Source organism: Pezoporus wallicus, unplaced genomic scaffold (genome assembly GCF_028554395.1).
Source record: "Pezoporus wallicus isolate ANWC-B61680 ecotype Strahan unplaced genomic scaffold, APGP_CSIRO_Pwel_v1 contig_6428, whole genome shotgun sequence".
In the NCBI taxonomy this organism is placed as follows: Eukaryota; Metazoa; Chordata; class Aves; order Psittaciformes; family Psittacidae; genus Pezoporus; species Pezoporus wallicus.
Window position 1 is genome coordinate 4,293,197 of NW_026639269.1, and position 72,089 is coordinate 4,365,285.

Here is a 72,089-nt window from a genome sequence, read left to right on the forward strand (position 1 = left end):
ACACTGTTGTATGTCTATCCTCAAAGCAAGCATACAGATACAAAATGAACCTCTTTATTCCTCTCTGACTTGGCCAACTAATTGCACTGGTTAACTGTTAAAATAGGTATTAAGTAACTTCTCTCAAATTTTCTAATGCCAGAGTAAGTTGCATTAGAAATAGAGTAATTTTAGTTGGTTGCCCGCTGGCTGTATTAATTGGTGGTTTGATCATGTGAATGCATTGATTTGTTGATTCAATTTTAATTGTAACTTGGATTTTCACAGTTATGATCATCACCCTATGCCACTTTTGATTAGCTCTCTAAAACTGTAGTCTATCAGATTGATACTGTGTTTGCTTGATTTTATTAGAAGGATGAGCAAGCAAATATAAAACCATAAAAAACACATAGGCTTGTATTTTCTCCACCAAACTGTTACATGGGTCATGTACTCAAGGACAAAGACAGCATTAATGTACATTAAGACTGCTTGGCTTACCTTTTATATTAATATTGAGTTACTCATGCTTGACTTCATCAATAGAGAGTAGAATATGTTCCTTAATCTAAATGCTTGATCACATAGATGAAACATAGGTATGTAGATATTTCATGATTTTTTTCTTTGGACTATTTTAAAGAAGACTGGTTTGGGATCAAAATGAATTTTTTAATAAAATTTCAATTTTAATCGGAACATTTTTCTTTATTCTGATCATGTGGAAACTAAAATGGAGTTATCTTTGGGGAAAAAAAAATCAGAAATCTCCCTGGCTCAAACATAGCTATGATCCTCATGAAAGAGTACAAGTTCACTCCAATTATTACCAGAAAAAAAGGAATTTTTTTAATTAGGAAACTTCACACCTGTGAGTAATCTTCTGGTTTTAGGTGATGAATGTCTGTCTGGGGAGCACCTACTCTGTTTCCTTCCCTATAGCTTTTCCAGGTGCCTTCTGGGTTTGCCTCCAGGTTTCATATAATAGCATACTAGCACTCAAATTACAAGATTATCAAGCATCTATCAATGCAAAAGAAAAATACTTTTTTTTTTTTTAACATACCTAAATATTTTTTAAAAAACTACCTAGCTTCAACAGGTAAAATAGAAGGTGTTATTTCAAAACATCCTACGTCAAGCTTGACCACTCTTATGGAGGTGAAACTCCTGCATTTTAAAATTTAACCAAGGTGAGAAGTTCTGAATCTAGGTCTCCAGCCAACAAAATGAGACTTTTGTTGGAAAGCACAACTGGTTTATTACCATCATGTACCTCACTGGCAACCTGACTTCAGTATCTTCATAGCAGAAATATTAGAGCAAGCAACACAAACAAGAGAGCAAATAGGACTGGGAGAAGAATAGTTACTGTGTTTCTCATGAAGCTTAAATTTGAAATTGGTGCCAGGTAACTTAACCACCAAAACTCATGTGCTTTTGCAAACAGCAAACAGGTACCAACATCTAACAAATTTCACTGGTTGAAATTTCCCTATACAGAAATTATTCTGGATAGGTGAGGGGCTCATGTGTGGAGCTGGGCATCTAAATTGACAGGTAGTTTCTGACGTAGCCCAAGGAGCAGCCAGAACTTTTCTGTGAGACAGATATAGCACCAATAAACCAGTGACTTCTTGTTTGAAACTTCACGGGGGGCTGACCATCCAGGAAGCTAGGCACTTTGTCTTCTCCCTGTTCTGTCCCCATAGTAGCTGAGATGTGAAGGGACTGCAAAAGTGCTGAGAGTCCCTAACATGTTACCAAGGAGCAGTTTGTGGTGGCGACCTCCCTTTTTACTCCCACCCCTGCAAGGAGTTGTGAGGAAACACCTGGGGATGTGTTCTTTCCTGTTGTTCACATCACTGTAAAATTTCTCTGCTGTAAATGATGATGGCCAGGGTCAAGTTCTAGCAGGCACTTCAAGATTTATCACTTGTCAAAGTACAACAGCACTGTTATTTATTCAAAGAACCCTGAAATTTTGCCTGGTTGTTAAATAAGAAACACTGCATCATTACAGCATCATTACGTTTTAGTTTTGCTTTACAACTTTTGGCTGGATTTCAGGCTGAAGATGAAAGGAAAATATTGTTTCTGAAGACATTTTCAAGGCTATTGAGCTATTTCCATTCATTTATATTATTCATTATGCAGTGTTAAAGTACTAATTAACCACAGAAAACTTCCAGGTTCTCATGATTATTAATCTCTGCTTTTCAAAGAGCTAACGGAGATACTGTTGTGTAAACCCAGAGCATTATTCATGAGCCTGTGGCTGAAATGACTTTTTGCAATCTTCAACAAGATCAACCATATCCTTAATGAACAAGAGCAAATGGGAAATAAATCCAACAGAGGATTTTGGTATTGAATTTGAAAAGATTCTATCATTCTTGGCAAGAGAATTACATAAAAAAAACAGAAAAATAATATTTGAATTATGCATGCTAGAAAGAAAGAATGAAATGTATCCTGGTTGCATGAAAACACTAGGAATACTGTGATTATCAGCTTTGTTGTGTAAACCTCATAAATATAATTAGGTACACCATTTCTAGTTCACTGCATATGGCATCAGATAAGTATAACTGTTTAAAAAAACAAACAAACAAAAATCCCATAATCAAACACTTTGTTTCCAGGAACTGTTTTTCTGTATCCTTAAATAAAACATCACTGATTTCATTATTTTCCCTAGGGCCATTTAGCATATTTAGAACAGTATGCAACAAATCTGAGACTGAAAATTAAAATAAAAATTATTTCTCTTGTTTCAAGAGACAAATATAGGAGTATTTTTTGTATTATATTCTTTCTATTAAGCCAGTTTTTGCTGTAAGATGGATCAGTTAATGGTTTAACCCAAAAATCTGCTTTTTTCTTAAATTCCTTTCCATACTAAAAGTGAGTTTGCCTCCATGGTGATCATTTCTGCAACATATGCACCATACTATAACACTATACTAACGCACTGCCATTAGCACCCACAGTATGAAGACAGCAAGTTTTTGTATCAAGTAGTAGACAGGATGCGAGAGTCAGTGCCGTTCAGTGTTACTTTTCCACTCAATATATACATGGAAGTAGACCCTTGCCCCTTCTGTAAAACTTCCACACAAAAGCTGCAGAGGGGAGAGGGCACCCCTGAAGTGCTGCAGGAGAAGCTTCTGTCCCCCCATCACTTGGGCAGACAGGTTTTCTTTCTGGACACCTCCCACTTCATATAGTCACTGCACTGGCTATACGGTATTTTTCTATACTTCCATGAGTACTTTACCATTAAGCACCTAAACTTAAAACAGAAATTAGCACTCACATAAAGAAAACTTTATCATATCTTTCAGTTCGTTAAGTACCTTTAATTACCACACTCACATTAGTCAACAGGAACTGGCAATCCTACACTCCACTCAAAAGCTACTTTTATTCACGTGGATTAACACCCCATTCACATCTTTCTGTTAATCGTGTTTTGTCTATACTGCAACATCAAGGGCCCCTTTCCCTTAGGCACTGTCTGTATTTCTCAATGTCTATTTACTTGAAAGATTTTGACACCTAAGTACAAAATCAGAAATGGATACAAAGAAGATGGTAGAGTCCTAAGGTAACAATGAGGTTATAATAATAAAGGAATAAAAAACACTCATGTCAAACCACCCATAAACATAACCAGGTAATTTGAAGACTGCGGTCATCTAAGCTCAGCATGTGAAATGGGACCATGCCAGCAAGAATCTTCTTGCTGTTTTGTCTAGGAGGGTGTTGCTAAAACTATGTTTCCATCCCTTTGCAGAGGGGTAAAGTTGTGCCAGTTTTCATCATTTTGAAGGAGATGAAAAAGGCTGATGAAACATTTGGAAAGCATATTGGTGTTGCTGAATCTTCACCTTTCATGAGAAAATAAATTTTGACTCAAATATTCCCTCCATTTCTATTGGTGAAAAGTTATTCTGACCATGGACATGAAGACATAGGATATGCTTGTATATCACCCAGATTTGTCAGCTACAACACAGTCATAGCTGCTTTGGAATACCACCAAGGAAGACTTATACTCAGGCATATGCAGTGGTAATTTCACCAAAGACTTTATATAAAGCAAATAATTACATAGATGTGAAGTAAAACCAGGACACAGCATACGTGCAGAGTTGTCACCTGCTAGATTCACTCCATGTTGTGTCCAGCTTTCTAAGCAGTGCTTGTTTTTAAATAGACTTTGTTTCTGTGCTTAGGTAGAACATTTAACTAAGACTTTATTGAGAAGAGAGAGAAAATAAACCACTCTTGTGTAGGGTTTGTTGTCTGGGGGGTGGGGGTGGGGGGGTGGGGGATGGTGTCAGCTAATTTGTGTAATTTTGCTACATCGTTTGTACCCAATTCAGTGACAAGCTTGTAAAAGGTCTTTATTATACTCTGTGCCTGCAACCAGCTAAAGGGAAAAGGGCCTTTGTTCATCTAAGCATCTGAGTGTTATCATAATGGTCCTTCTGAGCCCCATTTAGAAGTCTAAATACTTCTGGCAGTTGAAGTGTAGTGCTTGTAAATAATTAAAATTATAAATATCTCTAAACAAATGAAATCACTAGTGGCCCTGTACCTTGCCAATAAACTCTTGCTCAACGAACTCACCGAGCTGAGAACAACAAAGATGATGTAATCGGACAGCATATGGCAAAGTTATGTTTAAAGTTTCCAAGTAGTGTTCTTTTTCTGACTCACATTTAAATTGATGTGCTGGGGAAATAGAGGGTATATAACTCAACTGGAGGTAGAAGCAGATGTTCCAGGCAAGATGAAATTAAAGGAGTATACTTCAAGTATCTGACTTTATGTTTTTCGTTGTATTTTTATGCCCCAAAAGTAATACCACAGATGTCAAATGTAGGACTATAAGTAGTTTACTGCTAGAAGCCATTTTAGATTCAATATAACACACCTCTTGTTTAAAATAATTCAAGGAACTTCATGAATTAAACATTTTGCAACTGCAGTTTCTCACTTCATTTTTGTTTATTTGTACTATAAGTAGTAATAATATGTTTATATGCAGTAATATATCCTTTACAAATGCATCCATTTATTTATGCATCAGAAATAGCCAGACCTGAGTAAAAATCAGCCAGGCAAAGAAGTCAAGCCACTGTGCACAAATATTGATGAGATTGTCATTTGTCTGGAGTGATGGTTTACAGGTCCAAAATAATTTTCAGTGCCCATCCTGGAAATATCTGTAGATTTGGGTATTCAAAGATATGAAAATCCAGTTCCACTTAAAGCGCTTTACTTTTCCGGTGTTGAGAAGCACCTTAAATAGTTAATTTCTTTTTGCATTTGAATGGAATTTCTTCAAAAAAAGGCAGCTGTCTGTGAAATGTAAATAATTACACTAATAACCTTAGAGAATAAAGGAAACCTGGCCACATTGACATATCGCTTCTATTTTGTGCAACTGTGATTAGAAATAGTGTTTGTAGAAATAAGATTTACAGCATGACATCAAATTCTGGTCACCTACAAATGGCTATACTGGATGAGAAAAATAGCCTATCATTATCTTATCCTCAGCAGTGGCCATGAACACAAGTCTAAGGAAAAACTAAAACAGAGCAAGCATTTATGATATCTCCCATGAGTACACTCAGCCTTTGCCTGTTTTATGCTCCGGGGGGTCCTGAGACTGATGTGGATTGTTATTTAGTTCGCACCTGGTCTCTTTTCCAAGTACTTCTCTGATAACCTTTGAATCAATGTAAAATTTTTGCTTCCGCAAAATCCTTTGGAAATTATTACCATGGGAATAACACCCACTGCAGTGCCGTTGTTCTCCTACTGACAGAGGTAATGAACAGTTTCGCACTGTGCTTTTCTTGTCTCACATCATTCTGCAGATCTCTGTCACATTCCGCCTGCATCAGCTCTGTCTGAACTGCAGCAGACTCATTGAGTCAGTCTGGCCTCACACAGAAAATGTGTCCTGATTCAGATCATTCCCATTGCCTTTCCCTGAATCTTTTTTAGTACTAATGTGCCGTTTATTGGTATGAGGGTATCAAAACTGCACACCATTGGCTGGGTGTAGAAGAACAGAAAACTTTGTTCCAGTGGCATAACAATATTTTCTGGTTCATATTCTGTTCTTTCCCCTAAAATTCTTAACTCTGGATTTGGTTAAAAGGCTACTAAACACTGAGCTGGTCCTTTCAGGGAGCTGCAAGACAGAACCTCAGATCTTCCTCATGAGTGATAACAGCCATCTAAAATACCTTTTGATCAAATACATTATTTTAGATAAAGCTGGAAGTGTTCAAGGCCAGGTTGGATGCGGCTTTGATCAACTTGATCTAGTGGAAGGTGTCCCTGCCCATGGACCCAGTCCAGTAAATTTTTTTTTTGTTAAATGAAGGCTATCTGTCATGATTTAAACTCAGTCTCTCACTTCCCTCCTTCCCCCCCCCCCCAGCTCCTGAAGGGATGGGGAGGAGAATTGAAAGAATGTAACTCTCACAGGCTGAGATAAGAACAGCCCAGTAACTAAGGTATAACACAAACCACTGCTGCTACCACCAATAATAATAACGATAAGGGAAATAACAAGGGAAGGGAATACAAACGCTCACCACCCGCCAACCGATACCCAGCCCGGCCGAGCAGTGATCTAGCCCTTCCAGGTAACTGCCCCCAGTTTATATACGGGGCATGACGTGCTGTGATATGGAATACCTCTTTGGTCAGTTTGGATTAGGTGCCCTGTCTCTGCTTCCTCCTAGCTTCCCATCCTCCCTGGCAGAGCATGAGACTCTGAAAGTCCTTGATCAGAGTAAATATTACTGAGCAACTAAAAACATTGGTGTTATCAGTGCTGTTCCCAGGCCGAAAGTCAAAACCACAGCACTACACCAGCTACTACAAAGGGGAAAAATGACTGCTACTGCTGAACCCAGGACACTACCATAGCTATTTACATCTCTATGTATTATAGAATTAGGTATAAAACTTTCACCAAACTCCAATTAACACAGAAACATTGGAAAAAATCTGAGACAGAGAGGTCTACAGATGTAGAATTTCAGATGACCTTTTAGGACTTCTGGCATTGTTTCTGCAAAATTATTACTGTTGCAGTGTTAAGATACCATTTTAGCTATTGAATTTTTTTATCTCTTTAAATATATAATGTATAAATTGAGAGGAGTTTGTAAGAAAAGAGCCCAATATTAAAAAAAAAAAAAAAAAAAAATCTTGGGAAATAGTACCCCCCTGACATTTTGTCATGGGAGGAGGACACTTATTTTACCTGTCATGAAACAATAACTCCAGAGGTCACAACAGATAGTGAGATGTGACTGAAAATAGAAGAATTCAGTGTGACTTATCTATCTTATTCCTTCAGAAGCTCAATAAATCCATAGGTCAAGGTTTTCAAAGAAGGGTTGCAGAGGTCCAGTTCTGAAATACGTATATGCTGAAGTAAAGGTCTAGACCTCTGTCCTGGGTCCTAAATCACACAGAGTTTCCAACCTCAGAGTTTTCAAGCAAGTCATAGGCAGAACAGGAGCCTCACCGATCTGCTTTTTAAAAGATTGAACATTCAGCTGTTCCCGCTGAATCCAACAGGACCTGCTGAAAACCTGGCGTTTCTGACAGTACCGTTTTCTATGAGAACAGCTACAAGTCAGGAGTTAAGCTAAAGATTTGGTGATACATTCCCAATATGCAAGAAGAGGATGTGGGAATCAGTGATTGCATTTAAAACATCGTTACAGATGTTTCATGTCCGTACTGCGTACAATTTTCATTTAGAGTGTTAACTCTTAAAACTAGATTTCTCTTTTCATTTCTGCCAAACACTATTTTCATTCTTCTAATCTAAATTGAACTGTGTGATGCAGCAAAGTACATTTCCTCAATGATAATCCCAGATTTATGTAATTTTCTCACATCCCGAAGTCTAATGTGAAGGATACAGCGTGAAGTAATGCTACTTTTATAGATTGGAAAGTAAAATTAAGATAAAAATGCCATTACTGAACTTCATGGGAAAATGTAAGTGCAAGCTTTGAAACTAATTTGAATATTATTTGAGAAACTGGATGACGGTATGCAGAGCTCTGAAGGACATGGCAAATACACTTGTTACTCTCACCTTTGACAGATGCAAAGGAAAAACATATAATCCTGAAAGTGAAAGAGACCAGGGTTTTTTTTACATTTTTACGTCATTCTCACATGAGAATGGTAAGACTTATTTTCCTTTTTCCCTCACAAAAGACGTACTTTAAATTAAGCTTCATATGAAAAGGAAGATTTAATAAAGATGTGCAAGACATGAATTAACAAGAAATAAAGTAGTTAATGGATAGAGAGATTCCAGAGCTATGGTTCAACTAGTGGCCTACTTGCTTATATGATAAATCCTTATTAGGCTGTCATTACTATAGTCTTGGAAAAAAGTCAAATCTGTAATATATTTACCCTCTGTAGATCCCAGTGAAAAATAGAAGTAGTTTCTCAATATTAAGCAACTACAGAACTGAGTTATGGAGAGGTTAAAATGATGTTCCTAAGGTCACGCAGGACATCTGAATAGGGACTTTCTTATTGTTCTTCTGTTTGGTTTGTTGGGTTTAGTGGCTGGGGTTTTTTTTCTAAATCATACGAATGGCCTAATATAATGTGATCTTATGCAAGTCTGCACTAAGTACATGTCTGCTCAGTGTTAACATGGTAAATCCTAATCAATGTAATTCATCAAAAAATGAGAGATAAAGAGCTGTAGAAGAAAATTAGAAGTCTTAATTTAATTTTAAATGTTTCACCTTTTAATTACTCCAGAGCAAAATCAATTTAGACAATCCATGTTTCATTTACTTTGGAACATGTAATTTTAATTGTTTGGGTTTGTATATTGTCTCACTTTTTGTACTACTTTTACTGGAAAAAATATAGAATGAAAGTTAGCAAGAATATGACAATTACTTAAACTTATTGTTTGAAACTAGCAGCAGTTGTTAATACTGATGATAATGAATGCTAGCTTATGTTAATTTTCTGGCCTGGGGCTATGGTTTCACAATAAAATTATTCACAGAAAAAATTAGCTTCAAGTATTTCAGTCTCCTTTTGTCTCCTGACACTTCTTCCCACCTCTCAGTCATTCTCACCTACTCACTTTACTGTGTCAGAAAATTTTTTGCAAGGTCACACTGCACACCAACCAGATCCTGGGCCAAAGGGGCAACAAGAGGGTAGTATAATGCAAATGTGAGACCAAGGAAAATCCTTTGTGCTATGAAACAAGACGTTAGCTATTGCAAGTATGTATTAGTCTGTTTTGCCCGCTCAAAAAACATTTGCTTCAACACAAGGCATCAGAAGTGTGGGTTACGCTTTTAGCCTCTCAATAAGCACTGGTAAGAACAGTCACTTCTTGAGGGCAGCAGGTCTCATTCTAGATCCATTGCCTTAGCATAGATAAATAACTCTTTCAAGACCCATATTTCTTTTTTTAAAAATGAATTTACAATTAAATGTTTAAAGAAGGTCAGTTTATTTATGTCTATGACATCGTTCTTAAATTTGAGGTTTTCATGAATACATATAACCATACATGTGTAAAGTATATGTGTAATTTCAAAAGTGTAGACAAATGAATAGGAAAAAGAAAGGAGACACAGTCCCTGGATTAGGAATATCCTGCTAAACAGACAATATATAGATTAGAAAAAAAAAGAGGAAATAAAACTAAGTCACTAGTTGGGTCAAATACAAATTTTATTGTTGTGATCCAGTTTTTTCTGAATTGAAAATAGTTTCACATGTTTACATGTCGAGTATACATTTGAAATTCAGGCTATTACTCCAGTTAAGCACTCTGTTCCTGTACTGCAGATCCTGACTTGCAGGTGGTATGAACAAAGCTCACTTGTGCCCAGCTTCTACACTGAACAACAGAACTGCAGCAATGTTCATGGTTATCTGCACAGGATACTAGGTTTACAGAATGAAAATTTTATGATTATTTGGAGCACATGAGGTAAGATCATGATAATATTAGGCGTGGTACATATACCTAAAAATACAGATCAGAATCCCAGAGCACGATATAAGGTTACAAGATGAAACAATGGGAGGTTACATAAAGGTGTGTTATGCACAACACCAAAACTATTTTGGTCAATGTAATTGGCTTGATGCATTAACATTGATTCAAAATCTTGTAGGCAATAAAGCAACCACCCTTTACTCCTCAAACTGATCTTTTCTATCAACATAAGCTGAAAAAGTAAGAGGAGGTGCTCAGCACTGCACTGTCATACCTGCATGGTGCCTGAGACATTTCTCCAGAAGCACTGAAGCAGTGAGGCAGGAAGAGCAATGGCAGGACTTGCCTCTCCTTGCCTCTCTCTTCCTGCTGTCCATGTGCAGTCCAAGAACTCTTTATAAAACTGTGATTCTTCCATGTGCACAAACAGAACAGTTGCTTTATGCTTCCTGGGGACAATCTGCACAGTGAACATCTGGCGCATGGAGATAAATGTGCGTGTACACCATCCAACTTGTTCTTTTGTTCAAAGTGGATAATGGCAGTATGAGCTCAGGGTTTCTCAAAAAACTTGCTCAAAGTTCTGATTCAAGAGAAAATATCCTGAGTTCTGATAAATATTCATAAATTTCAAGAAGTCAAAGCTTGCTCTCAGGAAAGCAGAGCATACCTTTAAGGGTATTTTTATGAGTATATTGATTCCATACCAACACTGTCATAAAGAGACTCGTTATGCCATTCTGCACAAGGAATGAATTTTATTCTTTATAACAAAATCTATTTAAATTTACTGAATACTAACATATATTTTGGTCACAATAAAAATGACATTCTAACATTCTCCTTCTACTTAGCCTAAAAAAATAAAATGAATACTTGTCTTCCAAGATATATTTGTATACAAAAAATAATTCCTTTATCTGTAAATGCAAATAAATTATTCTGTCAACCTGATATATAGAAAAGAGAGCCAGAAAATAAAATAATAAAAGCAAGATGTGTTCCTAAATTTTAAACATCTTTGAATTCCAGAATATTTTGTTGAACATAATGAAAAAGCACACACCATCTGCAAAATTCATATTTCCTATGGATTGATTGACAGGAATAGTGGATAGTTGGTTCCAGACCATGTGTGAATGGTGGCAGATTTTGCTCTCTACAGTATATTTAACAATACCCACAGTGACATTTTATAGAATTACCATGCCAGCACATGGCGTTATGAATAGAGGATTAAACAAAACATTTTAAACATTTAACTGACTTAATTCCAGCAACTGACCTTTGCTGACATTACTAAAATGCTGTTTTGTGAAGAAAAAAAAAAGTAGTTTCAATTGCTCACAGCCTGTGTGCCTTTCAAATTTCTACAGAAACAAATCTTTCTCTTTTTTTTTTTTTTTTGTTGGGGGGTTGGTTATTTTTTTGTTTTTTCCTCAGAAAACTGGCAACTTTTATGCTGGTCCACATCAAGGACTGTTGAACAAGCTCAGCCACAGAAGGAGCAAAAGGAGGTGTCAACAACACTGTGGGAACATTGTCAGTCAACAGGTTTTTCCTCAAGGTCTGACTGCACTGCTGTCCTCTAGCTAACCATAAATTTCAACAGATTGCCAAATTCTTTCATCAAAAACCTAACTACATCCCCAGTTTTTCATTTGGTTGTTTTTGGTCTAATAACACTGCTTAACATTTCCACAAGTTTGTCCTGAACTATGTAACAACAGTCTAGCAGGTGAACCTTCTGAGCTTTTTCTCCTCTGATACCCTACTGGGAGAAAACATAGGTGGCCCAGCAAGTGCCATTTATTGTAGCATTTCAGATGAAAATGGAATAAATAAACACAATTTTAACTGCTGTGTGGTGATAATATATGGTTATTAAGACTAAAAATCAGACGAATCCGCCCTTTTTTTTTTTTAATTCAGAATAGCAGTTTCTTAAATAGATTCCTAAAAATGAAGGATGGTGAAATGGGTTGTTTGGAAACTAAATTAATGCAAAGATCATATGTATTTAACAAAAGGATTTAAAAGATCAGTTTGCCCATTATATCTTTCCTAAAATTTGTTCTAAAATTATGATTACACTTATTTCCATGTTTATGTTGGCTTTCTTTCCTCCTACTTACTGTAACTACTTTAATTTCCTTATATTCTCTCAGGTGTTTTCCACAAGCTACAAAAAAAAGCATAATGAGTGAATAATACTAATCTAGTTTCTCCTGGAGTCTTTCTGTTCCATTCACTTGTAATAAAACATACTCAAAGGAGCCTTTTCTGCAGCTCATAGATCTGCATTTTCTTCTGACAGATACTCAAAGTACATTTTTAAGCTCTAATTCTAGCTTATACATATTTACATATTAAACTTCCATTAAAACTTTTATGCCTTAAATCTTTAGTGATAATTAACATTTTTCTAAACCAGAGCGTGTCTGTAAGGATCAACCAGGTTGACATACACATCATCAACTAGAATTTCTAATACCTGCACAGGTCATTGCACATGCTATTTAATCCCTATAGACTATGATTTATGTGCATGATCTTCTTTTTCGTTATCCTTGTCCATCACCATAAACTGTTCTGTCTTGCTGGAAAACTGCCTGCCTTGGTAAAAATTTTCTTATATGAAACTAAACAGAGTGCAATTTATCATACTATTTAAAAAGAGGATTTAGGCATTCAAAAAGATGCTCAAAGTTTTGACTGCTTTTAGTTTTCCAGTGAAAACTAAGGGAGGTCAAAGACATGATGATGAGCTGTCTCCCTGCTACTCTTTCGCTAGGGGCAAAACTTGTCTTCAGCTATAGCAACACCAGCGATGTGGAAGGTCTATCATTTCCTCGTGACTTTAGAAAGGTTTTTTTGGGCTGTTTCTCATTTTTCTCTACAATCTAAGTCAGAATATAGAGTCTTTTAATTGAGAAAGATATTTTAAATTAAAGCCCTCATTTTTAATTTAAATGAGAGCCCTGCTCTAGTGGATGTGTATCAGCAAAAAAGAGGACCCTTCTTACTGACAACGACGAGATGAAAATACAAATGCATGATTATTGATGTTTGTATGTTTCAGGTTTGTTAAATGCTCAACATTAATAGCTGTCAGACTGATAGCTTTGTCTATGTTAAGCGAAGTTTAGTGATTTTTCAACCCCATTGCACTTTGAAGTATGTGTTAGTACCAGGGCATGCATCTTCTTTTGAAATCTGTGTGAGATCACTCTCTACCTGCTGTGTTTCATTTTGAAATCCAATTCTATCATTAAGGAAAGAGAGATGCTTCCTCTTTTGTCTATGTGCTCTATTTCACACCAATTTCATCAAAAACTTTCCACAGTTCTTGCTATAAGTTGATCCTGTGTAGCCCGGCCTGACCTTCAGACCCTGTGAAGTGGTATTTTTTAAAAGTTTAAAACCTTCTGCTGTGACATTTGTACAGGCAAGGACACATTTGGACCTCTTGTAATTCCACTGAAACTAATTTACAAAACAAATGATTTTTTACACAAGCAGTGCACTTTCATAGCAGCTAGTACATTCTTGCTCACTCCAGTACCATGCAGGTTGCAATCTGCTTTTATTCATTTGACTGGAAATACAGCAGAAGAAAAAGGAAAGAGTAATTCCAGGTCTCAGTTGATGGTTGCTGAATAGGCAAAAACACCTCTATTTGAGAGTTACTGAGGTTACAGACTTGGAATCTTTACTGGATCTTCACGGACATGACAGCTGTATACAGCCTATGCTAAATTGCATCCTGGAACCTTGCTCTTCAGTTTATCTGACTCTTCATTTTATATTTTAGTGTGATCATTTGTTTCTAATACCCGTCCCTACAGGATATAATTTTTATATCCCCTTCCTAAGATGTTCCTTACTTAGACTTCTAATTTTAAAAACTGGTACTGGGTACTGTTGTTCATCATTTTTTGTTAATAGAGAAAAAATGAAGTTTGGCCACACCCCATGTGTCTTTGGTAAAACTATTCATAGGCACATTTCTATATTTGAATTCCAAATTTGGAGATATCCAAACCTAAATACAGGGTTTGGGCTTTACCTGTTATCAGGAGAAAGGTATTTTTACAAAAAGAAAAGTGTTATCAAGGAGCGATTTTCCCTAACATTATTTTTAAAGACATTTTTATCAGAAAATAAATACCCTTCATTCCTGGGAGAAAAGAAAAATGCAGTTTGCGAAGCACTCAAAAAAAACCTTACACTACCTGCCTAAAAGGGAAGAACCCTTCTTCTCTAGCTCCTGAATGTTTCTGGGTGAGGAAACATGATTAACACGGCTTTGAATCACTATGCTGATAATTTATGATATATAGTAATAATAATAACACTAATACACAGAAAATAAGGTCTGAAAATACATCATGTGGAAGAGCTGATTCTGAATCAGTTATAAGGACATTATTATAATAAAATCCTAGAGTTCTCCAGATGGCTCTGTAGTAAGTTCTATGGGACACAGTCAGACAAATAGTGCTAACTTCATTGCTCTGCTGGGCTAGAAACATCAATATTGACCTAACTCTGCAGTTCTGATTGGAGAGGATTTCAGTGAGAGTTTTTCTGGGATTACAATAGTGGAGTCATGCCCACTGTCTTTGCAAAGTCAAAATGACACCACAGATTGCTAAACATGTCTTTTCACATATCAATGGATGCATGCAATATTAGCTTTTATATTTGCTTTGAGAATGACACAGTAACACAGATGGTGCAATTAAGTGGTTGGCTTTCATATGTTGCACCTGCTTTTATGGCTTCACAACATAATGTCCTGGTGTCTCTGGTCATTTTATTTCTTGAAACATGTTTTTTCAGCTGGTGAGAATGTGCTTCTAGTTGTTTGCATTGCAGTTCTTTTATGGCAGCAAGGTCTTTCTTCACAGGAATATAGAGCCAAGTTTTTACTTACCTGTGCTAATAGGACCATACGACTTTTACTGTCAGTTGGAGTACAGTGCCACAGTGTGATGTGTGAAACACAATTGCATTTTGCTCACAAAAACTTCACTCTCAGTGAACGTGAAGAAAGTCTACAATGACAAATGTTCTGGACAGTAATGACAATCTACCTTTTTTTAGTTGAAGTAGAACATGTGTTTTAAAAACAGTTAAGGAAAAATAATTATAAAATATTCCAAGTGCTGTGGCTAAAGAAAAGCCCTGGTTTTCATCTGAAGCCCTTTGGTTTATTTTTCTAGACTACAGGGACTCTTTGACTGCCTTCTGCCATCAGCTAAGAAAAAAGAGGTTGCTATTTTCACAGTGGCATTTCAGGCTTTCCCAGACCTCTGGAATCAGTGATCCATAGGTTAAGAGAGACAGCAGGATTCAACAGGGATTTGAAAAAGACTGAGAGGTAGATAAGGCCATAGCTTAAACCAAAAAACAAGGATAAGACTGTCTAGGTTTTAGAGGACTTAAAAATTCTGATGACTAACAGAAACTTTGTCATACCTGGATAAGATGGGAATGAGCCCTTCATGCAGGGAAACCCTCACATTTGGTGCAACTTCTGGAAGTAAAAGTCTTAGGTAGATCATACTCAAACTTCATCCAGTTTAGATTACTAATAACTAATCAGAAGCTTTTCTTTAGTGTTGTGATAACGCAAGGGGTAATGGGTTAAAACTTAAACAAGGGAAGTTTAGATCGGATATAAGGAAAAAGTTCTTTCCTGTTAGGGTGGTGAGGCACTGGAATAGGTTGCCCAGGGAAGTTGCGAATGCTCCATCCCTAGCGGTGTTCAAGGCCAGGTTGGACAGAGCCTTGGGTGACATGGTTTAGTGTGAGGTGCCCCTGCCCATGTCAGGGGGGTTGGAACTAGATGATCTTAAGGTCCTTTCCAACCCTAACTCTTCTATGATTCTATGTTTCCATGTGTCTTTTTCCTGAGTTAGACAATTTTACTATGTTAATAAAAGACTTCTAATCACCTCAGCCCTCTGGGAAATATCCATTAGAGTATAATAAAATATGAAATGTAAATTTGGAGTTAAAATACCAATCAGAAGAATAATGCATGTGATTTTTTTAACATCCTTTGCACAAAACACATTTAAATTTACAAATTAGCTAAATTTAGCTGTGTTTTTCTCAAGACTGAATAACAGATCATTCTTTCAACATGATTCTTTTGTCAATAAATCTATTTAAAAATTAAGAGGGAGGCACAGTGAAATCATGCAGCCTTTTGTCTTTCCAACTTTTCTTCCACTTTTTCAAATGACAATATTCTCTCCAAAGTTTCCATATGGATTAAAAATTGTACAGAACACACAGAGTCTCCTGATTTCTGTTTCACAGATAAACTGCATACAGCATGTGTTCAGAGTCATACCACAGTATTTTATAGTGTTTGATAGATATATCTTTTAAGAGATACAACTTTGGTTTTTGCAGCAGTGGATAATAGAATCATAGAATCATCGAATAGTTAGGGCTGGAAAGGACCTTAAGATCATCTAGTTCCAACCCCCCTGCCGGGGGCAGGGACGCCTCACACTACACCATCTCACCCAAGGCTCTGTCAGCCTGGCCATGAACACTGCCAGGGATGGAGCATTCACAACTTCCCTGGGCAATCCATTCCAGTGCCTCACCACCCTAACAGGAAAGAATTTCTTCCTTATATCCAATATAAGCTTCCCCTGTTTAAGTTTGAACCCGTTACCCCTTGTCCTATCACTACAATCCCTAGTGAAGAGTCCCTCTCCAGCATCCTTGTAGGCCCCCTTCAGATACTGGAAGGCTGCAACGAGGTCTCCATGCAGCCTTCTCTTCTTCAGGCTGAATAGACTCAACTTTCTCAGCCTATCTTCATACAGAAGGTGCTCCAGTCCCCTGATCATTCTCGTGGCCCTCCTCTGGACTTGTTCCAACAGTTTCATGTCCTTCTTATGTTGAGGACACCAGAACTGCACACAATACTCCAGGTGAGGTCTCACGACAGCAGAGTAGAGGGGCAGGATCACATTCTTCAACCTGCTGGTCACGCACTTTTTGATGCAGCCCAGGATACATTTGGCTTTCTGGGCTGCAAGCGTACACTGAAGCTGGCTCATGCTCATTTTCTCATCAATCTATCTCCACAGGGCTGCTCTGAATCTCTTCTCTGCCCAACCTGTAGCTGTGAATGGGATTGCTCCAACCCAGGTGTAGGACCTTGCACTTGTCATGGTTAAACTTCATGAGGTTGGCATCAGCCCACCTCACAAGTGTGTCAAGGTCCCTCTGGATGGCATTCCTTCCCTCCAGCCTATCAACCGAACCACACAGCTTGGTGTCATCGGCAAACTTGCTGAGGGCACACTCAATCCCACTGTCCATGTCAGCGACAAAGATGTTAAGACCGGTCCCAACACCGATCCCTGAGGGACAACACTTGTTACTGGTCTCCAGCTGGACATTGAGCCATTGACCACAACTATTTTCATGCAGCCATTCAACCAGTTCTTTATCCACTGGGTGGTCCATCCATCAAATTAATGTCTCTCCAATTTAGAGACAAGGATGTCGTGTGGGACAGGGTCGAACGTTTTGCACAAGTCCAGGTAGATGACATCAACTGCTCTACCCCGTCCATCAGTTCTGTAGCCGAATCATAGAAGGCCACCAAATTGGTCAGGCAGGATTTCCCCTTAGTGAAGCCATGCTGGTTGTCACCAAGCACCTTGTTGGTTTTCATGTGCCTTAGCACACCTTCCAGGAGAATCTGCTCCAAGATTTTGCCAGGCACAGAGGTGAGACTGACTGGTCTGTAATTCCCTGAGTCATCCATTTTCCCCTTCATGAAAATGTGGGTTATATTTCCCTCTTTCCAGTTGTCGGGAACTTCACCTGACTGCCATGATTTTTCAAATATGATGGCCAGTGGCTTAGCAACTTCATTTGCCAGCTCCTTCAGGACCCGAGGATGGATTTCACCAGGTCCCATGGACTTGTGTACTTTCAGGTTCTTAAGATGGTCTCAAGACAGATCCTCTCCTACAGTGGGCCCAAGGTCTTCATTCTCACAGTCTCTGCATCTGCCTTCCAAGACTTGGGTGGTTTGGTCAGAGCTTTTGCCAGTGAAGACCGAGGCAAAGAAGTCAGTCAGAACCTCAGCCTTCTCCAAATCCTGTGTAGCCAGTTACAGGGAAACATAGTTTGCTTCAAAAGTGGAGAAATGGAAGTGTCTTCTGTCTGACTGATAACAAAATTGGATATGCAGAACATGAAAATCTGTGTTCTTCCTTTTTCTCTTTACACCGGCCTCCACAAACCAACAAATAATTCAGTAGCTGATCTCCCTGCTCTTTCTCAAACCACCTTAGCCTTCGTTTAAGACCAACACTTTCTTGCAATTTGCCTTGCATCTTGATACCTTTACTTTCCATAGGAGAATCATGTTTATTAATTGCTTTCCAGAATCAAGATCCACAAAACACAGTGGGCACACAAATGCAAATCCAAAGAAAATTAAATATATATCAAGTTACAGACTCAAATGTAAAGGCACAAAGGAAGAGTAGTCAGATCTCATCTCTTAAATGCAAATTTTTGTAAAACACCTTCTAAAAATAAGGGGGGATATACATGTATAATGCCTTCATATTGTTCATTATATAATTTCTCCAGTCTTTATGAATGAAGAGCCTACTAGTATGGTCATAGTCCAGGGAAGTAGACACCAGCAGATAGTATTTTACCTTACAGTGTGAACTGCAGATATGTTTGTTTTCCAAAACATACAAGATTTAATTTTTAAAAATAGCCGAGAAACTCAGAAAAGGTATAAACTGACATGCAAGTCGCAAATAAATGTGTCTAATATGTTATTGGACATACGTATGACCAATAACACTCCCCTCCTCAAAAGAGCCAGGGGAGGAAGCAAGATGAAAAAGATTATGGTGGAGGGTAACAACAGGGAATCACTAACTAGTGCCCTGCTACCAGCACCTTAGCACCTGCACCCAGTACAGTATACGAGTACGTAACTGCATGTGTGCTGGGACATCCAAACCCATCTGAGTGAACCTTTGCCCCAAACTGATAATCCTTGCTGTACATCACTTAGGAGAAACTCCAGGACAACCACTGATCAGATTAAACAGTAACCATGAAATTAGAAAAACACTATTGAAACCGGCTGAAAAGTAATGTAAAATAACAGGAATTTGCAGAACGTGTTGGGAGAGGCCTTGACGTTTGTTGTGGTTTAAACCCAGTCAGGTAATTCGTTCACTCACCCCCCCCCCCCTTCTTTCCCTCCCCCTACTCCCGGAGGGACGGAGAGGAGAATCGAAAAGAATGCAACTCCCACGGGTTGAGATAAGAACAGTTTAGTAACTAAGGTATAACACAGATCACTACTGCTACCACCAATGACAATAATGATAAAGGAAATAACAAGGGAAGAGAATACAACACCTCACCACCAGCCGACCAATAACTCGCCCCCCAAGCCCGACCAAGCTCTGACCGATACCTCCTCCAACCCTGCAGACTCCCAGCCCTTCCGGCTAACTCCCAGTTACATCCTGGGCATGACGTGCTGTGGTATGGAATACCTCTTTGGTCAGTTTGGGTCAGGTGTCCTGTCTCTGCTTCCTCCTGGCTTCCCCTCCTCCCTGGCAGAGCATGAGGCTCACAAAGTCCTTGGCCAAACCAAAACATCGCTATCAGCTCTGCTCCCAGGCCGAAAGTCAAAACACTGCACTGCACCAGCTACCAAGAAGGAGAAAAATGACTGCTACTGCTGAACCCAGGACATTATCCACCCCTTATTCCATACCATTCACGTCATGCTCAGATCCCACATTTTCAATATACCATCACTCTTATCTCGGTGCACTCTTATCTTAGTGCATGGACCCGTCCCTATAAAGCTGCTGTGTCCATCTGGTCCATGTCAGGCTCCATCTCTTGTAACAGTCTTCCAGAGCAGGAGAGACTGTGTGCAGTGTTCACACTTGTGAATAACCTGGGCAATAGTGTCCATTGCTAAGTCCACCCCTCGATCATGAGTCCATCTCTATGTTGCATCTCTGCTCTGATGACCTGAAGTGCCATGGGCCCACCAGGCTCAAAATAATTCACTGTCCCCTTCAGCAGTTTCTGCAGCTTGTTGCTGGGGACTCCATACAGCTGCCTTCCATCTCCGACGCTTCCAAAGCACTGGAGGGGCCCAGTGGACTAGATACTTGCCCATACTGTCACACACACCCTGCCACTCCTGGCTGTCCAGCCTTGGAGAAAATCTCTTGGTCCCCCTATATTGTCGTCTAACCCCAGACAAGACCCAAACCCGACTCTGCTTAACTTTTGAGATCAGACAAAATGGCTGTGGGTAGAACACAGTCTGTGTGTGTGCCAACATGCTGATCCCCATCACAATCAGCAGGCAGGTCCCAAGGATACCCAAAGGCCATTCAAAATCTTCAGAACTCTCAGTTGATGCTGCTGTGCTTGTCACTGGGGCTGGTGTAGCTGCTGTGCTTGCCGGCTCTCCCACCGCCAGCTTCTCTTTTCCTGAGTCCAGCTCTTCCTCCTCTGCCTTGCTGGGAAATGCTGCGTGGTCTCCTGCATCCTCCTGGGGCTCGGCAGGCGGCTTCCGGGGCATGCTCTCGGCCGTCGCGGAGCTGGGCTCCTCCGCGGGGCTCGGCTCGGCCGCGGGGCTCGGCTCCTCCGCCGCCTTCTCCCGCTGCTCGGCAGCCGCTTCCTTCTGCTCCTCGACCGCCCCGTCCTCCTCCACCGGCAGCCGTCCCCTCGCGGCCTCCGGCCCCGCTCCCGCCGCCGCTTGGTCCCCGGGGCTGCTCTCCCCGGCCGCTTCAGCAGCCGCCGACTCCCGGGGCCGCTCCCCCTCGGCTCCCCGCAGCCTCACGAAGATGGAGAGTAGGGTGAGGGCCAGGACGGTGAAGAGCAGCCGGACGGCCAGGTACAAGTCCACGGCCACGTCCGTCCCGCCCTGCTGCTGGAGCCCACCCGTGTTACAAGCCATTGCCATAAAGCACAGTGAGACAAGAACCTTAGCCCAAGCCCCACACTTGATAAACACTAACACAGCAAATACCGGCTCTAAGTAAGTTACAACGGTCTGAAGCTGTGAGATCAAGAGGAACAACTCTGAGAGCCAATAAATCAGCATTGTGACGAGTGACTATTAATCCAGTCAAATCTGTCGTTATCTCAACGCTTTGTGCCCCACGTTGGGCGCCAAAAAAGAACTGTCGTGGTTTAAAACCAGTCAGGCAACTTGTTCACTCACCCCCCCCCCCCCCCCCCCTTCTTTCCCTCCCCCTACTCCCGGAGGGACGGAGAGGAGAATCGAAAAGAATGCAACTCCCACGGGTTGAGATAAGAACAGTTTAGTAACTAAGGTACAACACAAATCACTACTGCTACCACCAGTGATAATAATGATACAGGAAATAACAAGGGAAGAGAATACAACACCTCACCACCAGCCAACCAATAACTCGCCCCCCAAGCCCGACCAAGCTCTGACCGATACCTCCTCCAACCCTGCAGACTCCCAGCCCTTCCGGCTCACTCCCAGTTACGTCCTGGGCATGACGTGCTGTTGTATGGAATACCTCTTTGGTCAGTTTGGGTCAGGCGCCCTGTCTCTGCTTCCTCCTGGCTTCCCCTTCTCCCTGGCATAGCATGAGGCTCACAAAGTCCTTGGCCAAACCAAAACATCGCTATCAGCTCTGTTCCCAGGCCAAAAGTCAAAACACTGCACTGCATCAGCTACCAAGAAGGAGAAAAATGACTGCTACTGCTGAACCCAGGACAACGTTGGACAAGGAATAATGACCCTGGTGGGCACTGTCAGACATCACTCTGCAGCCTCCCCATCCCTGCCTGGGCCATACCCAACATCTCCTCATGGGTGCAGGAGCACCCTGCACAGAGCCAGTGATCCACAGCACAAGAATGGTGTCAGGGCACCACTCCTCAGTATGCGCATACGACCATGTGGGGCACTTGTCCATGCAGGACACCCAGGAGACCTGCACCCACACAAAGCAGAGGGGGGGGGCATGTGAGCCACTGGAATGCATGTGTAAATATGGGAGGAGGGGACATTACTTCCAGAAGAATTTGGGAAAATCTGCAGGACTATATTAACATATTTCAGGCATCTGGCACTGGTTTATCTGTTGTGTTCCTAGTATTGATCCTGAATGTATAGTTCACTGATTGCCAGTTAACTGTGTCATTAATAAATCAATAAGGCACTTTGATACTAATTTGGCTTAAACCACAGGAGTTGAGCAGTTTTTTCCCATGACACAAATGATCTATTGCTACACTGATTCAGCCGCCTGAGTCCCACAGAGGATACAGGACGATGATTACATCCATAAATAAAGGCTCTTAGCTCAAAAGAATCAGCAGTGGCAAGGTTAAAAAACTAGCATAATAGGGAGGGTATGAAGCTCTAGAAAACAGAAGCTCTCATTATAAAGCCATTGCTAGGCAGAGCAATTTGAGAAAATTATACAGTATGTTTTGCAAGCATCAAGACTCCACATATTTAGTAGTTACTATTTTTTAAATTCATTGAAATACTACATTTTCCACCTGTTATTAACTGTTGATATATAAGGAAGCTAAAAGGTTTGCGACTATTTTGGCTTCTGTAAGGACAGAATGGGTTTCAGTTGCTAGTTTTGAATGCCAGCGCTTGGTTGCTGAATATGATTTCAAACTGGCAATAGTAGCCACTATGTAGAACAGACAGGTTAAACTGAAGAGGGAGTATTACAGTAAGATCTTCAGTCTACTCTAGGGGCAAACTTCTTCTAAAGCAGGGCACAGTCAACCCAACAGAGACATTAGTTAAAGGAAAATCTGAACCATGCTTCTAACTCAGAAATCAAATGTGTGTGAAAAATTGTCTTAATATTTATCAGGTAGAAGAACAAAACCAAACCCTAAAACAACCCCTCCCCCCCCCCCCCCAAAAAAAAAAAAAGAAAAACACCAACCCCCAAGAAAGATAACTAAATTTTAGAAATTGAAATATTAAAAAGGGGTCAAAAATTGTTATGGAAAACCTCTTTCCTGAATCATTCCTTATAGAATAGTTTTCGTGTGAACAGACAAAACTTCCCAGTGCCTCCAAAACACAAAAGAAAATGATGCTTACTGACTTCCTAGATCCTAAATAGAGACTGGGGGGGCAATTTGGTAGTTAACGGATAATTAGACCTTGTCTCTTAAAACATCTTTCCATTCTACAGCAGTCTTTAAGAGGAATGCTTGAAAAAAAACTAAAACATTTTCTGTGATTATTGTGTCATACAAAAAAAAAAAAATGAAACTAGAAATTACACTGTCTCCATAACCAAGGTAATATTTTAAACCTACAGAGACCAGTAAACAAACATGAATTAGTTCTGCTTCTTCTGTATATTCTGCTGGCAGTTACAACCCAGAGTATTCTAGATAAATATAAGGACTTTTAATTTAGAAATTATTTGTTTTCATAAATGCAAAATTCATTCAATAAATGCAAAAGAGGCATTCAAAGTTGAGAATTTTTTTATAGCATTAACATCCAGCCTTTCTACCAAATAATTAATAATAGTATTTTATTTTGGACAACATCTCTTTTTGAGAGTCAGTCATAAGGAAAACTTTATCTGTAATTAAGTTATTTTTCTTGCCAGTTTAGTTCTGCTCCTTTTCATCCCCAGACAAAAGACCTATTCATTACCTGATGTACTGAGTTGGCTGACTGCAAAGCTACACAAGTGATGCTGGCAGAAGTGCACAGGAGGAACACGCCATGGAGAGCACATTATAAAATGCTCCTTAAAATCAACTAGAACCAACTCTCCTTTTTAAATCAGCCCTTTTCTGAATTCTGTAGACCATTACATCATACATTTCACATAGCTGCTGTGATAGTGTGATAGATAATATGGAGAGGTCTGACAAATGTATTATGCTCTCTCACAATCTGCATAAGAACAGAACAGTGTGTACAAATAAAAACAAGTCTAGGAAAGCAGAGGTTTTATTTGTGTTGTAAAAAGAGTTACTTTTGAAAACAGTTGTTGAAGAGTATTCCAACACACTTCAGGTTAGGAGTGATCTCATTAAGGAAGGAACTTTAAAACAGATTGAAATTTTGTATTTCTATTTTTCTATTGTCACTGGCACGTGCATCTTTTTCTTAAGGAGCATAAGATGGAAAGAGATCTACTTAATTCTCTGTTTTAGTTTATTACCACTGCATATGTAGCGTAACTATGCTACATAATCACTTTGAAAATCTATCGAGCTCATATTTTCAAGAAATTTGTTAGATTTCTTGTCCCCAGTACTCCTATGAGAAGAGTTTTAATCTAGCTTTCAGTGTTAGCTAGTAATACACACAATAGTTGAATATATCTACGAAGTTCTCCAGTATTCTTTTTAAACATCGGACCAATGAGGAATTCTGTTTTTCTCTGCCAGATCAGAGAAAGGTGTCTCTCACGCTGCCAGTCTTCTTCTTCCCTTCAGGTTCTGTAGTTAAAAATTGCTCTTCTGTGTTTCCATTTCTTGAACAAGCTACATTTCTCTTGAAAATATGAGCTTAAGCATTTTCAAGTCCTCCCAGAATCTTTCAACATCAGTGATTTTTCAATATATAGCAACTATACTCTCTTTCTTTGATCTTCTCAGCATTTACCTCTCACAAGCAGGAAATTGCCTTTACCAACACCCCCAAGTCCTTCTCTGCAGGGCTGCTCTGAATCTCTTCTCTGCCCAACCTGTAGCTGTGCCTTGGATTGCTCCAACCCAGGAGTAGGACCTTGCACTTGGCATGGTTAAACTTCATGACATTGGCATCTGCCCACCTCACAAGTGTGTCATTACAAATATTAAGGATAAGTTGTTGGTCATAGCCTAATGAAGAAAAGCACCCTGGACTTCCTTCCCCAGCTGAAAACTTGAGTTTTGAAAAATAGAGTGATTTTGAACCTTATTGTTCTGTTAATGTCTTGTCTGGCATTTTTCCAGCAGCATGCAGAAGAGTATAATTTAACAGGACATGTATAATTTAAAAAGAAACACACCTTTTATTTGGATTGCCATTATTGATCCAAATAACATGTCTCCAGTCCAAATACATTTGGCTTTATAAGGGAAGTTATTGTATCTTACATGTTGTCGTGGTTTAAACCCAGTCAGGTAATTCGTTCGCTCACTTCCCCCCCCTTTCTTGCCCTCCCCCTGCTCTCGGAGGGATGGAGAGGAGAATCGAAAAGAATGCAACTCCCACGGGTTGAGATAAGAACAGTTTAGTAACTAAGGTGTAACACAAATCACTACTGCTACTACCAATAATAACAATGATAAAGGAAATAACAAGGGAAGAGAATACAACATCTCACCACCAGCCAACCGATAACTTGCCCCCTCAGCTCGACCAAGCACCGACCGATACCTCCTCCAACCCTGCAGTCCCCCAGCCCCTTCCGGCTCACTCCCAGTTACATCCTGGGCATGACGTGCTGTGGTATGGAATACCTCTTTGGTCAGTTTGGGTCAGGTGTCCTGTCTCTGCTTCTTCCTGGCTTCCCCTCCTCCCTGGCAGAGCATGAGGCTCACAAAGTCCTTGGCCAAACCAAAACATCCTTGTTATCAGCTCTGTTCCCGAGCTGAAAGTCAAAACACTGCACTACACTAGCTACCAAGAAGGAGAAAAATGACTGCTACTGCTGAACCCAGGACACATGTGTACTGGAAAATACAGTAATGAACAAGTGCCAGAGTCTGCTGGAGCTGAAATAGTACTGACAGAGGTTTTACATATTGCTTTTGGCAATTGAGTGTAATGACATTATTCTTATTACATCAACATAAAATATACAGGTGGATTAGATAGGTAGAATTAATCTCTCCAAATAAAGATGTTTATAATACAAATGACTGAATTCAAGCTAGACCTTGTGGGGTCTCTTTATAGTGAATAGAGAGAAAATAGGGTACAATTCATCTTACCCAGAACCGAAAGTCTATAACAGCTCAGATGCATCAAAATCAAGGAGGACTAGTATCCATGATAACTAGGCTGGTGGTGGACACCCACACTGTGTACCTCTACAGTAAGATGAGATGACCGGTGTGAGCTTCATACAGGAAGAACCAAGACTGGCAAGGTCCAGCCACATGCCTCAGCTTTTCAGAAGCTGGTGTCCAGCAAGATTAGTTTAATGGAGACAGAAATTACTAAAAACGGCTCCACATCAGTAAGAAACTACTGATTCACAAAAGAAATTACTGATCCGCAAAACAGCTCCACAGTAAGAAATTACTCCAAATCAGCTGAATTCTGGGAGCAATTGATTCCCGTACTGGTTTTTATTAAGAGGATTCAAAATTAATGTCGATGTAAATGAAAGATGAATTCCTGAAGAAGAGACAAAGAGTTTAAAAAATATTCCTCAGCTTGAGAAAACAGCTTTGCAAAATAAAATATGTTTCATATCAAATTAATACTCTTTTCACTGCTGCTTTCTTTCACAGATAGACAAGAACGTTCTCTGAGATACACAGTTTAATAAACTGGGGCTTTATACTGATCCCTAAATCAAAAAATTGTAAAAACATGGAAAAATGTCTGAAGGCATATTTGAAATTTTATGACAGAAAATTAAAGAAAGTAAAATTTTTGGTCAGTCTATGTAATGGTAAGCCTGACAGGACATCAGCACCACTTTTCTCATTCAAAGCTAATAATCAAAGTCTTTTATACCTGGATAGATATGGAGAAAGTAGAAGTGCAGAAAGAGTTTGTTTCAGTAGGCTCACTGAGGCTTGCTACAATTAGTAGCATCAGGTTCTGGGCTAAGTCTTTGAAAAAGCTGGAGGGAAATGATACAGATAAATACTGAACTCATTCACTGAAAGGAGCATCACCATCTCAGCCTCTTAGAAGTGGGATAATGTCTCTAATCTTGACAGCAGCAATTCAGCCTGCAGTAAGAATGTTCATGAAATATCATTGAGAACCAAAACACAGGTACATACATATTGGCTCCTAGAAGGGTATGTTATGTCAGTAAATCGGCACAGGAAACCATTGCTCATTTCTCATGAAAAAGATATGCATTAACAGGATAGTGAAGACCTGATGTGAATTTCCTTAGGCAGAAACCCTGAATCACTGCTCTACCTGCCCAATTTAAGTGACTGAAATTCTTAGCACTATGCTTAATACTATGCTTTTTGGTTCAATCAGTTTCTGTTATATGTCAGAAGTTAAAATGTGTGTGCATGTACAGATGGTTCTTTCAAGCAAACTATTTTCCTGAGAAAGCTGTAAAGGAATTTTGTGATGACACACCCTCTGGAGGAATGGGAAAACAGCTTTCGTATAACACTAATTACAATTAGTTCCATTCCTGTCTTGGGGTTCCTAGGTATATTTTATTGAACAAAGTCACTGATAAGGTAGTTCATGCTGCAGGTACAGTCCCTGGGTTGAAAGCATAATGTGATATCACCAGGAACAGAACCATATTTGAAATTCAACTTTTCCGACAAATTCATTAGTGTGATTCTTGCAAATATTTAAATATGCAGAACTGAGAATGCAAACTTGAGTTGCCATTTCTTGTTACCTTTGCTTTATCTACCAGCTTACCACATGCAAGGACTGAGACTGTACTTGAATACATTTTCAAAACATCTGTCTTTCCATGGAACAACAGAATTAGGCTCTCTCATTTTATCACTAAGAGACTACATTTCTACTACAGAACAGCCACATATGTCTTTTCTTTTGTGATCATCAAAAATAGTGCAGAATGTGCACTATGTGCAGAACCTACCATGGGAAAAATGAAATGTTCATTCCCCCTCTTCACTGCAGAGATTGGAAATATATGGAAATCCATCCTAATTTAGAATCTGCTTTTGTCTTCCTCAACATTTTGCACTCCATGTGCTGTAACTCTTGCTTTAAAGCCTTGTTAAGCTTGTTTACAGAAGCATCATCCCTTGAGCAAGCAAGATAACCAGATCTAACCAGTTCAGAAGTCAGAGAAGAGAAAAATCCCAAATGTAGGATGATGGGATTTTGCAGAATGAACTTGGATTCCTTAATCATTTGGTATTGTTTATCAGGATAAAACTTTCTCATTTATTCCTTTTCCCCCTGTTTTCTTACTTACAGAAAAAGGGTTTAGCTGTCTTGCCTTCTCATGCCTACCCTTTCTATCATCCCTCCATTCAGGCATCTGAATGTAGCTCTTGTACAAAACACAAGCAATAAATTCAAAGACAGTGGAGGGAAAAGAAATATAGTTAAGCAGGAGTATTCCATTTTCCCAAGTATTTCACTCATCATTTTCTCGTCAAACGCCTACATTTTGTTCTGTCTGTCCCTAGTTGCTGTCATGGCCTTGTAGCAAGCTTCATAGGTAAGAGCACAAGAGCAGGCCAGCTGACTGCAGGCAAAGCTTCACCTCCATCTGCCTCCTGCAGGCTCAGCCCTCCCTCAGACATGGATTGCTTAATTGCGAGTATACGATGCCAGCCTTTTCCTTTGCAAGTGTAGTAACTTTTGGGAAAGCACTGTTGAATATAAGAGACTATTACAATTTCAAAATAGAACAGTTTGAAGTATTCTATTTAATTCAATAAAATGTAATGGCAAATGGTATTTTTTCAAAAAAAATCATAAGACAGTATAAAAAAATCAATAAAAATCTATTTCCCTAGCTCAGCTGCACTATTAGGAAAGCTATACTTTTTCGATTCATATCTATGGGACTTGATTAGTTTGATCCCAATTCAATCTTATCACATTCTTCCTTAAGGAAAGCAAGAAAATTGACAAGGGTAAAAACAAAACAAAACAAAACCACTGTTACAAGGTCCAAAATTCACATTTTACAAAAATACAAAACCTCAGAAAATAATGTTAACGTTTTTATAAAATATATAAGACACTATCAAAGCAATAAACTCTAATAGTTTATTGAAATCTTCAGATTTCAAAAGGCATGTTTTTCAATAGTTCATTACCTGTTTTCCAAGTAATTTTATCAGGTAAGGCAAAAAGGTATGCCTGATATAAGATTTGAAGCTGAAATAGCACACTCAATATGAAGAAAGCTGATAATAATAATAAGAGGATTCAAGACCATATCCTACAAATATAAAAATTAAAAAGGATAAAAGAAGGAAAATATTTTTTATTTCATTTTTTCAAGCATGAGATTCAACATAATATATAAAATGAGCTTTCAAACACAAAAACCTACCCAGTCTGGAAACGTGTTTATTTAGATTTCCAGACTAGAACAGAGGAGCACCAGGTGTCTCTTGGCAGAAGAAACACACGTGACACACTGAGAAGTTTGCATTGATGCATAAAGTCCCCTAGCTCTATCTAGTGGATGAAAAGTTGCATACTGCTTTCTGTGTAAAAGCTGCTTAGTGCTTTTCACTTTGAATGTAGTTATATTGTCTGTAAATGGATTCAAGCAACAGCACAATTGGCTGTATTAGTTTAGAATACTTCTGTTTTCTTCTTGCCCTGTGCAAAAGATAGGGATTAACAAGTAATACTGAGGTGGATATGTAGAGAAAAATATTATTTTATTAAGCAACTGATTATTATTGGACAAAACCAAGACTTTTTTTTTTGAGTCACACAAGTTCTTCTCTGGAGCTAAACCAGACTTGTGTATGATTTAGGCAAAACTAACTCTTCAGTATTACTTTCTTCTTCCCTTTTCATACATTGCTGTTATACGTTCATGAATCTTTTGTTTACAAAGATACTACTTGCTTCCTTCATTCACGGTCATGAATAAATATCATGACTATGCCACTAATACAAGTATAACAAATAATCTTTTCTTTTTTTACTTTTCTTAAAGCAATTTAATATGACATCCTTTTTTCTAGTTTTGATATATACCTACATAGATAAAATAAAAAACAACAGGAGATTAAAATGTCTAGACATGTCTATTAGTGTTCTGAGACTTGGCTGTAAATCCAGCCAAGACTTCCACCTATTCCTGCAAAACCTTGTGCAAGAAGGAGGCTTGCATGTGCATTCCCAAGTCCAGAGCAAAGTGAGGTCGGGCATCATGGCGCAGCCCTCACTGTGAGCTCAAGGGATGGCCAGAGGCCTGGCATGGACTGAGAGAGGAAGACTTTGGTGAAAGTAAGGGATTCTCTGATGCCTCAAGGCAAAAATCACCTTTCTTCTCATTAAATTTGAGAAAGTTGTTGAAACTGTCACATCCCCTCAAAAAAGCAAGAGGAGTTCAATGAGATTCCATGAGAGATTTGTCTATACCCTCCCTCATTCATTTAACAAGCCATTTGTCAGAATAAAGGACATGGGAGCTACAGTATTGCTGGAGTTGTCATGCTATTTGTTTGTTATTGTCACACATTGCTGAAGTTTATGCATATTTGAGGTCTCTCAAATGAACTAACATTTGCCACATGAGCTGTTTTTGGAGGCCTGCAAGAAATTTATACTTTTGCTGAATGTAGTTGCCAACATGTTTACTGAAGTGAAAAATAAGTCTTTCTCTTCTGAGGACTTTGGCTTAACTCTGCACATAGTTTGGCTTTTTCTTTTTATCTGCAAATCCCTCTATAGATGGAACTTCATGCACTGCCACAACATTGATCTCCTGAAACATTTTAACCAACTTTAACTTTCTTACAGAAAGGCTTTCAATCTAGAAAAAGTTTTTTTGAGCAGCCATCAACTTCTTGATGTATTGCAATTTCAGCAAAGGACTGGTGCTGTAAAATTCTTGAAATTGTAACTACAATGAGAGCCACTCAAATCTAAATAACCAGGACAATCTCAGGAAAGGAAAAGAGAAGGGAAGGGAAACGAAAGATCATAGGTTTAGCTGGCATTAGAGAAAGATTTATTGTACAGCTGTAAGAAGAGATATTTCTAAGTTAGATACAACTAAGTTAGATACACCTTTTGGCAGTGTAACATGTCCAGCTTCACTCCAAAAAAGCTAAAAGGCACTAACAAAAACAGGGTGGATTTTTTTTACCCCATATAATTATATTTACAGGAAGATTTACAACTACAAATATTATAGAAAACTCTAGTGCTAAGCATTGTGATTTTCTGATGATATTGTAATTTCTTTAAACCAACTGACAGAGCATACAAAAAATAGGCAATTTTTATCTTCAAAATTGCAACATTACTTTTAGTATGACATTTTATCTAACAAAGATACACGTTCTACTCCAAGACTTCATACCCTCACAACTGCAACACTAATACGTACAACTAGAATCACCATATCATAAAAAGGTTACAGCATGAAATTAGCTTTAAACCATTTTTTCCTAGCATTTTTCAAAGTATAGATATTTTGAAAGGTTTTCCATAGATATACTGTTCCTGTAGAGCAAACTACCGAAATGTTCTTAATTATCTTTGTTTAGACCAAAGATCTTGAGAGCCCCATGGAACCACAGATTTGAATTAATCTACTTTGAACCACTAGACTTATGCATCATAGTTTTCAGAACATGCCATTTTACCTACTATCAATTTGAGGAATTGCTGAAGGTCAAAGAGCAAGCAACTGGCAGAAACGAGAAGAGATAGTCTGGCTTAGTACTTATCTGTACACCACTCAAGTCTTATCATTAATTATTGGTTTTGCCTGAAGCTGAAGAGAATGTTAGGGGAAGCCTGGTGAGAGCGCAGCGCTATCTTGGACAGGGATGCTTAGAAAAAAGTTGACTATGAAGAAGACGCTATTATGCTGGGGATGGAAACACCTCTGTTCTGTTTGCTGCGAGACAGTAGTTCATTGGAATAATAACAATTCTGGCACATGATAATATGGTTAATAAATAATACTAATATTGATCTGTTAATATTGCACATGTATTCAGATTTTGTTGATCTATCTTGTTTCCTAAGCCAAAAAAAAAAAAATATTCACACAATTGAGATTATATAAGCAACAAATTAATATTAAAAGCTGCAGTAAAAATAGGAATATTATCATAGTTTTGCAATTCAATGATTTCACAGTCTAAACTCTACAACATGGGCCAGGATTTTAAAACTGGAAATGCTAGAAACCTACTTTGATGAAAAATTTCAAAATTCCTAAGACTTTTTTTTGTCCTTTGGTGAGTTTTTACAGATAATTTGAAATCTCTAAATATAAGTAAGAATCACATATAGCATAGATTTCCACTTAATTGAATTAGAACTAACGTATTTGTGGCTACAACTTGAGAACACATTGAGGTTTCTCAAGAGAAATTGAGGAATGAACCCATCAGATTATTTCTTCTTGATTAGGAAAAACAAAGAATGTAAAAGCCCCTGCAAATCCTGAATCCTTTTGTTGACAACACAGAGTAGCTGCTCATAATGCATAGTTACTGATTAGATATTTGACTTACTGAAATACTGCTATTTAACAGTTTGTAATACATCACCTTCCTAAATGAAGGCTCAAAGTACAATGTGTCCATATAGACAAATATTACCTTCACCATTGTGAAAACCCACACCAGGATACTCTGAGAGAAGTGAAACGGTTTACGTCTTTGGCTGAAACACTTTCAACATTTATTTCTCAGACCTTTATATTAGTATTCATTATCATGGTAAAGGGATACCATTTCACCCCCACCTATTTAAATTATATAAATAGCTACATAGTTCGTAAACCATGTATTTCTGTCTCCAAGTGCTGTCTCTATTGTACATTGCCTATTAGGATTTAGTCATTACTCGAGATCATGAGCTTCATTCCCAAATTGCTTATGACTGCAGCTTCTCCTTTTTGCTCGCCTCCAGACATTCAATTGCAAATACAGTAAAAAAAAAAAAAAGCATTTCTTATAACACTCCCTTATATCTCTTACTATCGCCCTGCCTCCCTTTGTAATTCCTGATTTGCCGACTACTGCTGTAGGCAGTCCTGTAATACAAATAATGAGTCATTGAGAGCAGTATAAAGTGCCTAGGCAAACAGGTGAAATAAGTTACACGCCCAGGAGTGCTGCAGTCAGTGAGGCAATATGTAGACTTTAGACAGTGGCCATATATCTAAGGGATAGCAGAAGATATAAGCCCTTTCTGTTCCACCTAGTTGATACACAGTTAGAAAAGATGCAATTCACTGTAGGAGCCCAGGTCATCCTAAGAAGGCAGTAACAATCAATCAGCAAGAATAGCCTGCCAAAGGGAGATCAGATGAGGGGTCCATGTCTCTAAAATAATCTGCAAGAGGGGAACAAACACATGGTAGGGGAATGAACCCCTTGAACTAAACAGGAAACAGATCAGCAGTGAGAAGGGCAAAAAAGAGACTCTCTTTTCAAGGCTCAGTGTACATGTAGAAGGTGATATATTCTATTGCAACAGTTCTGAGTTGCAGTTTATATGTCAAAACTCGCGTATCTGATTTCACCCTTTCTCCAAGACAGATGGTTATGCTAGTGAAGGAACAGCTAGCAATGCTCCTTTGAAACAGGCATAGACATGGTTTTCATGGCTATATCTAAAATGGTAATTGCAAGAGATCTTCTAGCCACTGGTGCCTAAGCCACATCCCATGTTAGCCTTTGATGGAATGTATATAGATGTACACTAGTTTTGCCTCATCCTGCTTTCCATCCTGTGGGATGGAAACCTGATTGTTCCCTGCCAGAAAGGTACTGACGTACATTTTAATCTTTTTCCATTCTGGATGATCAGTGAATTCTTGTAAATACAAACATTTATACAGGGAATTCTTGTAAATACAAATATATTTATACGAGTCATGGCTCACACTCACTTTTTAACAGGGAAAACTGTAGCCTACTCGTCGGTAAGCACAAAAAGAGTCTGGACCATATAGGTTGAGTATGTCAAAGCCTGTCCTTCCTGAGAGGCTCTTCTGATGGTGTATCTTCAGTTTGCTTTGTAAGAAGGAAACAACTAAGTTTACCATCCATGAAGATGAAACTGAGGGCTGAACTGTTGGGTTAAATGCTGCTATCACCATGACTTTGATTGGTATTAGAGAATACATAAATATTAAAAGGTTATATTCTTGCATAGGAAAAAAATAATGCACATTTAAGACACAGTGATCCACAGACAGAAGACTAAAGAAACACTGTTTTTATTTTTCTTCTTACCAACACTAGAAAACCCAGCAAACCAGAAGGAAATTAATGAGAAAAGAAAACAGTCTTGAAATTCTTTTCTGTCTTACTAATTCGCAAATACATTTTGCAGTTCTTTTAAGCTTGGTACTATGCTGCGTAATCATTCATTTCTTCATGTTCCTACCTCTACTTGTAACATTGCTGTAGGAAAAAAGATGTTTTTATGGTTCTCTTCCAAATAGGCTCACTTGAATAATTTTGCCTCACTAAAAAGTTAAACCTCCAACTAATGTCTTTTATTACCCAAGAATCTTTAAAATAAAATCTTCTTGTTTTCAAGACTCTTGGATGTATACTTGTAACCACCAGACAAACTAAGCTGGATACAAATGTGAATGCCATCAACGTGTGAATGTTCTCCTTTAATCTCTGAAATCCAGTCTGCTGGATGCCATTGCAGTGGCTGCCTTTATTGGCTGTTGTGTTAGGACAGTTCACACACAGCCTGCAGTGTCACTGCCACGGATTAGAGTCAGATCTTTGTTAAAATGACAGATTAATTATTTATTTACACTCAAGCAAACTCCAGATTAGACCAGGTCTCTATGTGGCTTCTATAACTAATTCAAGTTTCAATGCAATGATGTCATTTGATACTGTTGGTCATGTGTACTTCAAGGTCAAAGATATGCTCTCAGTAGGGAAGCTCCATCAATACACTGAATTTCACAAAGCATTTTAAGACATTTCCAAATTAACTACCACTTGGAACCTTCCTCTAGATGCATCCTTCTGACCCCCTTTTTTGTTGGTTTGTAATGTGCCAGGTGTTTAGCTAGATGAAGTATGAGTCCTTATGCTTGAAGCAGCCATACGATCTCTCTGTGTTTTGTTTTGCTTTCTCATGATCAACATAAGCTTTTCGGTCTCATTCTGCTGGTTTTATTTATGCCTGTTCATCTGCATTATTTTTCCCTTTCCACTTCCAATTCCTAGCAAACCAGACTTCCAGTGAAAACACTCCTGTAAGCATATATTCTTAAGAATGCTCCCCTAATTTCACAATTTTCAGTAAAAATGTTAGGAAAAGAAAATGTCATTGATTATGATCTGAAGCTACTCATCAAAACAAAACCAAAGCAAGTTTTAAACTGGCGTTTTCACAGCATTTCTGATAAATACTGTTTTGCTAGTGTCTAGTGAAGACTTCACTGAATGACAAAGTATCCTCAAAGGAGAACTGAAAGCTACTTTAAACTTTTTACTTAAAGAATGCATATCCTGCTAAGGCACACTACAGAGCCTCAGGATTAGTTCATCCTTACTGTCAGGTGAGGTCAGCAGGTCAACAGTGATGGAGCAATGTGCAGAATACCTACACTGAAGAGACTATCTCACTGTCCTTGGATGTCTAACTCTCTTTTGTTAATATGCCCCTGTGTGTTTCCAAGCAGCATAGTGAGCATCACAAAGGAAGCACAAATTTGAATTGGTGAAAGGTAGCTGCATTCCATGTACATCCTCAAAGTCAAAGTGATTTGCCGTTTTCCCTAACTTTACCTGTCAATGACAGATGCCCCTGTATCACTACAGTAATAATAATAATAGCACAAAAAAAGCAAGGTGCTTGATGGGCCTTGCTGTAACTTAGTGATTTATCATATATGACATGGGAGCTTAAAGGTGAACCCTACTGTGAATCTCCGTGATTTAGTGTATATTGCAGAGAAGTGTACCATGTAATTCTATTGTAAATTTATATTGATTTGTTGTACAATATACAGAACCTTATGGTGTAGCTTTATTATAAGACCCTTCTTATTTCTAGTATCATGCAGCTGTAACTGTAACTTCAGTGTGAAACTGGTATACTAAGGGGCACAGAAGATTTCACTCACTGTGCAGGTTTGTTGTGACCTTCTAATGATGCGCTCATTGAGTCCTGCTGGACCACAGGCTGGGCCTTAACAAACCACTAATGCTGTCAGGTGGCCAAAAATACGTGCAACCAGTGAAATATCTCAATATAAAAAGCAGTCTCCAAAGCACAGAATCTGTATTAAACCACATTTGCACATACAGAAAATATCTTTTACTCCAAGATATCTAATGCCATCTGACATTTGGGTAAGCTCATTCAACTCTATATCTTTCCATTCTATTAGATGGAGGGTCAGAGTGAGAAACAGAGAAAACCTTGATGATGTGTGAGTACTGCTCAGCAGTAGCTAAAGCACTGATGTGTCACCAACACTGTTTTAGTCACAAATCTAAAACACAGCACTGTATGGGCTGCTATGAATAAACTTATCTCCATCCCAGCCAGACTCAGTACACTGTTGAATGATGTCTAAGAAAGCAGGTTTCAGCAAGGTTGCCCTTAACCTTAACTTTAAAGCTGCTGCAACAGACCTGTAACAGTACATCATAAGAAAGGATATAATATTGTAGATGTCCTTTGGAGTTGTCTTATCTCTTGCCACTGAGCAGCCAGGGGTACTATGGGAGCTCAGATACTGAGGTGTACCAGTTCAGTGCCTAATATTTGGTGGAGTGAATCTGTGCCCAATAGCTTTGAATTCAGCTTAATATTCTACAGAAAGAACACATACGGAAGAGGTACAAAACAATGTCATGTATTAACTGCAATGCTGGTGACAGGTTCCATCTCAGGTATCCTGTAGTCTTATAAGACAAACAACAACAACAAAAAAATGAATAAAAAATAAGGACATAACATTTACCAGGATGGAATATCATAGCTAGTGTGAGATGGTAGAAAGCACTATTTGTGGATGTTGCTATGATGAGAGCTTAGTGTCAGCAATCAAAAAGCACTCTAAAATTACAGATAAAATTGAACAAATGCTGTTGCATACCTTCAATCAAAGAAAATTGCTTTGGAGTTGCAAAATCATCCAAGTGGTTGCTTACCTTCAACCAATCATTCTTCATTCAGGAGCAGGATTCCAGACTGCTGCCTTTCTGGGTTTTTCTCAGGCGATGAATTAGAGCTTGCACAAAGCACTCTCAACTGCTTAGCCCTCTTCTCATCTTTCTCCACCTACTGAAGTCTTGCACACACATTCAGTGGAACTGCTTGTAAATAGTTCTCTTTTCTTTCTTTAATGCCTAATTCTGGGACCACATTTGTATGTTTTCCACAGATGGTGTATTAAAATGTGTTAAAACAGAAAAGTTTCAGAGCAGCTAAATTAATTCTTTGAAACAACCTTGTAGGATCAATTTTTATTTCAAACATTTGAAGAACCTTGAACATAGCTGAACTTTTTAATTAAAAAAAAAATAATAATGAAAACATTGCAAAGAAATGGTTGGAAAAAAAAGGATTGTTAAGACTTGAATACTACAACTTTGTGAAGAGATTTAATACGTGAAAAATTTGAGTTGTTGGAAGCAGGCATGCAGGGCACAGCCATATACTTTTATGTAGTTAGAGCAACTTAAAAATATCTATTCCATGTACTGAATGATATCTAGAATGTGTAGTTAAATTCCAGTAATTGGAATTCTGGGTAAAGGTAGGTTTCTGCTCAGAAATAGATGGCTGGAATAGGTGTGTCTAAGGTGCATTTTATTCACTTTGTGTTATTTTCTTCCAGAAGACAGGAAAAAATTATTTGGAAAAGAAGGGAATCAATAGAGATAAAATGGCAGTGCCTATAACAATTAGACTAGTATTATTATAATAAGGTGGAAGTATGAAAGAATTTATAATGACAGCCTACCTTAAATTACAAATGTTGAATACTGACATTGAAAAATTTGCACTTTTGTTGCAATTTTAAAGAATACATAAAGATACACATGAACACACACGAATATAAACATGTGTCTTTTACTAGATTAAGATTTACAAAGTGTTATCAAAAATTAAAATCAGATTTTGAGTCTTATAGACTAACCAAACTTAACCAAACAAATGACAAAGATACACATTAGCTTCCAGCTGCCATGCTTTATATGTAAGTACATCCACAAAATATACAGGTATATTTTGTATATGTACAAAATATATAGGTATATTTTAGTGAGACATTTTTCAGCACGGCATAGAAGCTTGAGGTCCCAGAGGAAAGTTGCACAGTACACTGCTGCCCTCTGGCTGGAGCCTGGAAGAACAGGGTCTGAATATCCGCTAGTGTGCACAGCGTCAGCAGCTTAGCGTGCTGCAGAAACGCTAGTTAATAAATTCTCTTTCATATATCACAAAATCTGAATCCTAGTTAGAAGCATAAAATTTCCAAATTCACAACAAGATACTGTATGGAGGGCTTTGTAGATTTGATGTTGTTTTCTTACACTATCACAAAATAGATCAAGACTTGTAACAAGGTGAGGTGTCTTTGTTGTTCATTGCACATCGCAAAGTTTACCTGAACAATGATAGTGCGGTTTTTCAACACATTTTCACTGTGTTCCTAGTGTTTATTTACATTCTGTGCCTGTAGCTGTAAGCCAGTTTTTCTGACTGTTTTGCTAGTACATATCTTCTGCTCTACTATCATCCCTGCATAAACATATTATTAACAGATTCCCTCATTAAAAATAATGTGATTTATCTATTATTTTTATCTTCTAAAATAGGTAAGTCATTTTCCATTCTTATAAACTGTCGTGGTTTAAACCCAGTCAGGTAATTCGTTCACTCACTTCCCCCCCCCTTTCTTGCCCTCCCCCTGCTCCCGGAGGGACGGAGAGGAGAATCGAAAAGAATGCAACTCCCACGGGTTGAGATAAGAACAGTTTAGTAACTAAGGTAGAACACAAATCACTACTGCTACCACCAGTGATAATAATGATAAAGGAAATAACAAGGGAAGAGAATACAACACCTCAGCACCAGCTGACCGATAACTCGCCCCCCAAGCCTGACCAAGCTCCAACCGATACCTCCTCCAACCCTGCAGACTCCCAGCCCTTCCGGCTAACTCCCAGTTACATCCTGGGCATGACGTGCTGTGGTATGGAATACCTCTTTGGTCAGTTTGGGTCAGGTGTCCTGTCTCTGCTTCCTCCTGGCTTCCCCTCCTCCCTGGCAGAGCATGAGGCTCACAAAGTCCTTGGCCAAACCAAAACATCGCTATCAGCTCTGTTCCCAGGCCGAAAGTCAAAACACTGCACTGCACCAGCTACCAAGAAGGGGAAAAATGACTGCTACTGCTGAACCCAGGACATTATCCACCCCTTATTCCATACCATTCACGTCATGCTCAGATCCCACATTTTCAATATACCATCACTCTTATCTCGGTGCACTCTTATCTTAGTGCATGGACCAGTCCCTATAAAGCTGCTGAGTCCATCTGGTCCATGATGTCAGGCTCCATCTCTTGTAACAGTCTTCCAGAGCAGGAGAGACTGTGCGCAGTGTTCACACTTGTGAATAACCTGGGCAATAGTGTCCATTGTTAAGTCCACCCCTCGGTCACGGGCCCATCTATATGTTGCATCTCTGCTCTGATGGCCTGAAGTGCAATGGGCCCACCAGGCTTAAAATAATTCACTGTCCCCTTCAGCAGTTTCTGCAGCTTGTTGCTGGGGACTCCATACAGCTGCCTTCCATCTCCGATGCTTCCAAAGCACTGGAGGGGCCCAGTGGACTAGATAATTGCCCATACTGTCACACACACCCTGCCACTCATGACTCTCCAGCCTTGGGGAAAACCTCTTGGTCCCCCTATATTGTCGTCTAACCCCAGACAAGACCCAAACCCGACTCTGCTTAACTTTTGAGATCAGACAAAATGGTTGTAGGTAGAACACAGTCTGTGTGTGTGCCAACATGCTGATCCCCATCACTATCAGCAGGCAGGTCCCAAGGATACCCAAAGGCCATTCAAAACCTTCAGAACTCTCGCACGATGCTGCTGTACTTGTCACTGGGGCTGGTGCTGCTGCTGTGCTTGCCGACTCTCCCACCGCCAGCTTCTCTTTTCCTGAGTCCAGCTCTTCCTCCTCTGCCTTGCTGGGAAATGCTGCGTGGTCTCCTGCATCCTCCTGGGGCTCGGCAGGCGGCTTCCGGCGCATGCTCTCGGCCGTCGCGGAGCTGGGCTCCTCCGCGGGGCTCGGCTCGGCAGCGGGGCTCGGCTCCTCCGCCGCCTTCTCCCTCTGCTCGGCAGCCGCCTCCTTCCTCTCCTCTACCGCCCCGTCCTCCTCCACCGGCAGCCGTCCCCTCGCGGCCTCCGGCCCCGCTCCCGCCGCCGCTTGGTCCCCGGGGCCGGTCTCCCGGGCCGCTTCAGCAGCCGCCGGCTCCCGGGGCCGCTCCCCCTCGGCTCCCCGCAGCCTCACGAAGATGGAGAGTAGGGTGAGGGCCAGGACGGTGAAGAGCAGCCGGACGGCCAGGTACAAGTCCACGGCCACGTCCGTCCCGCCCTGCTGCTGGAGCCCACCCGTATTACAAGCCATTGCCATAAAGCACAGTGAGACAAGAACCTTAGCCCAGGCCCCACACTTGGTAAACACTAACACAGCAAATACCGGCTCTAAGTAAGTTACAACATTCTGAAGCTGTGAGATCAAGAAGAACAACTCTGAGAGCCAATAAATCAGCATTGTGAGGAGTGACTATTAATCCAGTCAAATCTGTCGTTATCTCAACCCTTCGTGCCCCACGTTGGGCGCCAAAAAGAACTGTCGTGGTTTAAACCCAGTCAGGTAACTCGTTCACTCACTTCCCCCCCTTTCTTGCCTTCCCCCTGCTCCCAGAGGGACGGAGAGGAGAATCGAAAAGAATGCAACTCCCATGGGTTGAGATAAGAACAGTTTAGTAACTAAGGTATAACACAAATCACTACTGCTGCCACCAATGATAATAATGATAAAGGAAATAACAAGGGAAGAGAATACAACACCTCAGCACCAGCTGACCGATAACTCACCCCCCAGGCCTGACCAAGCTCCAACCGATACCTCCTCCAACCCTGCAGACTCCCAGCCCTTCCGACTAACTCCCAGTTACATCCTGGGCATGACGTGCTGTGGTATGGAATACCTCTTTGGTCAGTTTGGGTCAGGTGTCCTGTCTCTGCTTCCTTCCGGCTTCCCCTCCTCCCTGGCAGAGCATGAGGCTCACAAAGTCCTTGGCCAAACCAAAACTTCGTTATCAGCTCTGTTCCCAGGCCGAAAGTCAAAACACTGCACTGCACCAGCTACCAAGAAGGGGAAAAATGACTGCTACTGCTGAACCCAGGACATAAACTCAGCTATAAGTACAGTCTAGTCATTTATTCTATGATCACAGAGCAACATGAGACCCCAGCAATAAACCAGTTTATCACACATGTAAACATTATGCATCTAGGGATATTGGTACATCATAAATTACATTTCAATGTCCCTTATCAAAACCCTGACACTTTCCACAGACTTCTACCTGGTACCACTTTCTTTCTCTGTAACACTGTGAAGTTTTCCAGACTGTCTAGTCTAAATCTTCCTTGATATAAGTCTGTTATTCTTTTCTAGTTGTGATGGATAGGAAGATAATAATACTGCTACATAGCCATATCTTTTACATGCCTGAAAACCATTTTTAACATGTATACCCTATCTCCTATTTCTAAGCTAAACACCATCATTCAGCTCTTCCTGGCAAACACATACTACCTAGACATGTGCTTTGGCCACATCTGTGTTTTCTCCAATTAATCTACATGTGTCTAAAGTGTATCACCTTATTAGCAAATCATGAGAATAATTCAATTGCACAAAAGGACCAGTTTCTAGTTCTTGCAAGCTATGCCCTTGTTTATATTTCCAGCTTCTTCTTTGAAATCGGTGAGCTAGTGAAACAAACACAACCCAGACTCCTCTCTGAACAAATACGTACTTAGGCGTTTCACATCCTTGTCTCAGTGTAATACCCTTGTTCAAATATATAGGATTTTTTTGAGAACATTTCTCCAATTTGCTAATGCTATTTTTTATTTTATCTTGTCCTCTAGAGTAAGGGGGGGGAGGGGGGGGAAGACAAGTGTGGTGTTTTCAAAGACAATAAACCTGTTCTCTATTTCAATAGCCAGGCAATTGAGGAAAACAATGAATACTGGACTCCAGGACAGATCCCTTTGACTGCTATTCTATACAATCTTCCGTTTTGATAAGTAATTTTTTTATAATTATCTATTTCTCTTTTTAGATTTTTCTGTAAAATTTACTACAGTTGTTCCACTGAAATTATACACTGAATTTTTATCATGTTTGCAACTGGTTTCAGATCAACTCTTGTTTTTATAAATGAATGATTTTTGAAAGTATCACTCAAATTTATAATCTGTCTGTGAGACACACATTCTGTGGAAAAACGCTCACTTCGCATTATAAGCAAGTTTGCTTTTCAGTGAAAAGATTGTTGATGTATACTAATAATGATGCAAATGCTAAATGGGTTATACAGTATGCATATGAATATTCTTCCATAAAATTCTATATACCCTAGCTGTTTCTGATTAAAAAAAAAAGTCACTATTTTGAGGAAATGTTTATTTAACGATTATTAATGGTATTGATCGAAAAGCTTAGCCAGCCCAGGAACTCTTTATTTACCTGCATTTATTGAATTGCAGACTACCATAATACCTTTGTCATGCTGGCATTTCATAAGCCACCTTGCAGTATGTTAAAAAGATTAGGAGTTTACTGCAGTGCTCCTTGTATGGAACCAATGTCTGGCATGAAGCAACATTTAAAAGAAGCAGTCATGACATGGCACAATGCCAAAAGTGGTGCCACTTTTTCAACAAAGATACAAATACACACATTTTCTGCTTAAAGCTGAAAAGATTAAAAGATGCCTTAAAAACATGAGAAATATCTTTACAACGTCTGACTGTAGAAGTGTCCTGGAAAATCCGCAGGACCTTATGCAAAACTACAGATTTCAATTGTCTTCTTTTTTTTTTTTCTTTATAACACTGCACAAGTTTAAATTATCTAAGTAGTGATGCTCAAGACATTGATCTTCGACCTGTAGAACAGTGAAGAGTACTTTCAAACAACATTTTGAGATGAAATGTTGACAATACAGCAATCAATAGTAATTAATTTCAATTGAGCAGTATGAAGTAATTATCCTTTTCTTTTTGCCTTTCCAAAGGATATGCATGAAAATTTGGTTGAGGATGCACAAAACTTTAAAAATTTATAACTGCTTATTTTGAAAGAAAATTATGTTTTCCCACAGAGTTTAAGTTATTTTTATTATACAGAACATATTTAGTAAAGAGTATTGAACAAAGTGTTGACCACACTAGCTTCAAGCTGCATTTGTGAACCTTCCTTTTTTAAAGAAAAAAAAAGGCGTTGATTTGCCAGAAAAAAAAGAAAAGGTTTTATTTAATCATAAAACCACTGTCTTTTCAGACCCTATGTCAGTGAGGACTAGTTAGGAAATACATCTTACCAACTTATGTTATCTTGCTGTAGGACAAACTGTAGAGCATCAGTTCTAGTCAGTTGGGTTTTGTTTCTAAATAGTGACTTTATATAACTGATTTAATCAGATAGTTGGACATATACAGCAAAGATTTAGGTTTTATGCCATTATTTTTTTCAATGTTGTGATAAGAAAACAACATGGATAGTACATACATGAAGATAGTACTTCATGCTCATTCAATCATTTATAGGTCATTATATATTATCTCTTAAAAAGTGACTCTATACAGTGACAATTATAAATCCAAGACGAACCACATAAAAAGTTGTTTGAAAATTGACATAGCAAGTAACATGCCCTCCTACAAATGTATGTATAAAATGAAGAGAAAAAGACTTTTTAATCTGATTTTTTTCATTCATTTTGCCATCCTTAAAATTAGGTCCAAAAGAAGTGGAATATAGGAAATGAACCTAAATATATTCTGAGATTTCAACTTCAAAATGTGGTCAGTGTTATGCCATGGCAGCTTTCCAAGTCCCAAAAGAACTGAAAGAGCAATGTAACTCAGTTTTATAAGGTGTTTCACTGAAAAGGCTGAGTATACTTATGTTTTCTTTAATATGTTTTATTTTTAAAGAATAATTTATGAAAAACAGGTACAGATCTGAAACTGGATTTTGGAAACTCTGGTATGGGAATGTGTTTCAATTTCAAAACCATCTTCCAGATAAACCTTAAAATTTAAATCATTATGCCTGCAGAATCTTAATACAATCTTACACAGCCAGCTGTGGTACAGCTTTGTTTAGCCAGCATACCTACTAACATACAGAAATCTTACCACATTTACACACACTATACCTGTGGTGCTGTGTTCTAGTACATCTTTGCCAGATGAAGGAATAGCTTGTTGTAAAACCTGTGTGACTGTTGGGACTAAATAATGAGTAAGATAAGCTCTCTGAGCAAGGAAAGAATTTTTATGGAAGCCTTTTGCTGAAAGTTTGTGAAGATGAGAGTGGAAAATAAACAGAAAAAGAAGACAGAAGACAGGTAGCAGACAGATTTCTAGAGCCCCTGAGAAGTGACAGGGTAGCAAAAGATAAGCATTTTTTTCAGAATGAGAAATGCAGGGCTAGACTTGGTCAATGTAAAGCAGCCTGGAGCAAAGAAAAATAGTCCTGCTATCTAGAACAGCCAAAAAAAATGTGTCAGATGGGTAAGGGAGAGAAGTAAAACTACCCACCAACCACAAACTAAGACGAGGGAATGCATTTATGTTTCCTTAGACTACCTATTTCCTTTTGCTACCCGACTATAATGTGAGTTCTTCTTTAGAATCTGTCCTGGGTTTAGCAGTAGCAGCCATTTTTTCTCCTTCTTAGTAGCTGATGCAGCGCTGTGTTTTTGACTTTCGGCCTGGGAACAGTGCTGATAACATCAATGTTTTTAGTTACTGCTCAAACGTTTAGTCTGACCAAGGACTTTCTGAGCTTCATGCTCTGCCAGGGAGGAGGGGGAGATGGGAGGAAGCAGAGACAGGACACCTGACTCAAACTGACCAAAGAGGTATTTCATACCACAGCACGTCATGCCCAGGATATAACTGAGAGTTACCCGGAAGGTCTGGTGCACTACTCAGTTGGGCTGGGTATTATTGGTCAGCAGGAGGTGACATGGTGTATTCTCTTCAATTGTTATTTCCTTTATCATTATTATTATTCATGGTAGAAGTAGTAATTTGTGTTATACCTTAGGTACTGGACTGTTCTTACCCCAACCCGTGGGAGTTACATTCTTTCGATTCTCCTTCCCATCCCTCCAGGAGCAGGGGGAAGAAAGGGGGGGGGTGGGGGGAAGTAGACTGCATGGTTCTGATTTATGCCTGAGCATAAACCATTACAGAATCCCACAAAAAGTTTTCGCATACCATGTACTACATTTCAAGTACAATGCTCTGTAGACAAAGAGTAGAAGATCCATCAGTAGGTAACTAGCACATCTTCATACCTTCTATTTGACAGAGGCATTGACTGAATCTTGCTTTCACTCCACTGATGACCAAACACTTTCAATCATAAATTACTACACATAGATCAAGATATTGTGACAAGATAAAGAACATCAGAAATCACTGTTAATGTAGAGGCAGAGTATGAAACAATGGGTTATCTTTTATAATAAAGAATGACAGTAGCAACAGTAACAAAAACAAAGAGCAAATCTAAACCCCACCTCCTGCCATTCCAAAAATTATTTTAATTTACACCAGCTGCCATTTCTAATTTTAGGATAGGTCTTCCCTCCCTTTAAACTAGTATTTGCCAATCTCTGAGTTGAGATTTTCACTCATTCTTTCTGGCTTTAACCTACTGTCTCTGTTCCTCTCTTCACACTCATCTTCCTCATCTTTTGCAACATCAGTTTTCCCAATAAAGTTCAGTTTAACCTCTGAGTTCTCTGGCATCTTTGCCCTTTTTTTTTTCATTTTTCATTCAACTCTGAATTAACCCACTAACTATCAAAACAGACAGAATGCCCAGTGGCCTGACACTCCTGGCTATCTATGAATTATTCCTTCTTCGAGCCATCATTTGATTTGTTTAAATGTCTTTATTCACTATAAGTGTTGCAAAATTCATTCAGCAGTGGAGTTCCTGATGTATAGATCATTTTATAATCCCTCCTGTATTTTTATTTATGGCAATTAGGATACTGATTCCTGACTTCCAGGTTCTACAGCCCCAGTTATTTGCCTCTCTGTAGTGTTCATCATTCTAGCCTAGATTTTAAATCAAAGTCAGATTCTTCTGGTTTAGCAATTCTTTAGCTACTGGGAGAAATCCCATAACTATGCTGAACAAGAAATTCATCTCCTGCCTCAGTTCTATTGTCCCCCTGTACTGTCCCCAGTTATTCCTACATTTCTGCATATTATGCAATCCTATTGCAGTTGTTTTTCACCATTTCACCTTCTCTTTTCTTCTTTTCATCAGCAGGCCTGTTTAATTAAAAAAAAAAAAAATACAACCCTGCTTTTTAAAAGCCTACTAATGCTTTTTCATGAATATCAGGTTTTGCGTTGTCCTGAATATACACAGAAAATAAAATGCAATCACCATGTACTATACAAAGGAGTAGAAAAAATTCAATGCTTAAAAACATTTTAAAATATATTTAATAATTTCAAGGTTCTTAGCCATTCACTGTATGCATTTACACAGCATCACTACAGAAAAGTACTCTTCTAAATAAAATACCCCAAACATTTATTTCTTTCGCTATCCATTTCTTCAGTTTCTAACTCATAATGTTTCATTGCAACAAAGTATCGAATAAAAGTTTCACCTAATGCTTCCTTAATGCAAGAATCTTTCTTGAGTGCAACAAGAGCATCTTCTAGTTTCAGAGGGACTGATGAATGTTTCAAATCAGCAGTGTGATTTTCTTCTTGGAGCATATCATCATACCTAAGTTCTCTCTTTATTCCATCTAGACCTGCAGCAATAGTAGCAGCAAGCACCAGGTATGGGTTTGCTGCAGCAGAACTTAACTTATTCTCTATGTGAGTGCCTTTTCCACCATGACATTTGACATTAAAGGCACAGCTGTTATCATTATATGCCCATTTTGCATTTACAGTCTCTTTTGATTCCTTACTGTATTTAGAATAAGGTTTACGGCAGCTGGTGGTAGGAGCCATCAAGCAGCTGATAGCTGCTGTGTGTGCCAAGAGACCTGATAACCAATTTTTTCCAATATCTGAGAGCTCCTCAACTCCATAACCAGCAGAAAACAAATTCTTCTGGCCATCCAAATCCCACAGGCTATGTGACAGAGCCCCTGAGTTGTAGAATCCTGATTCTGAGAAAAAGCTAGCCACATAGTTATATTTCTTAGCCACCTCTTTAATTCCTGTTCTAAATGTGAAAGCACTGTCAGCAGCATCTATGCCAAATGCTGGATGAAAAGTGATCTCCATTTGCCCAGGCCCAGTGGAAGAAGAAAAGCTTTCAATGTTGGCACCAGCATAATACATTCCTTCAATGAGCTCCTGAATGAAAGTCTGGTCGTGGTTATTTAGTATCGTGGCTGCAGGAAAGGATATTGTCTTAGAATTTACAACCTCAGTAATGCCATAAATACAAAATTCATAAGTGAAGGCAGAGCGCAGAGAAAAGCCATTGTCCTGAAGCTGGCTCAGCTGTTTCTTGGCAATGTGCCTTGGTGAGGTCATTAGCGGGTTACCCAGCACAGTGAAGGAATCACATATCACTCTTGCAGTCTGCTCAGTCCAGGGTAGTATTCGAAATGTTGATAAATCCGGGTTCAGGATTATGTCACAATTAAAATTGGTTGCATTTATGTAATCTAATTCATTATCTTTAGGATTCAGCGTCAGCTCAAGGTAACTTCTGGGCATGGCAACACCATGAATTGCTTTCTCCTAAACACAGAGCAGAATGACAGATTACAAATGAGAAAAGAAATCAATAGTATTTTTACATATGTAAAATATATAAAACCCAGATTCTCTGTAAGAACAATTGTATTTTTCCTAAAAGAACACTGAAATGCAGTGATCACTGAAGTAAAGAGCAACAGCCAGTTACTTTGACATTATAAAGCAAAACAACTTTCTACAAGGTTAGTATGAAAACCCCGTCACCAAATATCCCAATGACCATTTTTTAAATTTCCGTGAAGAACTAAAACAATGTTTAACACTTACCTTGCATGGTATTTATACAACTACAGGCATCACCAGTTAGGTGCAAACTTTGCAAGTCAAATTTCTATTTATACTTACTCCATTAGGCTTCCATAACCTTTGAGCATTTCCTTTACATAGATCCAAGTGACCACAAGACATACAACTTCAGGCTGCAACTTCCCTTTACATGCCATAACACATACCTCACTGTTTTTCAGATTGAAAATTTAACTGAAAATTATCACTTCCTGGACTTAATAAGTTTGGGGATAAAATGCAGGGAAGCACCTCAAAGTGAAAAATCATCCCAATGTTTCAGTACTCTGCTTCTAGGTAGCAAAGAGGATAAACTCATAATTATATTTTCTTCTCCATTAGAACAGGGAGCTCCAATTTACAGAAATAAATACAGATAGGACACTAACGAAGGATCATCTGCCTTCAAACAAGCACTTTACAACTTACCTTACATTCAAACCTTTAGCTGATGAAAACTGCAATTATGCCAAGTTCTGTTAAGAGAAATTTGGCTTATGTTTACATCTTACCTTTACTCTTCTAAGGGAAAGGATTGCCATCTAAGTGAGCAGAGGAGGCAAAACAAACCTAGAAAGGGGCACGCTCAGATCTGAAAGAAACCCAAAGTTTTGCCTAACTAGATGGAAAATTATTTAAATACTTCAGACTGCATAGAGTGGCTTCTCTTAAAATTAATAAAGTCCACCTTCTCTTAAGGAAGTGGCAGTCCACTGATACCAATTCTCCCTGTGTGACACCCATAACCAAAACTGCACAGAATGGTGAATACTGCTCAAAGATGTCTAAGCTGCCCATGTGACAGCAAAAAGGTGTTGAAGGTAATTACCCTATAGTACTACTTCTCCCTATTCTAACCCCGCTATGTGAAAAAATGAGAAAAAAAAAGGAAACTTATATCAGTTGCTCTGTATGTATACATTGGTGTGTGTGTTCACATACACATTGTTTTATGTCAAAAGCTTTACTGTCAGCACAGCCTCGATGTGTTCAGATGGTAAGATAAATACAAAAGCTGTCTTTGAACAAGCTGACTAGACATTTGCAATTTGATATAGCAACTGAAAGAGAAGTTGCAATTAACCTACCACCCCTCACAAGAATTCAAGTGACTGAAAGTTTATACTTATAAAATCCACATAACATCAGAGAGAACAAATTGCATCTAGATGATACAGTTACAGTTTAGCAATATCGAAAAGGGAAGTATTGAAAATATGGCTTAGGCTCCAGAATGAACTTCAAACAAAACTGCTCTACATCTTTTCATGTTCATATCCTTTTTTGTGATCCCTCAGTATAGCTTAAAATACTCGTGTTGAAACATGAGTGAAAGTATAATGGAGTTATGCACATGAAAGCAATATACTGAAATATGTCACTGAAGCAATATACTGAAAGGGCTGATCAGTCAAGGCTACATGTTGTAAGGATATCTTTCTAATTTGGTTCTTATTTTCTGAATCAATAATATGGCAAATATTGCTATTAAGTCATCATGCAACCCAATAGTATCTTCAGGTGATTGATGACTATAAAATTTCTCATAGCTAATATCATTTTCATTCAGTTATTTTCTTTCATTCAGCATTTACCCTCTCCTTTTTGCAATTTAGTGATGTGCAATAAAACCAAAGCTTTATAATGCAGTGAACCTGAAAAAATAATTCTGAAGGAAGAGATTATTAGAAATCCAAGGAACTGAAATTACTAGCCTTACTTAATTAGATTACTATCGGGGACAGTGGAATAGAGTGCAGTGATGAAATAGTCCAGAACCTTTGGGAGCATTAACAAGTGGAGGGTACAGATAATTTGTTCTAAGTTTGAGTTTCTGCCTGCGCTATGAAAAAAAAAAACCCAAACAAAACCATAGAAATTAAGGACAGAGACATGAAAACACATAAACACACAGTCAGAAACAAACAAAAAAAAACTTACATGAAAAAAGCGAGAAGGAATATTCTTTGATCTCGACACACCATGGAGGTCTATTGATTCAAATCTAACAAACTGTACATTGTCCCTGGCCATCTGCTGCTTAATAAATTCAATATGAGAGAACAGTTGAAGGAGAGTTGGACTTCCAAGGCCGTTTACATCAGGCTCTCTGCTGGATGCTGTAAGTGAAGAGGAATGGTCACATCAAGCAAAATAATGAACATTGGAATACAAGCTGTTTCATAGTGTAATAGTGGGAAACTGTGCCATGGAGTGTAAAAGCGAAAGTAAGAAAAATGTATGAATCATGAAACATTTTTGTAAATAAATACACTTACCCCATCTTTCCCACCCACATTCCCTCCCACTCCCCTACCCCCAAGATGTGTACAAAATCCCTTATTTTTTTTGAATGGCCTATAACTTACACTTTTTTTCAAGTTGATGAGAGAACACAGGGGAATCATACAGAAAAGCCAGGAATTACTGAGGGATACCTCAGCTGTTGAGTGTTTTTAGGAGCACAAATAAGAGCCAGATACATATTTCCGACTAAAAACTGATAGAATTCAAGTGCAATATTTCAATTCTTTTGAAAAAACCACGGATAAACATGATAAAAAGGGCACTCGTCTTCTTCTAAATCTTTCTCAAGACCTCCTGAGGATGTCTGCCATTTTCTCCACCACAGGCAGCAGACTTTTAAGAGAAGTTTATGCATTTATGCATTTGCTGTTATAGAGCTGCCTTAACTGTACTACAGCAGCTGTAGGACTGTATAAACTTCTTGACGTGAAAGCAGTAACATCTGAGTATAAGTTCTGTAATGGATCAGAGAGCTGGGCACAATCACGTCCACTCACAAACCTCTCGATCTCACAGCCTCCTTTTCTTTTGTGTATCTACGTATTGGTATTATTCAAGTTAAACTACATAAGGTGTTCATTGTCATTTAGTCAATAAACTAACAAGACCAAGGGTAATATTTGATATTAAGATATAAAAAATATGAAAAAAAAAATTTCTTTCTACACTTCTGGGAGGAAAGTCCTTCATTATTCCTGAGGCTACAATCAGACAAATTTTTGCAGATCTTTCAGATCCACAGTGGAAGATCACTAACAGCAACAATTCACCACCACCCTTCAAGTGGAAGTTGAAAGCCTTGTGCTGAGGCACCATGAAGGTTGATGGAATACTCCTGATCTCTCCAGTGCCAACTCCAGGGACAGAAGTCTAAGGGTTTTGTCTTTTTACAAGCAGTGGTCAATCCCTTATTCTACACATTACATTTCCTGTCTACCACCTGTCACACAGAGATTTCTATGCCTTATATTATTTAAAGTAAAGTTTTACTGGCAACACTTCACATAAGAATATTGTCAGGTTTTGACATAAATTTTGCAAGTATTTCTTACAATGTCCTGAAATGTTGCCTTTTGAATTTACACCTACTAAACAAATATTTTTCAGGTTAAAACCATATAATTCACAATAAACAACAACTTTGACCCATGTAATTCTTTAAATCAGTATTCCTAAGATATACAAATTATATAAAAGAGCTAAGAAAAACACAAATTTGAATGCATTTATATTGTGTATGAATTTATTTTAAAAGTAAAAATACAGCTATACTTGATTTAAACATCTACCAATGATAGGTAATTTTCAAAATATTATATATATATATGTTTTAGTCATCTTCAAGCTAAATTTATTTGCATGAAAGCATAAATAAATAATTGGATTATATGAAATCACATAAATTAACAGAAAACTCCTATAAAGTCATTTAAAAGACATTAAGCAAGCAAAATTATTAACTAAAGAAGAAAGAATTTGTTTTCTCCATTTGCACTTGTTATGATCCATGATAGATCTTTTTAAATTATGAGACTAAAATTTATATACTGGTCTACTACTAGTCTGAAATTAGGCTATATACCAGTGTAGACAGCCCGCTAACCAAAAGACAAGATACTTATTAATTTACAGTAGCTTTTATCCAAAATCTGTTAGAATCAATAGAGACACTCCCACAGCTTTCACATACACTTTAGAGGTAATTCATCATTTGCAGATGATCTTTCCCATAGAAATAATAAGTTCTGTAAATAGTATGATAAATAAAAATACCATAATGACTTAATATATCTGACTGATTTTTGGAAACATTAAATTGGATTTGTTTCTTAAATAATATTTCATGAATAACTACTGGCAATACTTATTTTTCTCTAGCACAGGTCCGAGAATGTATTTTCTTGGTAGCCACTAAATGAATCACTGACAAACTAAAAGTCCATGAAGCTAATGAGGAATAAAGTTTGGAAACGTAGAGTAGGGAATTGAGTACTCTTGTCTTTTCCGAGTTCATGCAGTCATTATCCAGAGCATTAGCTACTGGAGGTAAAGTAGCTAATAAATAAGTATTAGATAAGTCTAGATGATTGAGATACACAGTCTAAAAGTCCTATATTCTTATGAGGGAGGGTTGAGTTCATGAGTATACTGTTTTCCCACTCTCTGGGTCTCTAGAAATAATGCCTTTTTTTTTTTTTTTCCATTTCAGAAAACTGACTTGTGGAAACATGTATGTAAATTTCACAAGATGCTCAGATTTTGGTTCAGATTTTCATTTTGAATGTCAAATATAAATCCAGACTGGTCATCTTTTAAAACGATCATCATTCACCAAAGGCGAATGGTACATACAGATTCTTAGATATCTATATCAAATCAGTAGGACACAGAAAAACAGTTTGTTTTCCTATGGTTCTGTCTGTATTTCCCATTTAAGTTACCACTGAGAAACAATTAGTATTATAATAATTCTTTCATAATTAGTACAAAATATCTTTGAATACAATCTAATTATCTTCATATATTTAAAAATATTAATAATACAAAACTAACAATATTACTCAAAAAATCTCCAAATTACACAAATTGTATTATTATTCTTTACTGTGGAAGAGTGGTGCCATTCTTAGGTTGGTAACATTGAATTAATTAGACTGCTTAGAGCAGCTGACATTAGGCTAGGGCAAATAGTTAATATCAGCTTTATCTTCCCAACAACAGAAAAGTGCCACAACAGAAAAAGTGCACAGGTCCCAGATCAATCTGTCATTATCTGCTTATTCAAAGAAATCCTTTCCCATGGTCCCTTATTAAATCACACTGCAACTAAACCAAACAATTTCTCAGCTCTGCAAGAGGTGACCGTGTCAAACTGATGAAACAAAAAGAACGTGCTACATGTTGCCAGGGGACTTCACAATGACAGGAGCAGGCTGACCTAACAAATGTGGTAATATAGGAAACTCTCCACTGTGAAACACAACCACCAATGTAACGTAAGGCAATAACAGCACTAGCAGGTAGACTCCAGATATGAATCATACATTGGTGAAGGAGATGCGTTTCCATCAGTCCTTCCCCAGTCTCTTCCTCCCACTGCCTCCCACAGTACAGCAGCTGCTGCACTGCACATCCTCCTACTCCCTGTGGGACAGGGTCTCAGCATACCCGAGTCCCATGCAGTGTCAGAACACTCATCCCTGTGCTCTCTGGAACACTGTGACACTTGCTACTGTCTCAGAGCAATAGGGAAATAAAAACCCTTGCGAGCATAGGAATTGCCACATCAGTCAAGGCAGTGTTTCATCACATACTGCTGTCTGGCACCAGCTATTAACAGAAAAAGCAAGGTGTTCTTTGCAAAATAATCTGTCTAAACAGAGTGGGGTTTGCAGTTCCTCACTAAAAAGGGGGTTGTTGTTAGGAGCAGGAAGGTTAATATCCAAATTTGTCTTAATTTCTTCTTCATCCTAGGAAATCTAACACTGGGTGCTGTGAAGATCTGTGTGAATACTGACACCCTTTATAAAAACAGATACATTATGCTGATGATAACCACTAGCAATGAGTCCCACAGTGTAATCGCACATCTGCACTCTTCTAAATCCTTTGGAAATTCCTGTCAGTACTAATTTAAATACATCTGCTCTTCCTTACAGGACTCCAATTTGGGTATTTAAGAATAAACACTCTATCTGATTTGTACAGCATGTTACTTACTGTTCTCGTATTTGTCTTCAAAAATTAACAGCCTCTATTTCTGAAATCTCATGTGACAGCTTTTCCTATGCTAGATATTACTCTTATTGCTAGTTTTTAAAGCCCTTATTTTTTATTCCCACTTGGTTTTTAACATAGTAAATAGATATGAGCATCGGGCTACCTTTGATAAGTACTATTGGTGTAAATAGTGATTAGAAGCATTTTCAGTTGAAAACGTTACGTAATTTCTGTTTCTTTTTCACCCCCAAAAAAAAGTTAGACCAAAAATGTTCACTGATAGGTCAGTAAAGTATTTGATTCCTTCAGTCAAGTACGTAAAAAGTTGTTTCTTACCTAGTATTTTTGCTTCCCAGCAACTACCCTAGCACAGTAATAAATATATGAGCACTAAATACATTTCCCTCATCTGTTTGATATTGATAATTTCAACTTTTTTTCCATCTGTTTCTTTGTCTCATGATAATCTGCTTTCTTTTTTAATCTTAACTATGAAGGCTTTTTTACTGATATGACCATGGGGAAGCTCAGGTCTTTTTAATGAGTTTTATAGGTAATTTAGAGACCAATGAACAGCTTCAACCATCCGTGAATTATTTTTTGCAACTGTATGACAGCAACACGATACAGCTTCTTAGAGGAGCTACATTATCAAGAATTGAATACAAAATAAGATTTTATTTTTCAATAGATGAAAAATAAAATAAATCACTTATACTTTTTTATTTTGTGAGGTATTTTATTAAAATGGCTCTTCTTTACTGAATGAGAAAATGATCAAAGTTTTACAGAAAGGTTAGAAAATATTCCACCTAGGCAAGAAGATTTGAAAACAAAATATGCAGGTGTCTGAAAAAGATTAAGGTGGATAATACCCCCTGGAACCACCTAACTAATAATCCCAAATATGATGCATCGACAGTGGCATGCCTTTCTTCAAACTCAAATGGAAAATTTGGATTTCAGGAAAAATTCACTGAGCAAAGTTGCATGAACTAAGATATACACTATTGCAAACTAGGTAGCCACTTCTGGTCTAAAAATGTTTGACTTAATTTTAAAAAATCGGGTGAGAATGAGGTCTAAAGGGAAGCAAGGTTATTTAAGGAAGAGAAGATTTTTTGCATGGTACTGAAGGTAATGACTAAGCTCTTCTTGAATATGTTGTAGAAGGAGAAGTGGATGACAGAGACATCAAGCAAAGAATGCTTACACTACCCTTACACTCAGTCTAAACTAAATGGTTTTGGCAACCTTTCATTATTACTAGAAAGCAAATAAACATCTCCAATGGGTAGGTCTGAATGCACCTTTCTCACACAGTCACAGGATCATAGAATCATAGAATCATAGAATAGTTAGGGTTGGAAAGGACCTTAAGATCATCAAGTTCCAACCCCCCTGCCATGGGCAGGGACACCTCACACTAGCTAACTACAGGCAATAGAGACAGATGAGTTGGACCTTATCCGAAGGGGGACAAAACAGATCAGAAAAATGGGATGAAAGTGCTGTCTGAGTATTTTTTTGTTTTGTATAGATTGAGGGGGAAAATGGAAAATCACAGTCACAGAGCAGGAAGATTTCAGCTATTTCAGGTACGGAAAATAAAGAACTTAAGAGCTTTGGTATGCTTTAAAGAAAAATAGTTGCTTTTAAGGCATGTGAGGTAAAAAAAAAAAAAAAAAGAAAGCAAGTTGTATATATCTCAGTTTACAGGGAAAAGGAAAGAAAAGGGTGGAAAATACATTTTTTTTCAACAGAAAATAAGGGAAATCAAGAAGGTTTAGAAAAGAGTGAAGCTTCATCCCTGCTCTGTTCAAGTTGAGTTCAAAATGCAGAAAAAGAAATATTGGGGAAAATATATTGAACTGCAGATAGGGCAGCTCAATAGACTTTCGCAAATGAGGAAGGAACATGAAGGAGCAATACGGCTTTGGATTTTCACTTTAGGAGAGATGCGAAACCTGCACAGATTGTATCAAATACAAAGCAGAGAAGAGTAGCAACTGAAAAACACAGTCCCAAGTAACCCCCAAAGTAAGACTGGTTATTCTGCCAGAATGACTGCAGAGGCAGGGAATATGAAGTGTTCGCTGACCTCCTGATTGTCCATTTACGGCTCCTGAAGAGTCCCTGTTTCTATTTCCTTCACCACTGGCTAGACTTACTGAACAGAGTCAGTGCTTCCAGGTAAGCAAAAAGGACAGTGGAATCACAGGGGGAGTTCAATTTTTTTGAAAAGTGTATGGACAAATTTCTTAATTTCAATGGAGCAAAAGGCCTGAGATATTTGTTTCTCTGAAGTCTTCTTTTCATAATTCTACCCCTAAATACTAGGTATTATTATTTGTGACTGCCCTATTACTAAAAATAAGAGCTTTAAACAAGTTTAAAATGACAAGATGAGGTTATTCATTGTAAAAAAAAGGGAATTGATTTTAGGACTGATGACATCCACTCTTAAGTATGAAATCTAGTCTGGTAGCATCTACTTGATATGCTTTCTCTAAAATCACAGTTTAGCAAAGGAACCTTGTGTTTGGGGTCAGTGCTTGCATAACATTTCACGTGATTCTTGAAGTGTTCAAACCTTTTCTACCTGTGCACTTGAAATTTCAACAGTCACTAGGTAACGACCGATGCCTGCAGCTACAGCGTAGACTTATTTTCTTTCTTCAGAAATTTCGTTCTCCTTCCAACAGTTCCTGATTCTGTGCTGGTCATATTTACATGGGCTCACTTGGTATGTGCTCCAGAAGATGAGCCCTTTTGAGAGGACCTGCTCCTGGAGGTGTTCAGGTTTCTAGGTCCCAGCTCTGCAGTCTGCACTCAAGCAGATTTTAACAAACATTTTATCCCAGCTACAGACAAAGAGATACAAAAGGATTTGAAGTCTTTCATATATACTCAGTGTTGAGATATGTTTAGATACAAGACTTCAGGCGCTTCAGTAACTAAAATATTTAAGGTAATATTTTAGTCATAAAAATGAAATATTTATAATTTTGTCTTATCATTTTTAATAATTTATCACTGGCAGTAATTAAATAGTCTTTATGCAAAGGCTCATTAAAGAGTGCAGAATTTTATCTAAAAATGTCTTCTTTGAAGTTACTGAATGTATTCAATGAAAATTAAATTTCAAACACCTACATGTCAAATTAAGTAGAAACTATTTCTCTGCATTCCATTTACTAGTGAAAACACACACTGAGCCCTACAATTTGTTTAGTCAAAGCCAAATGGAATCCAAACCTCATGAGATTCCAAAACTTTTGGAATCAAAAGCATCAAGTGTAGTCTGAGAAATAATTCTTTAATCTCTTTATTCTTATAGACGTGAATAGAGAGTGATTTAAGCACAAAACCTTTTCAAAGCTTTATATTTTTCATGCAGTGCTCTGAGTTAGGACTGATAATGTTCATCAATATCTTGTTCAGGCCTGTTCAAACTGGGTTACACAAATGTCTACTGAGAAATCCTACTCTAGCCAATAACATTTATATATTCAGATTTTCTGTTTTCAGAGTATGTATAGCAGTATGTCTACACTTCTGAAAGGAGACTTAAAAAGCAAAAAAAAAAAAAAAAAGCAGGATAACTTGATAACTTAATATTGTTGTAAAAATTAGTTGTTACTATTATATTTTATTGAATAGTTAATGATGGACAAAGTATTTTATCAATGAAGATTCATACTTCTTGTATCAGTGAGATAAGTCAGAGGGTAAAATGCCTATCCTGAAGAGCTGATAATATGATCCAAGCCTGATGCTTCTTACTGGAAACTTATTAATCTGATACCTATTCAACTGGCAAATTGTTTTTCGTGTGCTTCCTGGAATAGACACAAAACAAGGGACTGCTCTAAGCCCATTACATTATCATAGCTAATGGTAGCTTTCAGTTTGCTCATCCAGCTAGCCCTGTCTTTTTTTACAGTTTCTAAGAAATCACAGCATATTAGTAGCAATTAATTGACTCTATAAACACTTCCAAAATGGACTTATTGAACAGCATGAAGATTAGTGGAAGTTCTCTGCTTCATTTGCTTTTCTTCCCCTATAGTTTGTATGAGATGTTTTTGCATTCCAGTCCTCCCACAGGACAGATATTGAAAACATCATCATATTGAAAACAGCAATTTCTGCTGCTGGAAAGGTTAACAAAAAGGACACTTTAAGAAACCCAGACACCATCAGGGCTTTGCAGTGTCCAGCAGAATTTTGGGAAATGTTTCCTGTGCTCAGTTCAAATGAGGAAATATTTCAGTTGTAGTGAAAAAGACAAGACCACTTGTGTGTGGCAGGTTTTGGCAGGCAGCTGAGCTTCATAAATGGTTTTACTTAAAAAAAAAAAAAAAAAGCACAGACATAGAGCACAACTTCTGATCCACCCCAATCACACAGAAACCACAGGTGACAATTCTCTCATGCACTAGCTCTGACTAAAGTTTACTGCTTAACAAAACTGCACAAAACAACAATAGGAGCATTTTCTTTAACAGAACAGCAGGTGATGCTTAAATATCCTTACCAGCATGGTCTGCAGAGGAGTCAAAGGAAATCTCAGGAGCATTGCTTTCTGCATGTGGAGAAGCTGCAGGTAGTCCCAGAATGAGTTGATCCACATTGCTTCCCACTGATTGCTGCTGATCAGACCCAGCAGAGCTGAGGACCAGCAGAGGTTTGCTCTGTTGCCCCACTCCCTCCTTGTGGAAGCTGTGGTACTTTCTGTTCTCCTCTCCAAAATGAGGGCTAAAAGTCTCAAAGAGTTGGCTCTGCTTGTCAGCTGTCCTGTCATGGGGTTTTATGATGTTTTTCTGGGGGAAAGTGCCACCTGCCTTGCCACTGTAATTGAGCCTAGGAGCAGGCAGAGAACCTTCACTCAGCAGGTTTTTCAGCTCTTGCAGGCTTTGTTTAGAAAGGCCAGGTGCCCTTTGGAAGGACTTTGCAGCACCGTGTCCTTGTGTGATTGCAGTACCGCATCCTTGTGTGGGTACAGTACCGCCCAGGGAGCCCGTCTTTGTCATGTGAAACTTGACATCTCTTTCTTCCACCCCACCCTGTTCTTCTTGCTTGCTCTTTGCCTTCTCATCGCACTCTCCCCTGCAAGCTGACTCTGCGCACACAGTTTTCCCTGCACTGCTTGCAGGTTGCACACCTATGTACTTCTCTGTTTTAGCTGTTTCACCTATTTCCTCATCTATTTGACCTAATATTCTTTTCCCAGGGCCATCATTCTCCTGTTTTTCTCGTGTTTCTCCAGACATGTTTTCTTTCACACTGCTGTCAGTATGAGAACTGTCACTGCCCCCTGTGTCCTTCTCTACTAAAGAAAAGCTAGTTAGGTTTTGAAGAGATGGGTCTGATGGTGGTCCTGAGCAACCAGTAGTTCCTTGTTGAGGACAGGAATCTGGGTTCTCTGAAGTGCAGGACAGCTCCATCTTCGCATTTTGTAGAGGAGGAATGTACTTTGTAGGACCTTTGACTCCCTTTTTCTTTCTGAAACCACATATATTGTTGCCATCAACTTCATCATTGTCCCTTTCAGATGTGTTCTGTAACCAGCAACAAAATATATAACCAAATAACAGGCATGAATGAAACAGAACATGACAATGAAGTACCACCAACAGCTGCATTTGCCTTGTAGCACTTCCATTAATTCTTGCTGATGGAGATCTTTGTGGACACTTACTGACCCTCAAATTCTGCTATTTTGATTTTAAAAAAACCTCACATAATTCTTTTTCTTATGTTTAAGAACAAAATTGGTGAATATACCTTTATAGTTTAGTTTTTTTCAGATTTAGTGTATTAAAATACAGACATTGTACACTGTGTGACATCGTTTGTCAGACATTTGTCACATGCGACCTTTAAATGTGAAAAAATATGTATATTAATAATTACATGTAAGTATATTCTTGTTCATATTAAAAGCATTTGTATATTTAAAGAAAATATATTGTCCTGAAACACAGAACACTGGCAATCCATGTAAGGATGGGGAGTGAAATCTGAAAATAAACAGCTTTTAAATGAATTTCAGGATCTAATTTGGCCAAGAACTGAACCTTCAGGGCAGTGATAAAAAGGACAAACCCATATTTGGATGAGTAAATGGGAAAGAACCAAAAGATGATGTTTACCTTTATATATGGCATTGATATGATTTATATTGTAGTGCTAGGAACAGATTTCAAAATGGTTGTAATCATGTAGAGAAGGTGCAAAAAGGAGCTATAAAAATTAATTGCTTGCATTATCCCAAAGAATATCAAGAAGTGTCTAGATCATTGTCTCTCCGAAATATCCTGATACTACTACCAGAGGTGTGCTTAATCTGATGTTGTCTGGAAAAGAATAGGAAATCAAAACTAGATGCGTTCAAATTAAAAAATAGTGGGCATTTTAATATTGTGGGTGATTAATTACTTCACAAACTATCAAGGTAATTAATGAATTCTCCACCTCATGATGTCTTAAAATAGACTTCTTAATACAGTTTAACCAAAATATATATCACTCTGTAATCAGTCACAGTTATATTGCCTCTGAATATCTACTCAATCATGTGTTTAAGACTTGGTAGCTTAACCAGCAGTCCTTGGTTTGTTTGGGTTAAACTGGAATTAACGCCTGTAAAAACACTGGGAGATCAAGATATATTCTCTGAATTAAACCATTCTTAACCTTTTCCACAAAGGAATAATCTGCACTCTTTGCAATTTCTGAGTTTCCAAAAGAAATAGGGGTCTGCACAAAAACAAAGTGAATGCCATTCTGGATAAGGCAAAAGAGATTCATGTTGGCAGACAAAAACACATAGAAGAGAAGGCAGCGGCATCTGATGTGCATATGGAAGGAAACAGTTACATGGTCTCCATTAAGGTCATTAACACATTTTTTTCTATATTATTCCTCCCTATTTTTCCTATTTTCTCATTATGCTATTTTCCATCATTTTATAGTCAAAAACGTCTTATGACTTTTGTTTTAACACAGGCTCATAGAAGTATTTCCTTCCTCTCTCCCCCTTGCTCTAAACTTCTGTGACATGCTGTTTATAGCTACTCTGGGAGCTTGCCACGGCATTGCTGTTGGTATGAAAGGCAGCTGGCTGCCAGCTCTATAGGGAGAAGGCACCCTCTGCCTGCAACACCCATGCACATATCTTGACAATGTTTGTGATGCTCATTTGCAATCAAACACAATAACTGCCTCATTCACAACGTAATTCCTTGTTTACCCCAGTTTTTGCTTTCAGTTTTTAATGAACCCATTTCTTCATCTAAAGGTTTTGGTATATTCCCATAATACACCATAATATACACCCCACAAAACAATTCTGGGTATATTGCTGATACCTCTACACATTCACCCATGTAGAATAGGCCTAATTCCTACAGCTCTGTGTCACTATGGAATACAAACGTAACAAAGAAACTTTCCTGAATAACAAACCAGACAAAAAGCTGCTTATAATGGAGAACTATAATGGAGAATTTTAACACCTCCTTTAGTAATACAGGAAACTGAATGAAGCTGGTGGAGGGAGAGAGAGTAGGGGTGGAGGAACCAGCATCTGCCTAATGGAAAACCCAAATAATTTTAAAATAAAAGAGGCTTCAAATTACATTTCTAGATGTATAAAATTATCTTTGAGAGAAAGAAGAGATCCAGCTATGAAAACTATAGTCATAAAAAGATTGTAATTTTTAATGTTTTCATGAAAAATAGTTACTTATCCTGTGTGGCAGAGGTTGCTGTCATTAAAATATCCTGATTTCTCCTTCATGAAGTTTTCAGAACTGTTTTATATAATCATAGAATCATAGAATAGTTAGGGTTGGAAAGGACCTTAAGATCATCAAGTTCCAACCACCCTGCCATGGGCAGGGACACCTCACACTAAACAGTGGCACCCAAGGCTCTGTCCAACCTGGCCTTGAACACCGCCAGGGATGGAGTATTCACAACTTCCCTGGGCAACCCATTCCAGTGCCTCACCACCCTAACAGGAAAGAAGAATCTAAACATCCCCTGTTAAAGTTTTAACCCGTTACCCCTTGTCCTATCACTACAATCCCTAGTAAAGAGTTCCTCTCCAGCATCCTTGTAAGCCCCCTTCAGATACTGGAAGGCTGCTACGAGGTCTCCACGCAGCCTTCTCTTCTTCAGGCTGAACAGCCCCAACTTTTTCAGCCTGTCTTCATACGGGAGGTGCTCCAGTTCCCTGATCATCCTCGTCGCCCTTCTCTGGACTTGTTCCAACAGCTCCATGTCCTTTTTATGTTGAGGACATCAGAACTGTACACAATACTCAAAGCGAGGTCTCACAAGAGCAGAGTAGAGGGGCAGGATCACCTCCTTTTGAATAACTTGAAACCAGTAACATAGTCAGAACACCATCTGCATTTCTGCTTTATAATGTATTCCCACTCTCTGTGCTCAAAAATTACCACTGAAAAATTTAAGGTTGGATTAAGTTTTTTCCTGTTCTTCCTACTGTAGATCTCTGAAAAATGGTCAATAAAATTACTGAAGGTAAGACAAGCACATGTTTTCTATAAAACCTGCTTACTGAAGCCAGAAAAAGAGTAATTCGTGTATGAAAAGCAAAATTTCAGAAAAATGCCTGTTCATAACATTAGCCATTCTAAATTTTTTCATGAACACTAGGTACCATCCCAACATTATAATTCTTAGCAAAACAAACTCCTTCTGAATAGACATGACAGGATAAGGACTAGTAACTTGTAAATTTGTTAATGGAAACATTCATTTGCAACAGAACTCTAATAACTAATGTGTTATGTATAGTAGTTTCCCTGTTAGTAGTCTACAAAGTCTACATATAGTAGTCTACAAAGGCTACATAGAGAAATTGAGACTATGGTACTGCATTTTGGTCATAGACTTAAAAAATATATTACACCCACCACTCTTACACAAAAGCAGTGATCGTTTTATTTTCAAACAAACAAAAGTCCTGCATTTATGCTGAGAACAATCTATGCATTACCTAAGGTCCTCAGCACAAGGCACACTGGCTTTTTGCAGGAGAATGACTCCATTTCTAAATAAACTCAAACATTCATGGACTTTCATTTAGAAATCTTACACAGTATTTTCCACAGCGAATTAAACAGGGCTAGATATGTTGCAAGGTACAAACACAGCATCCCTTCATATTAAAGACATTCATATGTGTTATGGACTGTCATATGAGTTATGGCACAGCCTTAGTTGTCTAGTAGTTTATGTGGTATCTACCATCAGAAAAGCCTAGTACCTGGGCACATAGGGGAGAATACCCAGAAAATGGGACTTACTTAAAAATTATATGTTTAACTTTGTATTACTAACATTTATTTTTTTTCTACAGAAAACAACATTAAGTAAAACAGCAGCTTGCAAGTTATGCTGCAAATGAGCTGGATATATATCGTGACTTAACCTTATGGAACCGTGTGTCCTGTACTGAAAAGAAAGCAAAACAGTTACAGCATTAATATGGCAAGAGTTCTGATTTTTTATTTTATTGCTGAATATTCTTATATTTTTGTTGTTGTGTAGCAACAGCATCAGGAGATACTAGAGCTTCTTGAAATTTCTTTTAGCCAACATTTGCTTCAACAGCATTCAATTTTTGTTTGTTTATTTTCAAGTATTTACTGGCACCCTAAGTCAGAACTTCAGTCTTGAAATTTTCAAAAATTGTTTCTCTTTCTTAGCAAGTTAAAACACGCATGGTAACTCAGATATTCCTGCCAGAAGGATTAGGTCCAACATGTAAGCAGTGTGAGCCACATTATGGAACCAATCTGAGATTTAGATTTTTCATTCTAAAGATTCTTTTTAATTATCATTTACAGGTATTAGAATTGCCCCAAGTTTTGATTTCCATCAAGACTTCTTGCTCTAGTACTGCAACTAGTGTTGGTACACCGATCCCTTCTGCACTGGGGCTTTGTGCCTTGTAGGGTTTCAGTAGAGGTTGACAAACACAAGTCCTACAGTAGATAGGATGGATTTAACTTCATATCCTATTATGGATAACTTCAGCCCATACAAATAACATTTTTGCTTATTTTACTTGTGTACTTTGGGTACACGGGAATCTAGATATCTGCAGTGATCAATGGAGCATAAAGGCTACACTCACACATTACAGCACCATACGGGTAGGAATAGGATAATAGAGGACAGTATCGGCAAGTATTTTGGCACTTTACAGATGAAATTGCTCGCTCTACTTAACCCAATTACATGCCACTTCTAGCATGCTGTCAGGCTTCTACAACTGACAGACATTTTATAGCCTGTGGTAACACAGAAAACATATATCTAAAGCAATTTTTCTTAATTAGTTTGCATTCACTTTTAGGCTTTGTACAAGCTCTGAAGTGGAACATTAACTATATCATGAAATACAGCACTGCTAAAAGGCAGTTCATCTGTAAACCTGCAGGTTGAGAGCATTTGGAAATGTAAAGTGCTGCCTTTGGGAGGAATAATACATGCTGAATTTTCTGGAGTGTGAAACACAAATGAAAATCTAAGGCAATTCTTGAAATTTTGCCTTTATAGGTTACTGAAAACACATCCATAATGTTCCATGAGGCAAATTCAGAGGCTGCAGAGGGGACCTTCTATTTTTCTACTACTTTTTATTTGTGTCATGACCTGAGGCAAGACTGCAAATGCCACTGCAGTTTATAAATCTCTCTCAAAAACATATTCAAAAAAGAGACAGGGAAATAAGAAAAAGAAACTCGCACTATAGCATTTGAAAGGGAGTGGTGGGAAAAGCAGAAAGGGAGTTGGTTTAAAAGATGTTCTTTGTAACTGGATGAATAGCTGCGGAAGGATTTCTATCACAGAAGAAGGTGAAAGAGGCAAGGTACAACTCTAGCAGGAGTCTTTGTATATTTAATCAACAGGATAACCCAATGTTCCTGCTACTGGCTACCCAAAAAAGTGGAGCAAACACTCAGCAAAATGTACTGGGTCTCAGGCACTTTCTCATTTTCAATTTTGTTTCAGATCATTAACCAATTTTAGACAGTATTTTAACTGATTGTGAAGAGGTCAAATTGTGATGTTCTTCCTGAGCTGCTAAGGATTTTCCAAGAATGAAAGATTAATTTTGCAAAGAACATCAAAATGTCAAAATCTGGTATAGCTAAGAATTACAAAAATAGGGGAAACTAAAACAGAAAAGTAAAAAAATATGTAAATTTTGGTTGTCTGATTTTTTAATTTATGGAAAGTTATATTGCTTCACTTAAGTTTGACTTCCTTCTTTTCTTTCCTATCATATAAGATAGGAAAAATATTGAAATAACAGTGCTCAGTTTTCATGTTGAAAAACTGAAACAAAATATTTCCAATCTAAGAAAAAATCTAAAACTATTGTTAAGTGAAGCTGGCATGACATTATTCACATTGTTTGAACTTTTTTTTTTCCAGTTATATTTCAAATGTACTACAGTTTTTCCAAACAATTCAATTGCTATGAAAGCATGAATGATGAAGAATCTTTCCTGGCCCACTCTGGCTGTTGCCAGGTTACCCTTTACAGCTCCCCCAGGTTGGTACAGTCAAGTTTATTTAATCTTTTAGTCCAGTAACAAATTTCAAAAACTAGAAGTCACCATGGGATGCTGATTAATACCTTACACAACAGTACCCATAAAGCAAGTATACCCATGCCCAAGTGCTTTCCCTGCCCTTTCCCTTGACAGATGAAAGCATTGTCCAACTGCTCCCTCAGTAACCAGGCACTGAAGGAGCAGAGGACACAGAAAATAATTATCTACTGTTGGGAATTAATGCAGCTTCACTGGAGTCACTGGACTTACACGGATTTGCACCAGAAGGGAGTCTGGCCATAGAGTCCTTCGGAGGACAACAACACAGGCATTTCCAGGGAGTAGCTCCAGGCACAGAGATGGAATTTGGCTCTTGCATGAAGCACTAAAACAATGTGTGCTACAATGAACAGACACCACTGGCTTGTAAGACAGAAACATGAAGATCACAACACATTGTCAAGATATTGCTGTGACTAATTTCCCCCTCAGTGACCTTGTTGGATGAAGTGGCTATTTGAGAGTGATTTACTACTACAAAAACCTCCTAGTTAAAGGCCTACAAGTGGCATAAATATCAGATGCATGTGCTTATTGTGTAGGTAGAGAAGCTGAAGCACAAACTTGCCATGGGTCACAGGAAGATGTGTGGCAATATGAGCAGAACCAAAATCTCCTTTCTTCTTAGAAACTTTTAAATATACTCAAGATTACCAATGTCCTTCATGTGAAAATGAATGGAATGAGTGTAGCACACAATACTGTGCCACCTATTTTCACATCTGACAAACTGGTACTCCCATCCAAAGCATTCATAATATAAACAATCATTAGATGAGCTTCTCAAAGTCACCGCCTAGAAACAGCAGAGCTGACCTTGTGGCAAGGTTATTTGCAAATATTTTCCTTTGGACTATGCCACCTGTACCGTGTTTAAAAAAAAAAAATTAAGATAGAATCTCAAAATGAAGAAGCTGATCTTGCCTTCAAAGTGATTTGGGATCATGAAGGTACACTGGAGGTGTCATCTCCAATTTGTGGCAGTGTAAATGAGGTCTAAAAGCAGGATCCATTTAACAGTTGACTAATCCTCAGGATGACATTTACAAGCAAATGGACTTAATGATCTATGAGACTTTTATGTCTAATTTCTATGACTTTTCATATACAAAGATGGTCTAGGAAGCAGCCAGTGACTCAGACTAGGTGCATCTCTAGCGCATAAAGTATCCATTTGTTCACCTTGATAAAATTGTCTAGTAGTCTCAGGAAGTCTGCCTGCAGTTATTTCCAAGCCACATTACATTTTTCTCTTAAAAATGCATTTTAATTTCTTGTTTTCACAATGAGATCAAAACAACAGGCACTTATTTATTGTTTTGTTTGCTTGCTTGCTTGTTGTTTAGGGTTTTTTTTTTGCTTTATTAAAAAGTAGATATTGCAAATTCAGGACCAGAACCTGTTTTAAAATCTACTCATATAGAAACATAGAGCAGATCCACTTACATCAGTAGCCTTAAGTCAGCCTGCTCCACAAATTGTGCTGCTTTTATTTACATTAATGAAGCCAAAGCCAATCTGTTTTCCCATGAATATTAATGGCTCATATTTTAGACCTTTAACTTTATTACTTTTGATACATTGAAATGCATCAATGTAAATGAAAGAAATAGGAAATTAAAATGTGTTAGAGTTGCTTCCTGAAGCAAATAAGGGGGTTTGGCTTAAAGAAGAAGCCTTTCTTTGATCTGCTTTTGCTTCAGAATTAGACCATGCTCAACATACCTGTATGGAAAGCCTTGCACATCATTCACAATGAGCTATTCACTTATTTGAAACCTTAAAGTGGATGCAAAAAGTATTTTATATGAGCATATCTGCTTAGAAATCATTCACAGTCGGTCTCTTACCTGATGAATGAGACCTTCCTTTTTGTTCATGTCCACTTCATTTTAGTTCAGGTCACCATTAGAAATGGTCTAGTAAAAACCCAGTAGAAAGACATCCCATATTTATAGGCAGAGATACAATAAAGGTTAGTTAAAACAGCATTGCTGTAAAGTTCTTTTCCCAGAAGGCCAAGCAGATACTGAACCATAAAGAGCAATCCCAGTGTGTCATGGCCAAGAGCAACGCTTTCTGGAACAGTGCTAAAGTAGTAAACTGACAAATGGACATTACTAGCTGCATGCCTGCCTGGAAACAAAGACAACTGAGTATAAAATTGTTTTGCTCAACTTTTCTCCTCACAAAAGGCTTTTGTCCTGTAGCAAGCCATTTATGTTCTGGAATACCAGCTATTGTTAGGCTCCTTAGAGGTAAAACTTATATTGGGCATTATAACAACAGCATGTTATTGAGGCACATGGACAGGGATTTGAAAGGCACAGCACATTGCAATAATAACATGCAGTACTAGCCTGTTATTCTAGGTGCTTGCATGTTGTTAATATTGGTGGATGTATCTGTATTAAAATTGGGGGGAGAGGTCTTTTTTGCATTAGCTATCTTGAAGTATTGTAAATATTAGATAAAGCTTGTCCTTCTTATGCTTTTTTATTTATCAGGTTTCAACAGACTATATTTAACCGACATTTTTTCATTCAAGTTCCTTTAGCTGATACCACATTACAGGATGACCATATCATGTGTGCTTACAGTAGCCCTTCCCAACAACTGATCAATCAATGAACTCAAGTAAGCATGATGTTCAGGTTGGCATATACTTAATATATGTTAAAAAAAAAGTTAAAATTGCCCCATCAAAATAATGACTGTGAGTTAGGAGCTATAGTTCACAAAAATCTTAGGTATTGCCAGTGAAATACATAAATACAGGTGCCCAAATCCCAGACTGCAATTCCAAAAGTCCTTCCTTGTCTTGGAAACATTGAAAGGCCAGAGCTCCTAACTTTGTGACTCCATCTATGCTATTTCTGTAACTGCCCTTGTTCTAAACTGGCCCATTTGTCACAGAGCAGAGCAGGCAACAGCTGAAAGTTTATTAGTATTCAAGAAATAGGCTTACTTATAAGACTTGACATTTTGTCAAACAGACATTTAAGAAACCAACATGCAGCACACTCCATAGGACTGGCCTCGTGTAAGACAGGCCAGATGAAAGTCAACATTTTGTTTGTGTGATAAACACATAAATGTATTGGCTTTCGCAAATCATAGGTGTTGCTATGTGGATATAACTGTATAAGTTTGCAGTAAAGACACAATAAATTTTGCAGGAAGGTCACACTGTTCTAAATCTTTGCCAGCTATCAGAATAACTACAGATACAGCTGGTTTCAGCTAGTTTTGTGATTACTGGGGCATCCAAAGGTGAAAAGTACACTGCGAGGAAGACTGCTTACTTCATCTTAAAGACCCCTACTCACATGAGGAAGACTGCTTACTTCATTCTCAAGACCTCTGCCCACAGTCACTGGAGAGCAGTGCACAGATGCCAAAAGAAGGAGACTTGTAATAAGTTCCTGGAGCTAGTTATAATATTCCCTGCCTATATGCGGCAATTATGAATATGTATGTGACTAATGCAATAGTGAAAGTATATAAACCTGTAACAAACGTTAATCAGTGCACCTCTGGCTACGGTCACATGCCCAGTACTGTTGCTTTTGCTTTATTGGCTCTGTCTCTCAATAAAACCTTGTTATTTCATTTAGAGGAGTGAGCTCATACTTCACACTTACAGAATACTTATTTTAAAGATAGTTGCCCTCAGGTTGCCATCATACCGCAGAAAAATTTCAGGGTTTCTTTTTTAGGCAACGTACAGGTGTCATAAACCTATAGCTTGTGACTCTATGTTGTGATGAGCTGTGCAAAAGGAGAGCATTTCTGAGCAGGACTACTCAGACCAAATAGTCTGAGAAGCAGAGGTCAGACAGAAACAGATCTTCTGGCTTTCTTGTTTTGTTTTTGTTTCCATTTTGAATGCCAGCATGAACAACCTCAGCTTATAGTTTGAAAAAGACACACTTCAAGTTTAAAATCTCATTTGTTAGAGCAATAAGGGTGGCCAAGCACCGGCACAGGTTACCCATAGAAGCTGTTGGATCTCCATCCTTGGAGAGATTCAGAACTTGAGTGTACAAGGCTTTGAGTAACCTGATACAACATCAAAGCTGGCCCTGATTTAATTGGTGGATCAAACATGATGACTGCCACAGATGTTATCCAACCTAAAATATTCTATGATTGTATTCTGACTCATTCACACATATTGTTAATTAACCTCATTACATTTTTGCAAGTACAAAAGATCTCTACTAGACTTTGTATTCTGTTTTACTCTGTTCTGCTAATCAGAATATAAAGACAAGAACAAATTGTGCCTTAAAGAGTAGTTTTTGAGGTGCCAGTCTTGCAAACATCATTAGTAATGAATAATCTTTTCATTAGCACTGGAAGAATCTTTTATTTCCATCTCAAGTACCTGTTAGGCCCTCCTAAAAACAGTGTTGGTTTGTTTCATTTTGTTTTCTGTATAGAATGAAGTAGGGGAGGGAGATGGTTCTCTCACAACACGTGCCTGAGAGAGACTGCTGGTTTCAGTGGAGCTGTGCAGACCAGAGAAGCTGAGAACCTGATCTAGAAACAGATGGAAGCCCATTTCACATCTACCACGATACATGGACTACTGCAAAGAGCACCATTTGTACAGTAATATTCATTAATTTTCCACCTTTGGCAAATAATATAAATCATGCCAAATCTACTGTATCTCCAAGAGGAAAATCCATCTTAAAAAAAACAAACAAACAAACAAACTGGCTTTTACATGTGCATTTAGAAAGATATTTTCTGTCACTAAGCTTTTGCAAAAACCTGTTGTCACATGCATGTGGGAATATTCATAAAAACAAACCTCTCTACAGTCTTTCCCCCCCAAAATAAAATCTCCAGAGGAAGGTATGCTAAAAGGAAGAAATATTCTGTTAGTATCCAATAGAGGGAAGATAAAATGAATGGTACCATGTTTATTTTACATTTTTCATTGAATTATGTATAATAGACATTATAAGTGGTGAATTCCACCTGGAAAATTACTGGAAACCCAGTGTAGTGTCTGCATTGGCCATTAAAGAGTCACAGGGTCAAAAAGTATGAGTAAGGACTACCATTTGATCAGGGATGCAGCTGAGAGAAACATCCCTATCACCCTCACCCCACTAACCTTGGTTCTTGGCAGACGGATGCCCTGGAGCTGTCTGGCTCTTCCTCTTTCATCTGCTTGTCTCATATTTCTCCTCTTTTCCTTTTCCACTTGATTACAGAAGCATTTTTCTAGTCTTTAATCCTTTTAGGTAGGTGTAGCAAAATTTAGATCTTCCTTCCATAAAAAGCCTTGAGATGGTTTCAATCTTAACATTAGCATAACTCTGTGATTCTTTTTTTTTTACTTTCCCCAGCTCATATTGGCTACAAAGTCATGTTTAACATCCTTGTCAGTGAACCCACTTCCTCAAGCTATATGTTCTTAGTAGCATCACTGGAAAAGGATCCTCAGAAGAATAACCCATAAGAGTGTTCTCTGGAGGACAAACAGATTTACAAAAAAATTATCCCTTTCTTTTAGAATATAGAACTAATGAGTTTGTGCAATTATTTTATTTAAATATGCTGTGCTTCAACCACAGTTTATCAAAAACTAATCTAAAACCTAGACACTTCAGAAATATAACACAGACAAAAGAACACAGAAATGATCACTTAATACTTTAACTACAGATACTTTGTATGCACTGCCTGTGATGAATAAGTGGTAATGAGAAAATGCAAACTGCTCATTATTCCATTAGCAGCTCTTCAGCAGCTAGAAAATAGATACAGCTTCTCTGATGACAACTATTGCAGCAAATAACTGCCAGTTCAGGGGAGCTGTCTGCTGGCAAGCTGTCAGCAGCCTTATACACACAACTTCACCATCATCGTGGTTTAGAACTACTTCTCATTCTAGCTAGAGCAGAGGTTAAAACGGTTGAAATAAAGAGGCTAAAATTATCACTGCTTGTATTCTCCTCCCATTCAAATTTGTTTTCCAGAAGGGGAAATTTCTGTATACTCCAAATTAACATCATTTTAAGCAGCAAAGAATCAGAGAAT

The 72,089-nt window shown here is 38.3% G+C and overlaps 1 protein-coding gene across 1 annotated transcript; it reads right to left on the minus strand.

Annotated features, from left to right (window-relative positions):
• Window positions 1-46,678: 46,678 nt before the first annotated feature.
• On the minus strand, window positions 46,679-60,011 carry LGSN (lengsin, lens protein with glutamine synthetase domain). Its single transcript, XM_057414076.1, has 3 exons — window positions 58,904-60,011; window positions 50,278-50,456; window positions 46,679-48,033 (listed from the first exon to the last, which is right to left on the minus strand). The coding sequence occupies exons 1-3, from the start codon at window positions 60,009-60,011 to the stop codon at window positions 46,834-46,836; spliced, it is 2,487 nt and encodes an 828-aa protein (XP_057270059.1). The 3' UTR covers window positions 46,679-46,833.
• Between the last annotated feature and the right edge of the window lie 12,078 nt (window positions 60,012-72,089).

What these genes read in the sequence shown, in the direction of transcription:
- LGSN (XM_057414076.1), bottom strand. Translation starts at nt 60,011, where the DNA reads ATGCAGCTGTTGGTGGTACTTCATTGTCATGTTCTGTTTCATTCATGC. An exon ending in CTCCTCTGCAGACCATGCTG is followed by an intron (nt 50,457 to 58,903) that starts GTAAGGATATTT and finishes CTTCACTTACAG; the next exon opens with CATCCAGCAGAGAGCCTGAT. An exon ending in TTCCTTCTCGCTTTTTTCAT is followed by an intron (nt 48,034 to 50,277) that starts GTAAGTTTTTTT and finishes CTCTGTGTTTAG; the next exon opens with GAGAAAGCAATTCATGGTGT.